Genomic DNA, 60,948 nt, shown 5'->3' with positions numbered 1-60,948 from the left:
AAGTGACTCAATGCTGCCACCTTGTGAATAACAGATGCAAGTAAGGAGCCAGTTTGAAGAAAGTAAGAAGAAAATACAACTAATTGTAATCTCTCTCTCTCTCCCTCCCTCTCTCTCTCCCCCTCTCTCTCTCTCCCTCTCTATCTCAAGGTCATTCACTCAGTCCTGCTGCAGCTGCACCAGCTCCCATGTTTATATCAGCCCCTGCAGCCTCGCCTCCTTATCGGGGCCATCGCTCCTTGAATAGTGCAGAAACGTGGCTTTATTGTTTATTTTATGTCGTTTATTTTTGACACTTGATTGTCTCAGCGGGAGAAACACGTGCAGGGACGAGTCTCTCTGGAGTGTGGCGTCCTCTAGTGGCTGAGAGGCGACGCACATTCCTTTAAAAAAATCCTATTGTCTCCCCAGGCCTGCGTATATTCATATGAGGACCATAAAAAAAATGTATGTGACGCAAAACCGCCTCCGTGGGACGCGCAACACAAAAAAAATAGTAAAAATTAAAAAGGCGCATCAGACAGAGGCTTTTTTTTAGCTGTTAATGACTAATATTGTGTAATCGGTGGTAAACATGACTGAGTGAATGATCCTGAAAGCTTGATATTCATTGCAAAGGGCAGAAGCTGCACAAAGGGGATCATTGTTGCCTGCAGATGCCCGTCAGTGGTGCAGTCGCTCCAATCGCAGCGCATAGCGCGACCGACGGAGGGCGGGGTTTGGTGCCCCACCATCCCAGCTCCGAGCCCCCCTCCCTGGCACCGTGTTCCATTGACGAGACGGTGACAAACGGTGCGGCACATTTCATGGCGTCTCCGAGACGCAGCAGGCTCGGAGCGGACCGGCGATGACAGAGAGCGGGCTCCCGCTGCTGGCCCGGACGCGCACCGCCTGGAGGTCCCGGTTCGGACAGGTATGAGACCTGTGGCGCTGCTGGATGGAGGACCGGCAGATGCTTAGATGATCTGGATCGGCGTGACACTTCCATACCGCCCTGGCACCCTTCAGCCCCTCGTGGATGGAGCTGTGCTCATGGATGCCCGTGCTGGCGAGCCCACTGCGCTCCGGGAGCCCCTCCGCAGCGACCTGACGCAGCCGCCGCTCCGCTCGGACTTCCCCCGGTCGCTTCCAGCACCCTCGTCGCTATGAGGTGCCTCTGCACGCCTGCACGGAGCTGAGACCCCCTTTTTTTCAGGGGCGGGGGGGAGTTTTTGTCGCCCGCTCACGGGATTTATCTGCGCTGTGGGGTTTTTCTTTGTGTCCACGGGGCTTAACGCGCGGAGGGCTTTGCGTGCGCACAGCTGCTGTCTTTGTGGTCGGGGGGCGTGATGGCAGCCGGCCGGCCGGACGCGCAGGACCACCACCCGCCCGAGAACGGCTTCACCCCGCTGGAGCACCCGGCACCCCGGCTGCTGCCGCACATCGACGGCTCCGTGCTGCCGTCTCTGGGGGGCTTCGGGAGGCACCAGAAGCAGCTCGTGGTCCTGACCTGGATACCGGCTTTGTTCATCGGCTTTAGCCAGTTTTCGGATTATTTCCTCTTGGCGCAACCCAATGGCACGTGCGTGCAACCTCAGGGCAACGACAGCGCAAACTGGACCGCGGGAGCCCCGCCGGTTCCGGCGGCCACCAGCGGCGCGCCCGCGCTGCTGTTCCGAGGCAACGGCACCGGCGACGGGGGCGCGCTGCTGTGCGCCTGCAAGGAGCGCACACTGGAGCTGGAGACGGGACTCAGTCAGAATGTAGTTACCAAGGTAACGACAGAGAGGGAAAAAAAAACCCCAAAAACACACCTTACCACTCATCCTCATCCTCCCAGGTCTTCATCATGTGCCCCCTCAAAAGAAAGCCAAACATAGTGTTTGTTCCATCAACATTTAAAAATGCAACTTAATTCTGAGGGGTTGCTGTAGGAGATCCTTTCTGCCTACCGCCCTGAGTACTTCAGTTTGATCGACACCCTTAAAACCCACAATTCTGCCTAATCAGTAAGGTAAAAAAGAAAGAATTTCTCCCTACAAGAAGTGACTGAATAAACTGCACCAGAGCCAAACATGGTAAATATTTTAGAATAAAATTCATAAATTGTGTAGGACTTACACGTTTATATTTTAATGAATCATGTTGAGACATCGTATTTACAATACATGTCATTCTGTGAAATAGTTTGGTGGAAATATTCAGCAAGGATTTTTTTTTTTAGTGCAGTGAAGACAAACACAGCAAGTGACAAGTTACCCACTGACCTCAATCTGTGTGTGTGTGTGTGTGTGTGTGTGTGTGTGTGTGTGTGTGTGTGTGTGTGTGTGTGTGTGTGTGCGCGTGTGTGTGTGTGTATTTAGGGAGAGAAATGATGGTCAAAACAATGCAATGCCACAGTGTGCACTCATAAATCAGACAAAAGCAGGGCTGGATGCATACTTAGGAATTAGAAGGGGGACAAAGGGCGGTTGGGATAATCCCTCCAAAAATTTACCAAATGTGCAAATTTAAACCATTTATTCTTCAACACAACAATAAAACACCAAAACAGAAGGCACCTGGTGTTTTGCTCTGGGTTGAGTGCTCTGTCCAAATCCCAGTTGCTGCAGAAACGACATGTAAACTGTGAAAGTCCACAAGTTACAAAGACAAGCCAAGCACCCCCCCAAACAAAATCTGAAAGCACCTGTGCTCTAAATTTACCAAAAATGCAGTTTGTAAGGTATAAGTCCCTGTGAATTTCATACATGCACAGGTCATCCATCCCTGGTTTCTTTTTTTGCATAGTCTTTAAAATAGCCTACAAAATGCCTCATTGCAGAGCAGCTATCTGGTTCATAACCTGTGACTGAATAGATAAAATAAAATAATAATACTAAAAATGATTTAGATTGCAACTCGTATTGTAGACTTGACTTTCATGTTGGGTGCCGTTGAACCCGGTTCTTCTACACTCAAGGTCATGACAGTCTCATTTAATTACAGTGATATTAAACTATTGACGAATCGCTTTAATGCAGCCTTTACTTGGTACAAATGTCTGCGATCAAGTCATGCCAATTCTGTGTCCTAGGAGGCGGTAGTGAGTTGCTGTTTTGAGAACTTTTCATCATACATCCTGTTGTTTTCAGTTCTTGTGTAACTCAATACACCACCTTGTGGTGCAATATGGCACTGCATGAACGACGAAGGTAGTGAGAGTTCACCTTTTTTATTCTAGTGGAGTTCTCTGCAAAAAAAACAAACAAAAAAACTGAGGTTGTTCTTGAAGTTATTGTATCCAAATATGACATAAAGCACAATTAGCTTCAGTTTATGTTAGAAATCTAAAACTCTGAAGCATTTTTTAACCCTTCAAAAATGAATTTACAAAAAGCTTATAAAGAGAGTTTGATCTTCTAATATTGTTTCAGTCATTTAAATAACATTTAACCAAGACATCCCTAAAGTGTGTTTTGGATTATTGAGATCCCTGAAATTGTTTCTGAATTTGGTCAAATGTAGTTTTCACTGATAACGAAAGGACATGCTATGGAAATACATTGAAAAACACATGCAGCTACAGTATGAAGCCTAATGACAACCTGATAGCCGAAACCAGTCTGACTCAGATGAAAAAACACTAGACGTTTGTGAGTCCGTTAGGGGATTTAAACAGTTCTCTAAATGATTAATCGCGAACGATTCTCCTGTGATTTCAAATAAATGCTTAATTGCTCAGGATGACAGAAAATGCAGCACTTGAGGCTCAAAACGTATTTGCTAAATACCTGGCATGCGCATCAGGGGATGTGCAGGTTGTCCTAGTGCATACGGTATGTTTGGATACAGAAAGACATCGCAGGATTTGACATTCATGGACATTGTGAAGAAGAAATCGTCCTACTTCCTCATGAATGTGCATGTCTCTACAAACAGAAATAGTTTACTGCAGTTCAACTTTCACTGCATGAAAAAGAAACAACTTTTGTCGCATGCTGAATCTCAACAGATCTGCTAGAACAATTAATTCGGCATATGACTATTTAGTGGATCGACACATGAAAGTGCTCGATGCGATTAAAGAAGCGATGTGGACTTCAGCATATGCTCATGAGAAACTGATTTCAAGCATGTGCACATGATTTTCTCTGCAATCTGAAACTGGGAAAAGCTCCTGAGTCACAATGTCGATCCTTATCTTGATGACTGCAGGATTTTATATTGTTATTCGTCCATCAGTCTGAAAGTAATGCTCTCATCATGTCGCCATAGTGTGAGGTGGTTTAAATGAGTAAATACTGCAGAGAGAGGGGGACTCCTGCTGTTCAATACTGTCCTCCATTGCAGAAGTCACTTTTTTGTGGAGTCTATTTGAAAGGATCTATCGGCGGGTTGCGCGTGTTTTAACAATCTGAGATTGCAACAATTTGACTTGTATGGGAGGTGTGAAGAACAAAAGGCGCTTCCTCTTCATCAAGGTGCAAACTTGCCAGACATCTGCTTGTGTTGCAGAGTCTGCTGCAATTTCATCTGCATTAAAAGACCTTTGCTTTCCCCTAAGGTCAAATTCGCCATTTTCCGGTGAGATAAAAAAGTAACTGATTATTGCTTTTGCAAATGACTATGGAGGGGATCAATCAACGCAAGAGCTCCACATGATTACGCTTATACAGTGAAACCAGTCAGTGCTGTTGAGGAATACAGGATTCACAGGATTTGCATTATTCAGAGAAGTCGCTTGGCCACAAGGCTTGATAGCTTCATGTTTGTGGTTATGTATGCATTATTCATCTATTATTAATAATTAAAATGTCTTATTACCATGGTGTGAGCAGGTAATTGAACCAGGTAACAGAGGAAGAAGCTTACATTCATGTAAAAAATGAGCTTATACTGCAACGAGTGGGGAATTAAGGAGATTTCAGCTCATTTTAAAGCATTGGGTGACTCTAATAGTGTCTCATGCAAGATGGTTTGTGTGAAATATAAACTCTAAAGTTCTTTTTTTTTTCTTGAAGTCTAATTAGGTGCCATTGTTATTTTTTAGAGACACGACGATTTAGGCGTCACCCTTCCAGAAGGTATCTGTTTCACTGTGGTAACACTGGTGCTAATTGAGCCGCACGTAAATATCCCATTCTGACAGAGATCTGCACATTAGCCGTGTTCATTTTCGCAGCCGAAGCCATCAGACTCAACCTGTAATCCTCCCCGCCTCCCTCTCTCCTCTGCACAGTTGTCGGCTCAGCGGGGAGCTGGGTAAATTAAACACCAGCACTGTTTGCACACGCAGCCGAATCGGTCCGCTGGGCTCTTGTAGATACTTTTCAGGGTTGTGCACAAATCTAGAGTGCATGTCGTGCATCCACATGTGTCCTTGGCTTAGTTTCACATGCTGAAAGCTGCAGCGGTGTGTTCACTGACCCATGAGCTCAGAGGAGAGTGGAAAGCTATTGATTTCTGTTATATTAGACACGCGCCCACATTCCCACACATGCTGCTTCGCCCTCTCTCTCCCTTTGACACGTACTCATACATGTTTATGCTTTCTAGCCTTTATACCTAAATAGCTCAGGAGCATTTGTAGCATGTTTGCACACCCATCAGACTTCATGAATTATCAACACAATGACTCAGAATGGATATCAACAAAAAAAAAAAAAGAAAAGAAAAGGCAGAGCTGGAAGAACACGTGGTTAAAAAATGGCAGTCATGCTGGTGTGCAGTGGAGTTTGCATGTTCTGTTTCAACAAGGTACTCTGCTTTCTCTGCACAGTACAAAGAATATTGAAGTAAAAATAATGATAATGCTTCTCTGTCTAGCACCTATAAAGAGCAATACCTGAATTAATGTTCATCTTTTCATGGTTTCAGTAATTTGTCTACTGCGCTCACAATTAAAGGAATTGTGGCGAACACCTGGTAAAATACATCTATATTCTATAGTTATATTTCCATCCTAAGTTTTGTACTTTTTGACTATATGAGATATTTTCATATGATTTACTGTAAGTGCCTGGTGGTGCACTTACCACAGTCTGAAAATGATGATATTATGTGGACCATTAAGGACCCTGCTCAAATGTAGCTTCTTGAACTTTGCCCACATTCCAATCCAAAATATATCTGCATTAGTGATGTCTGATGGATTTATTTGGAGATAAAACTGTTCTCTTCATAACATGACACATTCATCCATCCATCTTTTGTGTCCTCTTCGGAGTTGGCAGGCACAAAGTAGCAGTCCATCTCAAGACGAACACAATAACAAGAGCTGAGTCTGAGTTTGTCTGCAGAGAACAGCAGTGGCCCAAGGACAGAGCCTTGAGGAACACCACACTCTGTAGAACACAAGAGATACATGCTGGTCAACGTAAAATGTCCGAACACACATGAACACATGGATGTATGTGACTATCTGGCACTCATATGATAACGAAGGGAACAAATGGAGCAGGTTCAAGGCTACTATGTAAAAGGTGATTGGTGATGTTACTTGTGTTTTCCTGTGTGTTTGCCTCTTGTTTATAGTGAGCTGGAACTGGTCAGATAGATTTGAGAGCATACTTTCAAATTCACACATTAGCTTTTAGGTTAAAGTTGGAGCGGCCTGATTTAATAAGACTTACAATGGTTTATATGTCATACGCCACCCCTCGTCATGTTTGTGAATAAATTACAATAAAAAATATAGAAAGATTTACAGAATAAAAATAAAATGCATTATTATCTACAGCAATAATAAAACTCTATGCTTTCAGAAAGAAAATGTCATGTATGTGATGAAGACAAAAAAATTGAATCTGCTTAATCTGCATTGCAAAACGCAGGTGCAGCAGCTGCAGTGTGTATGAAGACTTTCCCTGCATTTCATCCACGAAATAACACATCAAGAAGTTCAACATTTACAGTTTTACTTGGCATTAAATGAAATATTTGGAAATGGAGAGTTTTAACACTCAGGTTTTAGACAAAATTTCAGCAACTTCTTATTTGTATTTCGTTTTTTTAATTTTTAAATTGATCTCAGAAGACACATCTTCCTTATAACTAAATCTGTTTGGAAGATGCAAAACAGATCAAAGTTTAGATTTTTTTCTTCCAAGTCCCTCAATAGGCAAAACTGCTTAACACAAAGCTGCATTTTTATCTGAAAATGCTTGCGTTCTGTAACTGCTTCTGACTCACAATGGTTTTTCTTGTCTGAAGAAACAAAGAAAAAGCTGGAAGTTGTCATGTAATGTAACTTTTTCTATGAACAGTTAGCCCAGACTCCCCCTTTGGTGTGTGTGTGTTCAGAGGTATTACCTCTGTGTGGTGTTAAAGTTGCGTTGCCCTCTATGGTGTGAGAAAAGTTTGCAGTTCTAGAATTAGGGATGAAAAACAGCACCCACTAGTGGCCGAACATGAAAACTACATCGGTTTGAGCGTTTTTGACAACACGCTGGTTTTGAAAACATGATAATCGAATGTGCAAACAGTGCATCTGTCAATGTCATGCCATAATGTCCAAACACTCCTACTGTAACATCTCTGCTGTCGTGCATTTTAAACGGTTTTGATGTCCGGTGTTTAATCATCCCCCTGCTCTGAAAGCCTGCCTCATGTTCCTCTCTGGCTGTCCTTGTTTCAGTGGAACCTGGTCTGCGAGTCGGCCTGGAAGGTTCACATTGCCAAGTTCTCCCTGCTGGTGGGCTCCATATTTGGCTACCTGGTGATGGGTGTCATGGCTGACTGGTAAGCCGCCGCCTCCACTTCTGCTTTAGCTAGCTGCTACTGAAAGAGGATTCAAGGTTGCCGAAGTTTTCTGGGTTTACGGAACTTCATAGTCGCAAAGTGGTATTTACATTGGACTTCTTTTCAGGTGCATATAGCACGAGATAAAAAGTGAAATAGTAATCAACACAGTCACTGGGGCTCATCCTCCAGTGACAGTTAACGTCTCTGCCCATGATCACGACAATCCGTCTGGGATCTGCTGATTTACTTCAGTCTGCATTGTAGATCTTGCTCCTCATAAATTTGGTTTCACTGTAGACATTTAATCTTTTTTTTTACAAGCAATAGTTTTGAAAAAATATTTGGATTTAAACCAGCGAAATTAAAAATCATTATTATAATAGTTTTTTGCATTTGCAAAAATACATCTATGCTCTTTTCCCCTCTAAAAGAGTTAATGGGACTGGGCTAGTTTGAGCCGAAGCTGTCTGCATATCACAGTGAGAAGATGTTTTGTAATGGAGAAGGCTGAGTCTCCGTGTTACATTCATTGCGATCACGTCTGCAGCCTTTTCAGCCACCTGAGCTGCACCGTGGGAAAAAAGCACAGAAAAAGCCCCTGCATTGTGACTGGGATCAGTAACTGTGGAAACAATGTAAAGAAAAGCTCAGGCCACCGAGGCTCCGGCTCCGGTTTGACCTACTGACCCACTGACCCCGCTTAAACCAGCATGTCCTCGGGGTCCAAAGGAAACAACGAGCGGAAGAAATTCTTTCACACGAGTTTACCCTTTTGACATCTTTGCTACACCTCTCCCTCTGTGCTTCTAAGGTTCGGCCGACACCTGGTGTTGATCCTGTCGGTGCTTTTCATGCTGGTGTTTGGTCTGAGCGTCGCCTTCTCTGTAAATGTCACCATGTTCAGCACCTTGCGCTTCTTTGAGGGTTTCTGCTTGGCGGGCCTCGCTCTCTCCCTCTACGTGCTCAGTAAGTACAAACGCTTTCGGCTGCTTCTCTCCTCCTCACTCTCTCTACTACACCGCCTCAATCCACACTCACTCTTTACTGTATTTATTAAAAAAAAAAAACAGAAAAAGGATCACTAAAACACTCTGTCTGTAATCTGAATATTATAATTCACCTGCTACCTTTTAGAAAGGCTAAGTGTGGAACATATATCACACCTGTGCTTCATCTTCAGTGCTTTCCAGGACGTTTTACTCCAGAGTGTATTCTAGGGATACACAGGTACCACCTTCTAAAGGAGGAGTATGAGTACCAACCTTTAGCTACTCGCTCATATCGATTTGTGTGCTATTAAAAGACATAAACTATAGTTCATACTCCGTACGCAAACCGTATGTGAAAGCTATGTGCAAACCACAGTCTCTCCGTGTCGACGTGATGCGCACCCCATCACCTCCGATTCTCCTCTGTCTCATATTATCCTACATATATTTGCTTACTTTCAAAGCCGAGTTTGTCATGAAGTGGACAAATTTCTGTGAGAGGTTTGTTTCGACTGATACTGTTTCCATTTTTCGATTGAGTGCACTCTCTTTCCTCCTCCTCCTCCTCCTCGATCTCTCTTCCCCTTGGTCATCCCTCTTTCACTCTGCAGTGTGATTCTGGTACTTTCTGCATGATGCCCGGTCAGATCGTGAGCTCGGGTTTGGTTCCTCTCATCCGGGGTCGTCGATAAATCTCCCCCGAACCACTCCTGAAAGTGAACTAACTGTATGGACGCCTCCGAGCCGTCTGCGGCTGGAGGCTCTGGAGAATTGGATTTTAATCTGCAGTGTTTACAAAGTTTCAGGCCAGTTTCCAGCATAAATAATGCCTCCTTTGCCACGTCTGAGTCTCCAAGCAACAGTGGGGCTTATATGAAACTGTGGGACATCGCTTTTTGCATTTTCAGCTCAGAAAGATTTCGCATTTCCACAGCAGCGCATTGAAAACGACATGGAAATGGGTGAAACGCTGAAAAAGATGCGGATAGTATGCCAGGTCAGGAGTTCTTGAAGTTGCTTGTTTTGTTTTGGGTTTTTTTTTAACTCACATTTATGATTTACTCATTCTTTTGAATCTAATATAACATAACTACTTTTATTGATAAATATATACACTCATCACTTTAATCTGCAGCTTTATTAGAGTTTTTTTGTTTGATATTTTTTATTGATGTGCAGAAAAACAACATCTCAATAATGCAATACAAGTGGAGATATACACACCTTTATTTTTGTTATTTTTTTCAACACAGTGTAAAATATGAGTAAAGTAAGTAAGTAAAACAAATAAGTAAAATAAAAAAAAGGAGTAATTAATAAAGAAAAAAATAAAACCACACACTAAAAAAAAGGGGGGGGGGGGTAACCGTTTTTCAAAAAAATTGATAAATGAATGCCACTTTTGAAATAATTTATCAGTCATACCTTTCTTGGAATATCTAATCTTTTAAACTTTTAGAAAAGACATGATCTCATTAATCCATTGCGTGCTGGACGGGGAATTTGTTGACTTCCAATGCATGAGGAGATGCTGTCTAGCAATGAGAGATGTGAAAGCTAAGATCTGCAGGTGAAGAGCTGAATAGTTGGAGTAGTTCTCAGGAATGCCAAAAATAGCCACATGAGAAGAAACATCGATTTCTTTTGAAAACGCTTTGGACATGGTACTAAAATAGATTTGCCAAAACATATTTAGAGATGGACAGGAAAAGAACATATGAGCAAGGTTACAAGGTGATCCACCAATCCTCCAATCTGAGCAAGCCTTGTTTTAGAGTAATGGCACCTGGACAAAGCTTTAGACTGGACCAATGTCAAACGAGCACAAATAGTCGCCTTATGAATAAGTTTCAAAGCAGAATCCCACCAGGATTGGTGGAAGAGTACTCCGAGTTCCGTCTCCCAGGCTTGTTTTACTTTTGTGGTTAAATAACTATCATATGATTGAATAATGCAATTATATTTTAGAAGTAATTGACTTCTGTGAAGGGGTTAATTGTAGAAGTTCAATCAATGCAGCTCAGACTTTATTTGGGCTAAAGTGTCTGACTGGCCGTCGCCAGTTCAGTTTTAAATACTCCTACCGTCTGTTCACGCAGGCTAGCAAGCAGGTCCGCAGCCTAAATGTGGATCGTATTGAATAATCAATGAAGAATAATAAACAGAAACTTTTTTAAAATTCAGTGTGATGGCAGTTAAAGAATAATTCATAACACTGCGGTGTTATGGATCATACTGGTAAGAAAATTTGTTGACGGTGTAGCTGAGTTGATGTCCAGTTGGTGAATATCGCTCGTGCTCTCTTGCCTACCTGCGGGTGGCGTTGTGTCAGGGAGCTTTTTCTGAGTATGAATTTAAATATTCAGTGCAGTGTTGAATGCAATAAACAATACTGGTGTCTATGCATCCCTACTGAATACGCAGGAGACTCTGAGTTTGCATGTTCTCCTTAAGGTTTTTTTTGCGACCCATCACACCATCTAAAGACATGCAAGTAGTGGTTATTTTAGGTTTTTTGTTGTTGTTTTTTTTAAAGACTCAAAAGAGCCACCTGTCTGTTTTGAGCAATGTCATTCCCCATTTAAGATGAGGTCCAACCTCTGGCTGACGCCCACTCTCAACAACAAATCAAGCCAACTAAGAATTTACCATATGTGTCTGGATTCCTGAAAATGTTTAATAACGTTTTCTTTGTAAAATCTAACCAGACAACCTCAGGCAGGAGAGTCTCAGGCCTTCCCCGTGACATCCCAGGTTGGGAACCACTCCATGAGCTTAAAAATAGGAGTTTTTTGTTTTTTTTTTTAATTATGGTGACGATTTCCCCTCATCAGTTTAGATCTCGTGCACAGACACCTTCAGGCATTCGCCGCTGGTTCTTGTTGTTTCTCACTTCATTTCTTGCTTGAGTCAGGTGTTATTTTGTGCGCTCAGTGAAGACGTTCGCCGATGAAACGCTGAATAAGTTCGACTGATATATTGTGAATGAACTCACCAGCGCACGCTCCTCGGAGGTCCTGTTCGATTCCCTCCTCTGCGTGTTTGGGATCCTCGCCCGGCTCTGCCGTGCCAGAAAAGTGGGAACCGTGCATTGGAAAAGGGCCAGATGTTTTACACCCATTAAAAATGTAAACACCCTGAAATTAAAGCAGGAAGCCAGTGTTTTAATCTCACTGTCATGTTTCATTTCAGACCCAATGAGCTGCAGTGCGACAATTGGAAACGTCTCGCTACGTTAAAACTGCACAGACAGTAACGCACATAATTGCAGCATCTGCTCCGCTGCTGCGAGGGTGGGGGGGTGGGGGTGGGGGGCTGGAGAGGGGGGCTCGAGCTGCAGCAGGAAGGAGATCGCAAAGGAAAAAAAAAAGCAAAAATAAGCATGCATGTGCTGTATTATAGATGATCGTACAGTAGCTATGTGTTCGCGCCGTGGCTGCGCTCGTGTCTGATTCCCCGCCCGCCTTTTTTTCCTTGCTTGCCTTTCTCGCTCTGCCACTGCAAAAACACAGCTCTAAATTTATAAATCCGTCGGCTCTCCGGCCCTCCTGCATGTCTCCATCTTTGCTTCCTCCGTATCTCGTCTGTCCCATTCATCCCACCCTCCTCCTCCTCCTCCTCCTCCTCCTCCTCCCTTCCTCACACTACCGTTTTTTTCTAACCAGCTCTCACTCTCTCATTTTCTTCAGGCTCATTTGAAATCTCTCATCGCTCAGTTATCTCTCTGCAGCATGCGGCGCATAATAAACTCCACCGGAGCTGGTGCAAGAGGCACGAGCTGGTCCTCCGCATGTAAATGCGTTCATGTGTGTCTGCTGTTGTGTGCATGTTTAGTTATTGCACCATTTCTGCACCGGCTTATTAGTTTGTGACGTAGCGCCCAGCTCCAGGGTCATCCTGTGGGAGCAGTTGAGACGGAGCTTCCTCCTCCTCCTCCTCCTCCTCTTCGCGCTTTCTCTCTGTTTTCCTTCCCGTTTGAGATGCACTGAGACTGAGAGTAATCCCATCTCGCAGACCCGACTGCCCGTTCCGCACACCTCTGAAATCAACATAACACACATTAAGGTCTGAAAGGTGCACCGCTTTTCTTTCCAGTTATGCCGCGGCTAGTTGGATTTACATCAGTCTGTTCCACTGCCACTAAAGAGACTTCAAACCACTCTCACAGCTAAATATACCTCTCTGGACCTGATTTATGAGGCCATCATGCTCCCAGTGCTCATCGCTTCTGCCAAAACGGAATTATTGAACAGAGAAAATTTGTGATGAAGTGATAAACAGTTGGAGGACAGTAATTAGATGTACTACCTAGAGATGTAGAGGAATGGAGAGATGCACCACCACCAGCACCGCTGCCCCGCTCTGGGCTACGAATCGTCTCTCTCCTGGGGGGGGAAATGAAATTGATCATCAAGAGTGGAACTCACTCCATTATCTCCAATTAGACATTCACACCGCTTGCCTTAAACCAAGTAGCAGATTTTGGTTTGAATTCTGGACTTCATACTTTTTTTGGAATTAAATATTTCATGTCAATGACAGATCCATTCACCCATCCATCCACCCATCCATCCATATGTCCATCCATCCATCTATTCATCCTCCATACTGCTTAATCCTGTGTAAGGTCATGGCCCGCTGAATCCAGTCCCAACTTGCTGGGTCCAGATCCCTGGACCACGAAGCTGGATTTCCTCCGATTGAGCTAACTTCATGGATGGACCCTGGGTTTTCTATGACACGGGTTCACTTCTTACTGGGTAAATCATCTCGCCGTTAGGTTGAACAGTTGACCTGCTCTGTGGAGGCTCCGCCTCTTGACCAATCAGATCTCTTGGAAAATGACCTTTTCATTCTTTGAAGATCCTGGTTGGTGCACTGAGCGTGAGGGGAGACGAGAAGAGAAAGAGTCTGTTGGGAGAGATGCGGTCCTTTCACATCGAATCGTCTGTGATGGTCGTGCCTGTTAGCACATCAGAACACAGGGAAATTCCAGAAAACTGACAGTCAGTCACAATAAAAACCAAATAGCAGATTCAAATGAATGGCTTGGAGGCATGAAACTTTGAAGGATGTATAGATAGAGCGACCGAGTTATAGATCAGAGGGCTGACACAAAAATCCAGGATAAGATCTAGAATAATCGACTTCAAGATACGTTTTTAAATAAATACAATTGTTGCATTGTTCGTCATCTTCTAAGTTAAAAAAAGAGTTCATATTGATCTGACTGCTTGTACTGGAGAAGTCACGGTGTGCGGTAATTAAGAAAAATGGGGACGTAACGCATAGCTTTGCATTCCGATTGAATCGCTGACCAGACAGTCACTACTGAATCGAATCGTGAGACCAGGTCTAGTGTCGATTAGAGATTATGTGTGCAATATCGTATCTCTCTGTTTTCAAGTGCATGCCCTTAATTGATTAGTGCTCTGCGTTTGAAAATCGCTCAACTAGACAGTTCCACTGCCGAAAGTGGCCATAATCCCTCACCGAAGGTGAGCGAGCTGATGCTCGTCTGACTGTGCAATTTAGACACATTTCAGTATGAGCTTCGCTGCACCCGGAGCTTAATTTCCAGCCACAGCTGGCAGTGGTTTTTTTTTTTTTTTTTTTTTTTTCTGTGAAAACTCCGCTCACTCTGTGTGTGTGAACAAACTGGGACATTTAGCAACTAAAGAGCCAGAGATTTCCCCGGAGGTGTTTGTGGACACAGAGCGCTGTAACAAACTGTATCTGCTGGATGTCAATATGTCCACGCTTGGAGCTCGTTTTGCTGCTGAAATGTTGCCAGAAATCTAACTTCAGCATGTATACATGGCAGAAAAGACGATTTCCGGAAACTGTCAAACTTTAAGCTTGAATATATGCAAAATCACAACGCTGGGGGATTCGGGGCTGCAGCCGTGAAATTGGGCCAAATTAGGTTTCATTTGAAATTCTACATTTGTTCAAATCGGCATCAAACTTCACTTCAGCGTGGCCCAAATACTTCAGAACAGGTTTGATTTGCAACACAGCAGAAAAAAAAGTTTATGAAGACATTTTGGGCTGTCACTTTTTTTTTTTTTTTTTCCATTCTGCTCAATAAAATAGGTCAACATTTGAACGCGTGGTGAATGGCGCGAATCCCAGCAGATCTGCTAAAGCAGCTCAAGTGAGCTGCAGAGCTGTTTGGAGCCACTTTCAAGGCCTGCAGGGGACGAGTGTTTGGTATTGGAGAGGAAGGGGGGAAAAAAAAAAATAACGGTTGAAGTTTGCAGCACTGTAACAATGTTAGCACGGTTGCGTCTCTCTCGTCGTCTCTGCTCCTCTGAGACTCGGAGGTAATGACAAAGACGAGCAGCAGAGGCTGCTTTCATGAGCCGAGGCAGGTAACTTCTGCTGACTCAGTTTTCTTTGACCAAACCTCCCCTTTTCCTACAGTGTCACCCCTGAGACGCAACAGAAGATTTATTTTCTTGCTTATTAAGTTTGTTCGGTCTATGAAATCCCCCTTGCAGAAGGTTATAGTGATGCCTTGCTGTAGCATCCCGGAGGTCCGTGATGTGTAGCTATGTTAAAGTACAATATTCTTTCCCGGCAGCTACTTCGCCTCAGAGATGGTAAAACTGTAAAACTGAATCAGAATGGTGTATTAGATTAACTTATCCTAGATGCATCACAGTCTTTTGAGACAGAGAAAGAAATGTTAATGGTGAGCTTTTTTCTTCTCTGTCGCAGCCTAAATTCGATCAGCACATGTTAAAGGAAACTTTAATAACGGTCTGTTTACACGGCAATGATTTCAAGTGAAAACGTAAAACTACAGTGCATTTTGACCGTCTGTTTACATAAAAACACAACTTTTTTCGTTGCGTCGACACGATTCTGGAAACGTTGGGGCTCCGTCTCCGAGCAGTTGGTGAAGTGCTGCCACTGTACATGCGCGATGTGGCCATTGTAATTTACTCTTCTGCTCATGCTCAGTAGATGGACAGTGAAAACAATGTTTTTCTCTGGAGTGTCATGACTCCCTGTCCAGATTCTCCTGGACTTGTCAATCTTAGAATTGACAGTCACTGTAACATCAATCCAACTTCGCCTGTCGTCCATACCATAGATAGTAAAAATAATGGATGGACCTTTCCTGACGTCAACCACAGCTTTCCGAAATCCCGTTCTGAAGATTTCAGCGAGTTCAGCAGGACGTCTCCACACTGAATATTTGTAACCAGATGTAAATGTGATTGGCCCAGCCTGACATGTGACTGCATCTCGTGGCCAGAGGAGGCGCTGTGATAGGGCGATTTTTATAAAACTTTAACTGGTAGTATAAAATCAACAGATAATTTATGTGAAAATCAGAGTCTGGTGAAGCCAGTATGGTTGTAGAAACTAGTGACAGAGACCAGAACACGTTCTGAAACCGGACGCTTCATAGGTTTATCTGCACTCTGCAGTTTTGAGTGGATTCCAATGAGACTCTGTTTGAAACGAACATCATCACCCTCTGCTGGAATTTCCATGGAATTACAGCTTTTCTGCACTTCCGCATTTTCTTCATATATTACCAGTGAAGGTTGGCGCTTGGTCCATACATATGTTTATAGTGTATTGTTCTCTCGACGCATATCAGTGTGTGGTTTCATTACAAGAACAACCAACGGCGCCAACTTGTGACCTGGCATGCTAACTACAGCATTGTCCAAAATTACCTCTGTAAGGTGAAACTTTTCTGAAGCCAGAATGAAAGAAAATGACTCTTTTTCACTTGAAATGTCATGTAAACAGGGTCTATGACAATATCTAGACAATCTACAACATTTTTTGTGTTCTTTACTACAAGTGTGTGTGTGTGTGTGTGTGTGTGTGCGTGCGTGCGTGCGTGCGTGCGTGCGTGCGTGTGTGTGTCCGTCCACCGTTTCGGAGAATTTGTAGATGATTCCTCTTTGCGAGAAGAGTGTGTGTGCAGACACAGACGCAGCCTGTTCTCAGCAGAGCTCACTCGACCTCTTCACATTAGTGTTTTGGCAAACTCAGAACCCGGAGAGGTCGTTCACAGCCTCCCTTCCATCTAATCTTCAGGGTTTTCTGAGGAAGAGATAAGCGGAAGCCGCAGCTGGCCTTCGGTTGTTGCTGGCGGGTGTAAAGCGGGAGGTGGTGGTGTGCTGACGGTGCGTTGTGCTGCTGAAGGTCCTTCCTGAGCCGGACAATGCGGCTGTATCTCCCGGGGCTCAGGGAAGCTTGTGCCAGTCAGCTGACGTCACCTGAGATGAATTTTAAGCTTTGCAGATATCACTAACCTTCCAGTATGTAGACAGAGGGCAGAGCATGAGAAATACTGAGACATTCTCAACAAAGAATCGCAAAAAGCTTTATTCCCACAATTAATAATAAGACAGACGATCAGGCATCAGTTTAGCACGATTTGAAAGCAGATGGGCAGAGCGATATAAGTATATTGAGACTAATTGATACATGGAGAGCCTGAGGAAGACAAGGTATCAGGAAAAATCTGGATTTCTGGGTGGACGATGACTTTTTAGATAAGAGTGAGAATAAATTAAGATAAGACGTGTCTTTATTTATCTCACAGTGGAGAAATTTAGTGTTTCAGCAGGAGTACACACAGAAATACTAAAACAGAAAAAAAAACATAAAAACCATACAAATGCGTAATATATAATAAGTGCATAAAACCTGTGTGATGTGTGAATCATTATTTCTGAGTGAGTGTTGTTGTTGATGTATGAGAAAAGGGACAGCGCACGTTCTGCTCTGGTACGAACGCCGCTGTAAATGGTGACAAAAAGAAGAAAGTCTGTGATGATTGAAACGGTTATGACAGCTGCAGACTGCTTCTGAAGACTTGTGTCTCGGTGTCGTCCCGGGCGTGCGTCTCGTCCTTTCACCAGCGTCCACGCCGCAGACAGCCGGGCCGCTCCTCTGAATCCACGCTGCTGCAGAGCCACTTGTGTCTGCGCTCTGTTCTCATGCCCCAGGCAAGGTTAGCAAGAGAGCAGCACTGAGTATGTGTGCGGTGGCGCTGTCAGCCATTTGTCATCAAAGATTAGTCGATCAGCTGCTTTCTGCCGCTCTCGGCTCTCGCTTTGTTTTTAGCCTCCTTTTGGTCCGTTGTGCGCTCGCTTTGTTTTTGGTGTTGTTGAGCGATTTCTGGGAAGCAGAAGTCAGAGGAGGAGCTGCCCAGTGAAAGGAGGCAGAGGAGGGAGCGGGGCACAGAGGGTGGGTAGAGGTGACGGGGGATTAGTTTTACAGAGGGTGGAAGAGACACTTCGACCCTGGTGAGGGAAGAAGAGAGGAGGAGGAGGAGGAGGAGGAGGGGGACGTGGGGGGGGGTGAGGGAAGATCAGCCCACAGGGGGGCAGTGAGATAATCAGCACAAGGAGAACCATTCTCCCACTCAGCTGGAACAAAAGGTCTTTACCAGTGTGTGTGTGTGTGTGTGTGTGTGTGTGTGTGTGTGTGTGTGTGTGTGTGTGTTACTACAAATCAGTAAATAACAACAGTTGTACGTGGTAAAATATTCAAAGTGTGTAAGTTTGTTTTTTTAATTGCTTGGCTTGTCATGTGACCTACACACACACACACACACACACACACACACACACACACACACACACACACACACACACACCATCTGGGAGGGCCAGTAGATGTGTCCATGTGGCTTTTACTCCAGTGGCCTTTGTAGTCTGGAAAATATGGAACTGTTTCATAATACCATATTATTCAAGTAAAGCTCTCTTGTCATAGTATAGTACATGTTAAAGTCTACTCAAAGCAGTGAGTGATTAAAACACCGTTTTTCTTTTATTGAAATTGGGACTAAATACATCTTAAATATGCATGAAAAAGTTAGTAAACTGTCAATTAGAACTAAAATAGTGACAATAATGAAGGTATTGAGTGGAATTAAGTCCAAAATGATGGAGTAAAAGTTGCATTTTCCCTTTGCAGTTCAATAAACATAAGAGCCAGTGTCCTGTCACTGCACACCTCTGATCACAGAAGCCATCTGTTACTGTAACGCCACTAATCCTGACTGTAACGAGTGAGTTAGCTCCAAATTAATTAGTACTGATGGCAACTGATTCCCCTTTAAGTTATACATGGAGACCAAGTTAATGTTTTAAAAGAAGAATTATACTTTAATGAATCCACTTGGGGGAATTTCTGTGGGAGGAAAAACACACACACATACACACTCAGGGGAGAACATGCAAACTCCACACAGAGAGTTGGTATTTGAATCAAGACATTCTTGTTTTGAAGTGAGAGCGCTACTGCACCACCATGTGGCCCAAATTCTACTGTTTTTTTTTCAGTTATGCACTTTATATGTAAGCAATGCTCAGATAATGACATATATTCATATTTAAAGCCTGGAGCTCTCGTATGGAGCCCGGCGGGTGAAGAAATGTCTTCCTCCAAGCTGCTTAAACTCAAGTGAGCATAAAATCTGTTCATCTGACATGCAGATTTTTGACCCCTGAGTGGAAGACCATGAAAACTCATACAGGCACATGGAGAACATGCAGACGTCACACTGACACGCTCCGGTCTACATCAGTTCAACAGTTAAAATATCGGCGAAAAGAAGATTAAAAGCTTCATATGGGGTCAGCCAGTAGAGTTTTTTTTTTAAATATAGAACGGTTGCTTTCAGGTTAAAAACTTCAGATCAGTGGAATTTTCCTCCTCCGTCTCAGTTCCTGCAGGAGGGATTTTCAGTGACTAAAACTCTGACGGGAAAATCCGATCTCCTGTAATATCTCATCCTTTTTTTCCTCATGTGAGCATCAAACTCGTCACTGCGTCTGTTCTCTGTCCTCCCTCCTCTTTTCTCATTGTGCTTTCCCTCCTCTCACCTCCCGGCGTTTATTATCATTCCCCCCAGTGGTTCCTCTGATGAATGGAGGAACTTTCTCATGTCCAATGAGGGAAAAGTAATTTGTATTCTACCCCGACTCTCCCCACTGCGCCCCCCCCCCCCCCCCCCCCCCTTTCCCCTTCCACTGCCTCTTTCTCCTCTTCCTCACAATAAGAAGTGTCAGCACAGGTTAGTGAGTGTCCCCCTCCCTCCTCTGCCTCCCTCAATGGTCACCTTCAAAAAGACCTTGCCATATGGGCCAGGCCATCTGGACTGTACCATGTTACAGGGAGGGGACGGGGAGCCCAGTTGGGGGGAAATTAGGAGACGATTTACAGCGAAACGCCGAGCAGCTGAAGCCTCTCTGGGAGAACTGACGTGTAGTGCAGATCGAGTTTATTGAAAGAAAAAAAAAAGAATAATAATAAGGAAGAGAAGAAGAAACAGCCCAGCGTTAAACTAGCGCCCTCTCAGGGGACGGATCAGTAATAGGAGTGCTCAATAATTTAGAGGAAACTCAATACTGGCATCACCATTAAACACACACTCACTAACACACACACACACACACACACACACACACACACACACACACACACACACACACACACACACACACACTCTCTCTCTCTCTTCAGAGCTGCTGTTTAGTCTCACACGTCCACATACATACAGCTGATGTATAATTCACCGGCCTTTCTATTTTTCTCTCCTCTCTCTCCATCTCTCTCTCAGGGATCGAGCTTTGTTTGCCGGGCTGGCGCTTCTCCATGACCATGGTGGCCAGTTTTCTGATGGTGGGCGGGCAGCTGCTCATGCCAGGGGTGGCCGCTCTGTGCCGCAATTGGCCGGACCGGGACGACTGGCAGGTCCTGCAGATCGTCATAATCAGCCCCTTCGTTCTGATGCTGCCCTACGTCTGGTGAGGAAACTCACAGGAGGAGGAGGAGGGGGTGGGGGTGGGGGTGGATTCTTCACAGAGCTGAGCCAGGCGACGGCTTGCACTGTACACACTGCACCACACAGAACTCGGCCACCAACAATACTCTCTTTCTCCTCCTGTTTTTCTTCTTCCCTCTCTGCTTCTTTGTCAGCATATTCCGCTCTCATCCTTTTTGACATTTTTGTGTGGGACATCGTCCATGGGGAACATGCCCAGCCCCCTCCTCCATAACCTCTCTTCACCTTTTGACAGTTCACCCATTCACGATGCAGACGCACAGTTAAATTGACATTACTGTAAGCAGCAAACGACAAAGACAACGACCTAAAGGGGTGAAATTCAACATTTGACTTTATGGTGTTCAGATAATAAGAGACCAGAGGAAATATCTGACACTTCAGAGCTAAACCCATCCAGACCACGAAGATCTCCCATCGGCTGAAGAAACACCAAGCGAGGGATTTCCTCCTGATTCATGGCTGTTTGACCTGCAGTGGGTGGTGAGGCTAGCACAGACCACCACCGCCACCCCACAGTGTTAATTAATTCTTTAGTACCCCGTTTATTTTTTATTTCTTATTTTTTTCCTTTGGAGTCTCTCTAAAGATGCCTCCAAGAAAGATGAACAACACATTAAAACCAAACTTTGATGGATACAGCCATGCTCAAAATCACACGGACTGGAAACATGTCTCAGAAAGACTAGGAAGGCCCAGCAGAGGGAGGACCCCCGAGACCCCCGAGACCCCCAAGTCCCCGAGACCCCCACACGGCCTCTAAAGGAGACATTACTGCCTGCTCACGTGGAATTATTGGGTTTTTCTCCATGAAAGTGCCTTGAAATAAGATTCAGATTCTCAGAATAAGAAATAGAATCAGATTCTGTCTCTGTGGTTGGCAGAAACTACCCATGAGCACCATGAACACAGTAAATATTTCCTCTGCACATGTACAAGTAGATTGACAGTAACAACAATATTTTCCTCCAGAGTGTGTTGACTCCCGGTACAGATCCTCCTGGACTTGGTAGTTTTAGAGTTGACAGTCACTATAATAACAATCCGACTTTGTCTGTCGTCTGTCCATACGAATGACCATCTTCTCCCGTTTTCGGAGTGTTGTTCTCTGCCTGGATGTGTGTGTGGTTTCACTACAAAAACAACCAGCAGCTCCAACTCGTGTTTTCAGTGTTTCCAACATTTCCGTGTAAACAGACATCGTTTTCAAAATGTTGTCATGGAAATGTGAAGCCTTTCTGAAAAAAAGAAATGAACAAAAAGATGCGTTTTCACTGTAAACGTCATCTGGTAAACCTTAACCTGACAGGGGGGAGAGGTATATACTGATGATTATTAATGATTGCTTTAAAAAAGCATAAAAAGGCCTGAAAGGTCGTTATTCTTCTTAACAATGTGGTTGAAATTTCTCATTGATTGACCTTCAAAGTGGTTGAAGGACCTCAAGACCTCCAGAATGATATACAATGTTTAACAACACAAAAGAATAAACAAACTACTTTTAAAAAGGGGTAGGTGTGTAATAGAAAAAGAAAACACAAACAAAAAGAAAACAACCTTCACATGCCCTGAGATGCAATAAGCTAGATTAAGACTTTTACTGTACTTTTATTCTTTGCATTTGCACTTCCAGCAGTAAGTTTCCAAACAATACTTCAATGAACAAACACTGATCATAAATAAATAAATGATACTCCTTCTATTGATTTCAGCGTTTGTGTGCAGTGTGCCTGCTATGCATGGCAGCTGTAGGGAAGCGGGTTCATTTATGCATGAACTGTGTGTGTAATGTAAGTAATGTACATAAACAGTTTATGCTCACCATCATTTCCTGGCTCCCTCTGCAGGATTTTTCCTGAATCGCTGCGCTGGTTGCTGGCCACCCAGCACTACAAGCGGTCCAAAGCCATGATGCTGCGCATCGCCAGGAAGAACCAGGTGGAAATGACCACCGAGCCCAGCGGCGTCCTCACGGGTGAGGAAAGAAAAGATACGTGGAAGCTCGGCTAAAGCCCCATTATTCCACCAGAAACCTTTGACACTTTCAGTTGCTTTACCCGCCTCGTTATGCTGATTATATTGACCCATCACATACAGACCGTTTGCTATGTCACAGCTGCTCTTTGCCGTGTGATGAAATGAACACGCAACACATTCAAAGACCCCCGCGAAGGCTCAGAGTTCGGGCGACACCTTCTTCTGCACAGATGATGAAATGCAACCGCAATCAAAGACGTTTTGATTTTACAGCGGGGAAGGTCAAACCGTCAAAGATCATCAGTAGGAAATATTTTCACCATTAATCAAAACATTATGCATGGGAAAAAAAGACTTCCTGCAGGTGCAGAAAAGGTCAATCTGGTGTCTTAATTGGCTTATTTGTGGAATTTTCAGCTCAAAATAGCAGGCGCAAAGAGTGAAGGTCATCTCAGATGTCTTCTCACAGCATGTCATCCTCTTTGTAATTTTAGTACTGAAATTATAAACCAAAAAAAATGTGTTACTGAAGGATGAAGCTAATTTATTTTTATGAAAACACATTTTCAGAATTGGATGTTTTAGTGGAAATAAAATCATAATGAAAAAAAAAAAGAAAAATTTAAATAAATCTTCTGTTCATGAAAATACATTTCACTGTTCAGATAATGAATAAATGCATAAATACAGTAAAAACTGTATTTCATCCTACTTAAAACCATTATTGTAACGGATACAGTGGTTATGAAGTCCATATTAGAATTTAAGGAGCTACGATGTCGCTAAACTCCTGTATAGTCAGTGGATTCTGTGGACCACCACTCAGGCTTCCTGAACAGGACCGAAGGACAAACGCCCCATAAAAACTGGAGATTGCATTACAGTGCTGCTGCTCCGGCCTGCTCCTCTGCGCCGCTGCTCTGGACTCACCGTCCCTGCCGCTCTCGGTGCGGACAGATAGATGACGAGCGTGGACGTCCGCCATCTATCTAAAGCTCCCTTCGGCGAGACCCGTCCCTTAGCGGCCGGCCTCTTGTTAGCCTCTGAAAGGAGAGGGTCTCAAGGTGTGCGTTTCATGTTTCCTACCAGAGTTGGAGCAGGAGCTGCACAGGAAACCCCAGAGGACCTGCATTGTCAAGATGATGAGCACCAGGAACCTGTGGAAAAACATTGTGGTGCTGTGTGTCAACTCGTAAGTGTGTCGTGCTTGTGGCTTGGCTTTGCTAATCCGTCCGTCGCGCATGTATGACACGTGAGCCCGTCCCCAGACGCAGAGAGGTGAGGACGGGCGTGACGCTGGCCCGCTCGCCGCCTCGCGGGCCCACCGGGTCCTTATCGTCTGTCTGCGTGTCGTTTGTCCAGTCTGACAGGTTACGGGATCCACCACTGCTTCTCCCGCAGCATGATGGACCCCGAGGCCCAGCCCACCGCCCTGTGCCACGCCGACTACTACACCATGGCCGGCATCGCCGTGGCGACCTGTCTGGCCCTCTGCCCCGCGGTGGGGCTGATGGGCCGGCGCGGAGGGCTGCTCACCTTCATGATCATCACGGCTCTGGCCTCTCTCCTGCAGCTGGGCTTACTTAACCGTGAGTGGAATATGGCGATACCGACACAGTGAACTTTTGACCCCAGGACAGAAATTGACAAATAATTTTCATTTTTCTGAGTTTTTCCCCGAACGTCTCACAGTGCTGCTGTAGTCTCCAGAGATCGGTGTTTACTTCTGTGAAAGTGTCGGGCAGCTTCAGGAGGTCAGAAGGTCAAGGCTGACCTGCAGAGACTGGCGTTAAGATGTCTGCTGATGTGCAGTAGGCGGCTTGGTAGTTTATCTCAGCTGATGTCCAGGTTATAGAGCATCTTCCTCCATTAGTTGATGTAGTTTTTGGTTAAGTAATACTGTTTAATAACACTTCTATAGCCAATTACCGCCACCAATAAAAAAAACAATTTAACATCCCCCAGTATACATGCAAACCATCATTGATGAGCGGCCGTGGCTCGTTCGGTACAGTGGTCATGTCTCAGTCTGTTGAGGTTGCAGGTTGGATTCCCCCCATCTCCCCTTGTCCACATGTTGAATGTTTATTGATGTTGAATATATATTTAGACTTTTTAGCAAGTTGGATGATGTGAAGGGTGCTCAGTTGTTACTGGAAAACCACACCAATGTCTCTCAAATCAGCAAACTTCCAAATGACCGAAACCTTATTTTACTGTACGACGCTGATCAACTGACATTATGTAACAGGGATAACAGGGATTTAAAGAATAATTGCAACTGATATTGGGTTTAAATGTGTTTTTTTATAAGTAATGCAAAGGGGGTCCAGCAGTTGCCCCTGTCTGCTCCATAATGTGATGCAGTTTGCTGCAGTACATTATCTGTGGAAAAGAAAGTGTACCTAACATGAGCACAGTCCTGGAGGAGCGACGTTCTGCAGGCTTTAGACGTCGAGCTGCTCCCGGATGAGAGAAAACCAGCTTCATAGGCCTACTTCTGCAGTATTTTTTGTAATTGTTCAGCACCGTGCTGCTTTTTGTGCTGACCTGTTTGTCTCTTTTCTTCTCTCCGCCGCTCTCTGCTGGAATACAGTGATTGGAAAGTACAGCCTTCGCCACGACATAGGTACGGCCTGAGCAGTGATTATAAAACCAGGTTGCATAGCTGGAAAATTAAGCGTTGGACATGTTTAAACATATTTCTGAGGGGACAGTTGACATGAGACTGACATTATGTAGCATCATCCTCTAAAAGGAAGAAGGTGCAGCTCAAATCTTTCAGTATTCAGAGAGAAATGCTGCCCTCTATGGGTTCAAATTGTCAATTTTTTTAGACTATATCCGGTCATTTTAATCTTCTGAGGTTGAAACACTGATTGCTTGTCATATATCATCATTATTACATGGATTACAACAGTTTTAGGTAGCAGACGCCTGATCTAGCTCTTTAAGAGCCACTTTAACATATCTCTCTGTTTTTGTTTTTTATGAACCCTATTGTCTGACCAGTTCTGAGAGACACGCTGAACAGGAAGTTCTCGGTGGCGTTCTCCATCATCGGCATGTTCTCCTCTCACGCCGTCAGCACCCTCAGCATCTTCTTCTGCGCCGAAATCACTCCAACTGTCATCAGGTGAGCCCGAACGCCATCTGGGAAAATACCTGAGCTCACACACACATTCATAATAGTATTAATGTTCTTTGTTGGCTGATGAGATACACGACTCAGTCAAAATGAGTAATTTGGATTTTGTTGATTGAAGCATAAGAAAAGGTGAGCTGTGACTATATTCCACGTGTGTGTGTGTGTGTGTGTGTGTGTGTGTGTGTGTGTGTGTGTGTATGTGTGTGTGTGTGTGTACATGCATATGGAATACGGACAGAACATGGAAGATAAAGGAGATCCATCTTTTCACCAATATTTTAATTGGTGTGTGAATGTGTGTCAAGAGTTAATCACATGAGTTTCCCCCTCATGGGATTCAGCAACTCTGCTCCATTTTAATGTGCTTTGACGTAGCTTTAACCACTGTGCAGAGGAGACAAATAAATCGGAATAAACCTAGTCCAGAATGGGAGGAAACATGAGGTTCAGTCTGTTTTTCAAGTCAGACGCATCTGTCTGAATTCATAATGTTTCTGGTAACTATTCTCCCAAAATGAAAATTTTAACTAAGAATTTAAAACACACAAAGAAAATAGTAAAAGAAAAGTCAGATGAGTTACATGCTTTAAACATTGTTCCTGATATATAATGTATTAATCACTGTAGAAGCTCGGCTTCATGCTGAAGACATGAAATCCGGTCGAGGTTTCTTTAAAGAGAAGGGGAACTAGTTGCACACATCTCACACTTCTGTGTTTATTGAGGGTTCTCTTTCTGGTAAAATTTCACCTGTGGGTTCTGTGTGTCTGTCCAGAGGCGGGGGGTTGGGCCTGGTGCTGGCCAGCGCCGGCTTCGGCATGCTTACCGCCCCCATCATGGAGCTCCACAACCAGAAGGGCTATTTCCTGCACCACGTGATCTTCGCCTGCTGCACGCTGCTGTGCATCATCTGCCTGCTGCTGCTGCCCGAGCCGCGGGGGCAGCCGCTGCCCGAGAGCATCGCCGACGGGGAGACCTTCACCCGCCGGACCCTCCTCCACCCGGGCGAGCAGCACCTCCTGCTGGCCAAGACTGACAGGGACTACTCCCGCGTCCACGACACGCCGCTGCACCTCACGGCCACCGGGGGCGCCACAGTGGCCGCGGCCACCGCTCTGGCAGCGGTGCCCGCCTCCTACGCGCTCGCCACCGGAGGGGAGGTGATCGGAAACTGCGCCATAGCCAACGGGGTGTGAAGGCCGTGGCGTCGGTGCGAGTCCTGACTGAACTGACCGGTCATTAAACATGTGAGGAAAATCCTTCAAAGGGAAAAACAATGAACTCTTGTAACGGTCCGAGGTGGTGATAGTGAGTCTGTGTAATTTGTAGTGACGATGATTCATTCAGGAGTTGCCAAAAAATTACCGTACTAGACAACAATTATCTGAGGTCGGTGTGTGTTTCATAATCTCTTCAGTGGTGTTGGTGATTTTCTCGTTGCCGTCTGAGACGGACGTGGCCGAGAGAAGAGGCAAAACGTGGACTAACTTTGAATAACGTGTGCGACGTGGGGTTTCTCTTTGTAGTTTGGACTTTTTGAAACTGGATTTCACCGGATTCTTTATGAGTTGTTTTGCACTAAATGTCAGAGACACAATCAAAGTGTTCAGTGATTTTTTTCAGCCAACACATCGGAAATCCAGGGACCGGCTAAACCACTACCACTCTTTTTATTGCATGAAAGGGCACAAACGGTTTGTTTCTTCTTCGTCTGTGGTCTCTCTATTCGAAGTCCAATGTGGCACTTTACCCTCAGAGGGGAGGACAGTGTAGACCTTGATTTTTTTTCCATTTAACCCTTAGATGCATAAGTGATGGCACCCGACACTCGTCCAATGGCGAGCCAGACATTTCCCTCTTATTTCCCTGGATGGTCGGTTCGCTCCTTTCCTGTGGCTGAGTGTAGTGTTAGCTAATTTTGAAGTAGGCTAATTTTGTTAGCAAACAATAATTGCCATACTGTTCTTAAATTACACACACACACTACATGCACTATTATTGTGTATAGATTGCTAGCTATATATAATAATCATTCACAATAGTTAAGAATGGTAGAGTACATACATGAATATTAGCAAGTTAAGTCAGCTGCCTGGTCATAGCCAAGACCCTGTTTGCACGATAATGTCTGTGTTTTTGTTTGGAAAACCTTTGCGTTAACACAGCAACTTTTTGAAAATGGTGTCCGTTCACACGGAAATGGCACAAAATGCTGAAAACAGTGTAATTGTCTTGTCAGGCCACTAGTGGGTGCTACTGTTAGTTTTTGTAATGAAACCAGACATGGATTGTTGTTACGGTGACGGTCACCTCTAAAACTACCAGGTCCAGGAGAATCTGGATTGGGAGTCATGACACTCTGGAGGAAAACATTGTGATTATTGTCCATCTACTGCACATGTGCAGAAGAGTAATTTGGTGTGCATGCTCAGCAGCAGGCGTTTTTAAAGTCTACATGGAGACGGAGCCCCAGTGTTCTTAGAAATGTTGTTTTCCCATTTTTCCAAGGCAACAGAGTCGGAGCATTTTCAAAAAAAGTTCTACCTTTGGAGCCGCTTTCAAAAAGTTGTGTTTTTAGTAGCTCTGCTGTTGTACACACCCTAAACCCAACTAAAGTTTTGCGTTTTCACCTGAAAACATTGTCATGTAAACGGGGTTTAACTTCAGTGCAGGGTAATCAGCTGATAAATGAAAACGTGCTTTCATACATAGATGCATGCTTATCTTAGCTGCTCAGTTGGCTAATTTTATGCACAATGCTAAGTTTAAAGTCCGAGTAAAGCAAAATCAGCCATTTTCTTCTAAACACCTTAAATAGGTCATAAATGTGTTTCTTTACAACATATAAAAGGCATTCCTACATTTATGTTTAATTTTGGAGGTAGACTTCACAGACTTTTTTCAGCGCTTCTGTGTTCACGATTTATTGGGCGTGTCAGAAATCAGGGCCGCGTTACGTAACGGGGCCCTCATTGGCATAAACCCGCCCCTTAGCTGAAGCGATATAAATACATCTAGCGTATTAGCATCGGTGGTTTTCCTGCTAGCTTTCAAGTCTCGGATAGCATCTCGTACGACAGTTTGCAGCGAGCTAACCAGTCAGCCAGTCAGCTAACCAGGCATGTCACCTCCACATCGCTCGTGCATCTTCCCTGGTCTGCCACAGTGTGCAGGGCAACGATGCCGTTAGCTAAATAAACCCGAGCGGCCCGCCTCGCGGGTTGCCCTCGTCCCCAGGGGCGGGGGGGGGGGGGGGGGGTATGGTTAATGACACATGTTTATGCAGTATGACAAACTCAAAACACAAATTTATTTCTGCTTTACTCGGACTTTAAAGATAAAGATTATACTCATTTATCAGATTTTAGGTGTGAAGTAAGTCACGCAGACACAAGAATTTATAAATTCCTTACAGAGTTGATAAGAATAAAAGAGTCCCATGAAATTCCACAGGAAATAAATGATGCTCTTTTTTGGCCCCTTAGGGGTTGTTATTATAAAAAAAAAAAAAAAAAAAAAAAAAAAAAGCTGGAGTTTTGTACAATGTATATGAAGTCAGTAAAAATTTAAAATGGCATGAGAACATATTTTTTGAAAAAAAAAGCTGGGATATGAAATATACATTTTTCATTGGAAAAACATTAGACTGTCAGCTGGCCTTTTTTTTTTTTTTTTTCGGACAAACTTACGCATCTAAGGGTTAAAGAAAGGAGCCTGGCTGCTGTTGCGAGCGTATGATGGTTGTCAGAAGTGGCGAGCAGCCGGAGACCTCGGCAGACTGCACGTGTAGCCCACAGAGACTGATGCTCAATGAAACGCCGAGAGCTGAACGGACGGGAGCGCGGCGCTCCGTCTCATGACGCCACTCTGCATTTTGAAGGCTTTATGGCGACGGTTCTGTTGCTTGAGCAAAAAAAACTGAGAATACACAATTGTAATTAAAGAAAAGCAGTATTTATTTTTTGTCATAATGCCAAGGGCAATTTTTTTTCTTCTGTTGCTTGAAATACCTCCTTGATTAGCAAAAGACTCTCACTCCTTGTCCTCTGTACTGTGGTAGTGTTGTAATCCTGCTCCTAGGATGTGTAACTCTAGCCAGAAAGCACAATATTTGACAGTTTTTTGACATAAACTTTGTGACGATTAGCGTAGAGCAGCGTAGCCTGCCCGGTAGACCCGGCCTAGTTGTGTTTAGTGTACCTTTATACACTTTACTATCTAAGTATCCCTTAGGACTGCATACAGCTGTGAGGTATGTACACATGTGCCATCCATTCATAATGTACGGACCTTCCTTTTATAGACAAACCACCAAACATCCTCCATTTTTTAAACCCATATATTAGCACACAGTATTTTGAACACACTGTATGGTTATAGTTTGTATGTTTTCAACACACTGAGATATAAAAAAAAAAAGAAAGAAACAAAAAAACTCAACCACTAATGCTGTTTTCTAAGTGTTATTTTTTTAATATGATGCATTTGTACAAAAAAAAAAGCCATAGGCCGACATGTTTTGATAATAAACCACTTAATTTATTACGTCAATAAAAGAACACTGGGTGTACAATGTGTCTGTCCTGGTTTTTATTTGGGAAGGACAGGGGTTGGTCAGATGAGCTCAGAAGTGTTGTGGATGAAGCTCCAGCTCCTTCTTGATCCGGTTCTCCACCAGCAGACTGAGGTTGGAGTCCGTCACCGGCAGACTGTAGCTCACAAACACTTGTTTCTTCGTCTTCTTTGCTGCAAAACAGGACACAACACGTCACATTGTGCTCACGCAACACACACTGCGGTCAATGCACATTAAACCAAGTCATCTGGGTCTGGGAATATGTCTTGGGAACACTTTGCCCCTTTTTTTTGGACAGACAATGAAGCTGGAGTGCTATTACAGGTGATTCTCAACTATAAAACTAGTAAGTCCCATGGACTGGAAGTCTTCTTGTTATTGTCCGCCCACTGACACATGTGCAGGAGAACTATTTACTATGGCTAAGGTGCGCATGTGCAGTCGCAGCTTCACAGAAAAGTTGGATTTTCCTTCGTTTGTACAGAAATGGGAGCCAGAGCATTTAAAAAAAAACACACACACTGTCACATAAAGGGACTCCCAGAATACAAGGAAGTTTTGCTTTTGCTCTTTGAAACATTATTATGGGAACGGACCTATAGGTGTTACAATATAGCTGTATTTTTTGACAGGTGGAGATAAGTAGCAGATTACTATCATGAAATTAATGAGTTAGTTAATGAAGTTTCACCGAAAATATTTGAAAAGCTGCAGAGCTGCTGCCTCTCTCTGTCCAGTTCACAGAGCTAACAGTTAGCATTAACCAAAGCCATATATCACAAAGGTTCTTACCTTTTTAAAGCCTTATTTCAAAGCAACATTAAATCCATCCTACTGTCAGTGACATTAGCAATAGAAACTTCAAATGAAGGCTAGTTTGCCATTCTAAGGCTTTTCGGCATGTTGGTAGACTATTGTAGCTATGTTCTTCCTACTTCTTCTCGTTATAATTACGGTAATTGAGAAATTCTTTCTGGTTTCTTTAATGAACAGCAAACAACCAGATTATAGAGCATCTTTCTCCTCCTGACTGATGTAACACCAGCTAACATCCAAAGACACAGGTAAGAGAGACCTACCTTCAAAAGTAACTTTATTTTTCAGTGACTAACATAGCTGGTGTAACTTGTGCAGTTTTTTACCTAATCTCTGGGCCAGAGAATTTGCAGTGGTATCAGATGGGTCCCCCAACACCAAAGTTGACAAAGGCATCGAATCCTGGAGACAGAATAGAAACCAGAGTTTTTATTCAAAGTACATTCAGTATTTCTGATAAAATCACTGCTTAATAGTAATTTTACAACCTAGCATGAGCAGAGGTGCTACTTTCCAAAGTGTGGGCAACTCATTCCTGACATGTTATCACACCTCCCAGCAGCGCCTAATTGAAGATGCTGTTTCTGGTTTGCGGTTACCGCCAGATGATGTCAAGCCTTTTAGGGGCCCATTAACTGCTGTGTGCGGGAATACCGTGAATCACGGCATGCTTGATTTAATTATGACATACAGCGAGGCCAGCCCACACTGCACAGCACCTTCCTGCCAGAGGATCGGAGCATTAACTACAAAAAGGACTTTGTTTGTAAGGAGTGACGCAAAGGATATAAAAGTGTCATGTAGTCGTCCCTTCAGAGTGACTAAAGACACTTCACAGGAAGACCAGACAAAAACAAAAGGCTGAATGTTGGTTGAATATCAAACAGCTGTGCCATTGACACTTCTGTCAATTCTCTAAGCAATTAGAAAGCCCAACTAGTCTTATTTTAGACTGAATTTTTCCATTTGAAATATCTGGTGAGTCTTTACATCATATACCCTACAATTTGCAAAATATAATACCATATAATACCCCTGCTGCTCTAATGCTGTCAACAATGGGGTTGATGTTTAAAAATAATGTTAAAAACAATGGCTATGTTTACAATGCAGATTATTAATGCTAAGTTTTGCCATTACAGTGTTAATAATAAAATCCTCAAGTCAAAAACCACTGCCTTTATTTTATATTTCATTTCTAAAAAGTATTTGTGAAGTCAAGACTTTTCTCTTCAAATAGAACTTCTTTTTAAATCAGGTAACAATTTTTAAAGTCAGGAAACACATTGTTGATGTTACTGTTGCAAACAGTGAACTTCCAGTACAGTGAGTATTGGCAAAACAGCTGCCACTTTTATGTGGATGCTGTGGGGTGAAGCTGTGGGGTTGTCGGCAGTTGCTGAATGTAACTTGTAGTCTAACTTAGTTACATCGAAAGTCAAGTAATCAGTAAAGTAACTAAGTCACTTCACTGCCCTTGAGTCAGTGAAGTGAAGGGACCTGCCAGCCTGACTGCAGCCACACATCTAACGCTGCACTGCCTCCCTGAGGAACAAGGCTGTAACTGCACCGTGAACATGAACGTTGAACCCCGAACTCTCTGGTCACAACACAGCCCCGAAATGCCCGAAGCATATATACATATACATATACATATAAATATAAATATAAATATAAATATAAATATAAATATATATGTGCAACAAATTGGAAAAATATATCCCTGAATGTGCAAAATAGAATACAATGTCACTGAATGTGCAATAGATAATACAGTACACCACTGAAATATGGAAATGCAAACAATATTCCCCCGAAGAGCAATATTCCTTACAATATACGCTTGAAATATGCAAGATATAACACGACATACCTTGGAAATGAGCGAAATAACAACAGAAATGAACCCTGAATGAAATATGACACAATATAGCCTGAAAATGTGCAGAACAATAACACAATATACCCCTGAAACGAGCAGCACATAATTCAGGGTAGCCACAGGAAAGCTGTGATGAGCATCTTCATCGTTTTTAAATAGTTAGAGAATTTCCCACTTCCAAGAAGAAAATCTCACAGCATAGCACCAGGAGAGGTAGCTTTGGGTAACTTTGGGTGGTGTAAACAGACTTCAGAGTCAGCATTTTCTGTACTCACATATCTGCTGCTCATCGACACCGCCAGGTTGGACAGAACCGGAGCGGAACCGACCCACAAGAAGAAGCCCCCGCTCAGCTTCATGACGTGGAAATGCACCACCTGCTCCAAGATCTTCTCAGAGAAGTCGTGCAGTGAAATGCCCTCCGAGCCGTTCAAAGTCTCAGTCATTTTGTTAGATTTGGTTCGGCTGAGTTTTTCCCCGCTCACTGATCAGCACATCTGAAACTCGTGTCAGCTACTTCCTGGTTACAGCACGGCAACAGCCCAGAGCAGTCGAGCGACGATGACAGAGAGCGCGGCATCGGCGCAATCGATTTCAAACAATACTCATTAAAGCAGCAGGCACGTGAATAAGAATACATTTATTCATGAGACTGAATACATTTTAAACTTGTGAACCACTTTCAAAATGTAATAATAATAATAATAAAAAAAACAGTAAAAATTCTGCTCCAAGAAATTGTCTCTGTAGAAATTCAGAAGCAGGATCAAGCTGGAGTCCTGAAGATGAAAGTCTCTTCCAGCATATGCTGGATCCGAAACGTGTCTGCTTTAGGGCCAACAGTTCTGCCAGCTCTTCAGAATAAGGATCTGCTGCTGGAATAGATTTGACACCTGTAGGAGACAGAATGAGGTGTAGGTGCACTGTTTGTTTAAGTGTGTGTGTGTGTGTGTGTGTGTGTGTGTGTGTGTGTGTGTGTGTGTGTGTGTGTGTGTGTGTGTGTGTGTCGCAGAGGCGGGGTTTTACATGGAGTGGGTGTGTATTATTTATACTTTTTAACTTATTACATTTACACTGAAGGAGAAGCTCTCCAAATTTCGTTGTGCTTTTGTATAATGATAAATAAATGCTATTCTGTTCTGCTGAAAATGGCTGTGCATAAAGGTGCGCGCTCACCTATGGCACAGAGGGAGAGTCAAGGTGGGGCATAGCCGTATTTTTTGTTGACCGCATCTTATTCTTGCACATCCAATTTTTACAGTTCAATTATCTGGTTTTCATGTCACTCTGATCATTCTGCTGCGCTCTAATAGTTCTGTCTTTTTGCTCTGCAATAAATGCACCAAAACATATCTCTGGATCAGAGCGTGTTTGTACCTGTTAAACCCTTTGCACGTCTCAGGGGGCGGCTGTGGTTCAGTGGGGAGAGCAGTCGTCTTGCAATCGGGATGTTGCTAGTTTGATTCCTGTCTCCCCCTATCTGCATGTCGAAGTGTCCTTGGGTGAGACACTGAACCCCAAATTACCCCCAGTGGATGGACTGAGCGCCTTGCATGGCAGTCACCTCCACTGGTGTGTGAATGTGAATGTGTGTGTGAATGGGTGAATGTGATAATGCAGTGTAAAGCACTTTGGGCTCTGTCAATGCAGTGTAAAAGCGCTATATAAGTGTAGTACATTTACCATTTACCATATGTGGACCCAGGACCTGATCTCACACTCTGAGCGGCTACAAGGCTTCATAAGGGGAAGAAGCAGTACAAGAGTCATTAACAGCATCTCAACTTTCAGCAAACATGCTGAGCTTGGACTGTATGAGACCTCCTGCAACTTTATCTGCAAATGAAAAGAAAAATCTACAGTTCAAACACTCCATGTTCCTTTTAGTTAAAGGGGCTGTATCATGCTTTTATAGCTAGTCCAAACCCTAGAAATGGCATTAACATGGTAATAGTTTATTTTTGGCACAAAGGAAAAGTCATTTTGTGTGAAATAAAAGATTTTCTGGGGCTAATTCTGAAACCCGGAAGAGAAAACGCTCTGTTTCACTGAAAATCCCGCCTCTCCCCCTGTGGACTTTGACTGACAGCGTATTTCAACCAATCAGCGCTTCGTTAGCATCTCTAAGGGTTAGCTTGAACTCTTTTAGCTCTAGCTTCTCTACACGGAAATACACGCGAAAACATCTTTTCCTTTTAGAAACTCACCAAGCACAGACCCTTCAGACCCTTCAGACTCTTGCTCTTGCTTGACTGTTGCTTTCAGACGATGGTTAAAGTTTATCTCCGTAATCAGAGTTAGAAAAAAGCGGCAACACTGATTGCCGAGGGCCTGCGAGAGGGGGTCTCAGGGGACCCATCTTCTCTGTGTGACGTGAACGTGGGAAAACAGAGCATTTTCATGGGTGCGGGAGGGGCTGCCTCTCTGAGCAGCACAACAAGGAGGAAAGCTCAAACATGCAGGCACGAAGGAAAAAAACACTTTGGGGGTGTTTTTGGTGAGTACATAGCCATATAACAAGGTTAAAACATACAAAAAGTCAATTTTTCATGATACAGCCCCTTTAAGGAACTGCTTTCCAAACTCTATCCAAAAACAAAGTCCAAGTATGATCCATATAAGATCTACAGTTTCCATTCACTCAATCTGTGCCTCTGATAAACTCTTCGATTGGAGGATGCAGACATCCGGGAAAAAGGGTTTTGAAAGACTTCACCAGAATCACATGCGGATTGTTTGTCAGGTTTTGACTTTCTCCAGAGAATGTACATTCCTACTTGCTCTCTGGGAACCCTGAGTATTAAATGGCTTTGTTTGGCTTTACTCATCAACACGTGGTGAGGCCGCTGAAGAAATCTGGCTTTGCTAGTTTTTTTCTACGTTGGATGTCAACTGAGGAAATGCAGGTGTGGTAGTCCTGATGATTTTCCACCATAAATATGTTACACATTTTTAATGATGTGTACAATGTGCCCTGACATATTCATTACAAGTACCTCTAACAGCGCTAAGTCGTCACTTGAAAGTTGCAGTGCATCTGGCAGTGGTCAGGCATCAGAATTTTTTTTGGGAGAATTTGAAAGGAATGACGTAATGCGCGCTCCGGCTGGTTAAGTTTCGTTTTGTCCACCATTACTCCGCCAGATGCTTAGTGAGCAACAACTGAGCAGGATCTTCCAGAAAGTAAGAAAAGACTGACTTCTAGCACTGCCACAGCTCCAGCACAGACTCCACCAGGTAAAAGAAACTTAAACTTTACTTGAGCGCTACTAAAAGAGCGAGGAAGGAGTTCCCCTCTTTCATGCACGCAAGCCACAGGGACGAGTTTTTCACTAAGCTGCATAATGCCCAAGGCCTGCAGGGGGCGCTGTTTTGCATAAAATGTGCAAACTCCTTAATGCACCTTTAATTCCAAAGAAAGACAAGGACATCACGGATCCATCAAATTATAGACCTGTTAGCCTACTAAACGTGGATTGTAAAATACTAACTAAAATACTTGCCTTATGTTTACAAAGAGTTTTGAATAGTATTATACATCCCAATCAGACAGGTTTTATGAAAACACGGTCCTCCTCTGATAATATTCGAAAATTACTACACCTAATGTGGTTGGGTCAGCCCAATGCAGTGCCAGTTGCAGCCTTCTCCTTAGACGCGGAGAAGGAGTTTGATAAAGCTGAATGGCAATTTCTTTTTTGGCTTTGGTCCACATTTTACTAAACGTGTGAGAATATTGTATAAGGAGCCAAAGGCTGCTGTGATTTCCAATGGCGCAATTTCATCCTTTTTTGGTCTGTCACGTGGCGCCCGACAAGGATGTTCATTGAGCCCCCTTTTGTTCCTTATATTCATCGAAACTTTAGCTGTGAGTATTCGATCGAATAAGGAAATAAAAGGAGTATTAAGTGGTCAACAACAAAACAAGCTACTGCTTTATGCAGATGATATTTTAGCCATTATTGTTGATCCACAAGCTTCTCTTCCACATTTGATGGACACAATACAATCATTTTCAAAGTTGTCAGGTTATACTGTTAACTGGGGAAAATCTGAAGTAATCTGAAAATCTGAGGCCTTATCTTCTCAATGTTACTCCTATATGAGAGAAAAATTTGAATTTAAATGGGTTCCAAAAGGCATGAAGTATTTGGGGATCAAACTTAGTCTGGATCAGGATGAGCTCATTAATTTGAATTTTAATCCAGTTTTATCAAAAATAAAGCCAAACTTAGAAAATGGGCAAAGTTTAATATGACACTGTGGGGTAAAATTAACATTATCAAAATGATTGTAGCTCTAGTTTCATTATGTACTTATGATGTTGCAAATTACAATACCGCCTACTATTTTTAAACAGTATGAGAATCTGATAAAGCAATTTTTATGGGAAGGTAAGAGAGCAAGAATTAAATTGAGTAAATTGTATGCACCTAAAGAGAAGGGTGGCTTAGGCTTACCAGATGCAACCTTATACTCTTTGCCCTTTGAAATGGCCAAATTGAGTAAATACTGGGAAAAAACCAAGCATGGACCAGAATGCTTGAATATTGAATAAGAAATCTGCTTACCATTTGATCCCAAATATAAATTGTCTCAGAAAATTGATACAACAAGCCCAGTGTTGGCTCACTCTGGCAAGGTGTGGTTAAGTATACATAAAATGCTTAAACTCCATCATCAAGTGCAAAAGTATGCATCCCTTTGGAATAACCCCGCTCTCTGTATTGGTAAAGCACCTTTTTTCTGGAGGAAGTGGCACTCCCGTGGGATAAATAGTATTGGAAATTTGATACACAGCGTAGTGAATGTGCGGATTATAACGTGTCCACCAAAGTGCTTTGGGGTTGTTGGATTGTGTATTTGATGAGTTTGACGAGGGGAACCAAAAATACCATCCACTTCCATTGTGTCCATCTCGAAAACCTTCCCCGACTCACCTCTGAATAAACAACAGCTCGCCCTCACAAAAAAAGGAAGTATGCTGTTCGAAATGACTAAGGAATTGCGCTAAATGGGCCAATTTGCCAAAATGTTGAAGTATCCCTTTAAGTGATAAAAAGCAAATATTGTACGAGCACTTTTATTTTTCAGAGCTTTAAACACCATTATATTTTGTGAAAGTTACAAGGTTTCAGACATTCTGTTGCACTGCTTCTCTTCATTTTCAGTTGAAATTAAAGCAGACTATGTAACATTGTCCGCGCATCACTCTATTTTGTTCTTCCTGTAGGTAGGCGTGGGAAAAAAAAATAAAAAATTTAAAAATGTGAGGACCAAGCAACAACCCAAGGTTCTCCTCTGAGAACCAGACAAAAAATATTATGTGCACCCCTGTATATAGTCCAACATTAACATAGAAAGTTGCAATTCCTGTGGAATATGGGTGTGAATGCTGTGACTGCAATTTCAAAAGAATCATGAAAGAATTTATGATTTTTTTAATTAAACAAATTATCCAGCATTCAGACAGACAGACAGAGAATATTGACATGGGTGAGCTCAGGTAGATAAGGCATGGCAGATTATGTTGAAGGCTGTTGGTAAGGAGGTGGAAAGAGTGAAAAGAGAGCAAATCTGGAAAAACAGACAACCCCCGCCCCGCAACCCTCCACCAAGATAAATTGATTTTTTTTTTTTTTTTTTTTTTTGGGGGGGGTTGAATACAGATACACATTCTGGCAAAAAATGTTTAGCAAAGCTAATGTTTGCTTTTTCCTTTCTCTTACAGATCAAAATAGAAAACAAACTTCACTTCAAGAGAAAGCAAAAAAAAGGTAACGAAAAGCAAAATGGAATCACGGTGGACAAAGAAATGTAGGGTTTTGTCTATGGTAAAGGCTTGTGAGTCAAAGATACTCAATGACTTTGAAAAAGCCAACATTGAGGTGAAAATTTCACCAGTAGCAAAGGGCCAGGCAGCTATAGGAGCTGTGAGATCAACAGTGGGTGAGAGCCATGCATCATTGGATGGTGCACCTGAGTGCACATCAAATTCCAAGCATCATCTTGATCAAGATGATCATCACTATCAAGAAGATGATTATCTTGATCATGAGGATGATCGTCTGGATTGTGATGATGATCATCTTGACCGTGATGATGATCATGACACTGATCATTTTACTCATCACCATGATCATCATCAACATGATGTAGATGTGGATCATGTGGATGATGATCCCCCAACAATGCAAGTCTAAATCACAAGCCTGAGATTCTGGGCCTCAACATTTTCCGTATCATTAGTGGCACTGACTGTTCTCTTGAGCATTTTGCGTGCATTTCATCCCGAGTTGCCAAAAGATGCACAATTTAAAGGACACAAGGTGAAATACAAACAATAAAAATAGAGGGGGGAGAATATTATCATGTTGGCCTAGCCACAGGATTGATGTCAAGACTAAAGTCTCTGAAGCTGCCTGACAATTTGTCTAAAATTAAGCTCCAGTTTAACATTGATGGTCTGCCACTATTCAAAAGCAGCAAAGTTCAGTTCTGGCCTATCCTAGCAACAGCTAACCTACATTTGAGTAGATCACCATTCCTTGTCGGCCTCTTCTGTGGCTTTAGTAAGCCAAAAAGTGTCTTTGAATTCCTGGACCCATTTGTTAAGGATCTTGCTGACATTCTAAAAAATGGAATTGTTCACAATGGGAAGCAGATACTGGTTGAAGTGTGCTCATTTGTGTGCGACGCCCCAGCTCGGGCTTTCATAAAAAATACTAAAAGCCACAATGGTTACTCTGGATGTGACAAGTGTTTTCAAGTTGGTGAATGGCACAACAAAATGACTTATCCAGACACAAATGTCAAATTGAGAACGGACACAGACTTTAATTCTATGATTGATAAAGACCACCACTTGTGTCAAACACTGGCCCCACTTGCTGGTCTGGTGAAGATGGTGACAATGTTCCCATTAGACTACATGCATCTATGCTGTCTGGGGGTAACTAGGAAGTTGCTGTACATTTGGATTAAAGGCAGGTCACTTGCAACTAGGCTGCCCAGTAAAACAATTGAAGATATTTCCCTAAAGTTGATGAGACTGAAACCTTATACACCTGCTGAATTTTCTCGCAAACCCAGGCAATTGTCGGAAATAGATCGGTGGAAGGCAACAGAGCTGCAGTACTTCATGCTTTATGCTGGTCCAGTAGTACTGCGAGACATAATTCCCCTTGCAATGTACAACAATTTTACGTTGTTTTCAGTGGCCATGCATCTACTGTTGTCTCCACAGTCATCTAAACAGATAATTGATTTTGCTCAAGAACTGTTAATTTCATTTGTGAGGCACTTTGGGCAGTTGTATGGCAGAAATGAAATAACATATAATGTACATCAGCTGACACACTTGGCAGCAGAATACCATCTCTTTGGTCCATTAGACAACATATCAGCCTTTCCATATGAGAATTACTTGGGTCAGCTGAAGCGCCTGTTGCGCAAGCCTCACTTGCCTCTACAACAAGTGATTAAAAGGCTTTCAGAAAAACCTGTGCAGACCACAATCTCTGTCAAGACAGGACACAAATTCATGCATCCTCACCATGACGGCCCACTGACATCTTGCACTAGACATGGAGAGCAATACCGCAAGCTCCAAACAGAGAAGTTCACTTTGTCATCCAAATCTCGAGATAACTGTTTTCTGATTCTTGACGACATTGTACTTATTGAAAACATTGTCAGGATCCCAGAGGCTCAAGAGACCTTTGTCACTTTTCGAAAATTCACCAAGAAAGAGTCCTTCACCCAGTATCCGTTTCCCTCTGAGAGGATTCGGGTGTTTACAGTTTGGGGGCTGAACATGGCAGTCAGTGTGGCAATGCTTCAGCATATTGTCAAAAAGTACACACTTTACCCTGACAAAACAAAATTTATTGTTGTCCCAATTATCCATACCAATTAATAAAGACACGAATTTTCCAAAAAGTTCATTTGATCTGTCTGATAATTCATGAAATCGGTTCCCTTTTTTTGGCTTGTGTGTCCAATAATCTGCCTCAAGATGAGTGAGAAGACAAACAAACAATGGTACATAGTTAAATTTAGTAGTGGTGCTGTAGAAATTATTCCAAGCACTTGGATTGATGGGGATAAAGTGTTCTGGCCCCCACTCAACCCCAAGGACACCAATAAGCTCCATTCAGCCATCCGAAACAGGGAGCAGCCAAGGCCTGGATGGCAGATTCATAAGCCTGTGAAGGTCCTCAGCAACCATGGTGGGTTTGACTCAGACGTCTGCACACAGGTCCATGTATGAATGATATGAAAATATTGATTACATTATATTACATTATAAACATTGTCATCTATAATATTAAAATACTACAGGGCCTACACAGTATATGAATGTAATTTTTTGTTCTTGACATTAACTGTACCTGGATGTTGTACTGTAATGTAGGTGACCATGCTGAGGCAAACAAATGGCTGTCCAGGTATCTCAGCGGAGACTGTGACACAACAGACATTCAGTCCGAAGAGGAGTGTACTCCTCAGCTGAAAAGAGCAAGAAGGTGATACTATCTGTTAAAGTTGATACTGTTTATTGATGTACTAGCAGACACTTTAGTCCACAGAAAGGTGTTAATTGAATCATTTTTGTTGATGTTTGGGCCAAAGCCTTCGGTTCCCATGCCTAACAATTAAATGTATAATTTCCTCACTTTTGTCGAGGGGTTTGCAAATGCTCAACCTTTCACATATTTCATGTTACCTCTGTGGCATAAATGTAAATGTGCAGTTCAGGTTAAGCTTGATTACCCCTTCTGTAAACAAACAGCCTCTTGATTTTCTAAACTGAATGACTCCACAAAACATGCTAAATGTGGAACATGCAGATTCATTTTAACTAAAAACACAAAGAAAATGCCAAACAAACAGTTGTGGGTGTAGCCAGATTAGAAGTGTGTTTGAGGCAAAATATAGCCCATTTGGAAAACAATTGGTTTACTAACAACCACTTACCTGCATGCCTGATGGTTGCCCAAACCCTGGTAGAAGTGGTTGGGGGGGCAGCTTGACTTGTACTTGTAGTCCTAAAAAAATTCTGGGTCAGGGTTTTTGTTTGTTCGGGAATTTCCTCTCTTTATATAAACTGTGTTCTCGCCACCCCGGCGGTATTGTGTCTGTCTCGTTCAAGCTCGGGTCCTCTACCAGAGGCCTGGGAGCTTGAGGGTTCTGCAAAGGATCTTAGCTGTTCCAAGGATTGCACTCTTTTGAACAGAGCTCTCAGATGTTGTTCCTGGTATCTGCTGGAGCCATCCTCCCAGCTTGGGGGTTCCTGCTCCCAGTGTCCCAATCACTACAGGTATCACTGTTGCCTTTACAGCCCACACTCTCTCTATCTCTTCCCTCAACCCTTGGTATTTCTCCAGCTTCTTGTGCTCCTTTTTCCTGATGTTGCTATCACCACAGCTGTCTTCTGCTGTTTATCCACCACCACTATGTCAGGTTGATTGGCCATCACCCTGCCTTGTCAGTCTGGATCTGGAAGTCCCACAGGATCTTGGCTCGATTGTTCTTGACCACCTTTGGAGGTGTCTCCCATCTTGACCCTTGGACCTCCAGTCCATACTCGGTACATATGTTTCTGTACACTATGCCCGCTACCTGGTTTGTGCCGTTCCATGTACGCCTTGCCTGCCAGCATCTTACCCCCTGCTGTGATGGTCTGTACTGTCTCTGGGGCTTCTTTGCACAGTCTGCACCTGGGTTCTTGTTTGGTGTGGTAGATCCCGGCCTCTATTGACCTTGTGTTAAGGGCCTGTTCTTGTGCAGCCATAATTAGGGCCTCTGTGCTGTCCTTCAGTCCAGCCTTTTCCAGCCACTGGTATGTTTTTCCAATGTCAGCCACTTCTTCAATGTGTCAGTGGTACATGCCATGCAGGGCTTTGTCTGTCCATGATAGCTCCTCTGGCTCCTCCTTACTGGGCTTTTGATGTCTGAGGCATTCACTTAGCAGATCATCACTGGGGGCCATCTTCTTGGTGTACTCGTGGAGGCTCTTGGTTTCCTCCTGGATAGTGGCTCTGACACTCACTCGTCCTCGGCCTCCCTCCTTTCTCTTGGTGTATAGCCTCAGTATGCTACACTTAGGGTGGAACCCTCCATGCATTGTAAGAAGCTTTCTTGTCTTGATATCAGTGGCTTGCATTTCTTCCAGTGGCCAGGATATTATGCCAGCAGGGTATCTGATTACTGGTAGGGCGTAGGTGTTTATGACCTGGATCTAATTTTTGCCATTCAGCTGGCTCTTCACGACCTGTCTTACTCTCTGTAGGTATTTGGCTGTGGCTGACTTTCGAGCTGCCTCCTCATAGTTACCATTTACCTGTGGGATCCCCAGGTACTTGTAGCTGTCCTGCACATCTGTTATGTTCCCTTCAGGTAATTCAGTTCCTTCAGTTGTGCTCACCTTCCCTCTTCTAGATGCCATTTGTCCACACTTATCTAGTCCGAATGACATCCTGATGTCATTGCTGTATATCCTGGTGAGGTGAATCAGGGAGTCGATGTCACGCTCATTCTTGGCATATAGTTTGATGTCATCCATGTAGAGGAGGTGGCTGACAGTTGTTCCGCTCTTGAACCAGTATCCAAAGCTAGGCCCAATCCCAATTCTCTGCTTAATCCTCACTCCTCAACCTCGATCCTCAATCTCAAATTGAGTGCCTCCTTAAAACAAGTGTTAAGGAATGTAATGTCACTTGGAAATGGGACAACCCTTAAACACAGTTACGTCCTTGGACGACAGGGGGCAGCACTGCGCAAGAGGGTAGAAGAAAGCCGGAAGTGGAACATCGGGAAATAAACAGTAGAAGCAACAATGCCGGTGGAAGCTGCAGTAATCTCCATAGCGTGGGCTTTGGGAATCTTTTTAAGATTGTCCATAGCGAGAAGAAAAGCCGTAAGACGGAGAAGACATTTTCGAAGAATGGCGACGCTGATGGCTCAGATACAGGTGTGTTGGATAAAAAAATCCCCTGCAGTTTGTGTAGACGAACGCAACGTTTACTGGAATGTACTCGTGCATTGTCCCTAATCCTTGATCACAGAATGACCAGTGATGTTGTAGAGGAAATTGTCAAATAATGACAAACTTAATATGAAAGAAATATCCACCTCTATTCTTTTTGGTGTGTGAGTAACGTGTTGGTGGTGGCCTGGAAGGTTAAATCGAATTGTTCTAAATGCTAATCTGTTTGTGCAGGGAAAGACACAGATACAAGTGGAAAATGTGTAATTAAATTGAAACTACTCTGTCAAATTACTCACTCCCACAGGCTTTTTTCAACGTTACAATTTCAAATTGAAGCAGACTAAAAAAATGAATCATCAGTAAATGATAATGTAGCCAGTGAATATGTTGTACAACTAAATAAAAACATTACATTACAAAAAAAAGAAAAAAACATTTTAACAGATCCACAAATTTCTACAGCAGAGGAGTTGCATATATTTTTACTATTTTCAAAGTATAATTACTGCATATGTATAACGTCTTTCGTCTCATCCTTAGAGTGGCCGTGCTGTGTCTTACTGCCAGCTGAACCAGGATGTGCCTGTACTCCGGCTGTGGTTCAATGTGGAGGCAGAACTACAGCAGGACTTTCGCCTGACCAGAAGAGCCATGCAGGGGGCTCAGAGACTTCTGCAGAGGGAACAGGACCATGGCTGGGGCTCTCAACTTGAGGTCCTGATATATGTGTACTGGCTGGCCCACGGACTCTCTTACCGAGTTGTGTCAAGTGTTTTTTGTGTTCCAAGGTCCACTGTCCACCGCGTAATCCACAGAGTTGCACATCTGATCTGGCGTAACCTGAAGCTGGCTATCAGTTTCCACGCCTCGAGGATCTCAACACAATTGGAGAAGCATTTGGACAACTTGCAGGAACCCCCGTCCTCAATTGTGTTGTTGGAGCAATTGATGGTTGCCATTTCCGAATCAAACCTCCTGCCCATCACAGAATCGACTACCTTAACTACAAAGGTTTCTTTTCAATCAACATGCAGGCCATTTGTGATGCAAATGGCAGGTTTTTGGACATCTTCGTGGGCTATCCTGGTGCTGTGCATGACACTCGCATATTAAAAAACAGTCCTTTTTACAAAGCACAACTATACCCTCCAGCAGAATACATCCTTCTGGGTGATGGCGGCTATCCATGTTTAGCGACGCCCATCAGCCTCTTAACACCATACAGAGAACCTGTGCGGGACCGGTCAGAGTCCAGATTCAATTATCACCACTCCCGGGCTCGCAGCATCATTGAAAGGGCTTTTGGTGTCCTGAAGACACGATGGAGGTCTACCCTTTTTCGAGCCCTAGAGGTTAGACCAACATTCTCCCCAGTGGTCATTGCTACCTGTGCCTTTTTGCATAATGTGTGTTTGGACAACGGTGACGTGTTGGAGCCAGACACTGACATTGCACAAGACATGTACGACCCTCGACCACCACCTGCCCCACTGGCGAATGAGCAGTCAGGAAGTGCCAAAAGGGACCAGCTGGCTGCATTACTCTCTGGCCTGGAGCAGCAGTGCTAAACTTTGGTCAATGATCAATAACAACAGCCTGTATACTAGTAATGTGCCCTGCAATAGAAATGTTTAACATGTTGCATGTGTGACCTTGTAAATAAATGCTTTCAAATGAATTTTCTTGATTTCTTTCTAATAGCCGTTGTAAATATTATCTGTGAAAGAAACGTAACACAATTACTCCCAAAGTAAAAATTCTTTATTAAAAAATCACAGCAAAACAAACTAACAGGTAAACACATACAATAATAAATAAACAGTGCAAATTTTTAACCTGAGAACCTTAAGAGGGGGAAAGAAAGTTACATTTTGTCCACCATTCGTTCAAACAAATCGAGGAAGCGGTCGGTTTTTGCCTCACTCTCCTCATGGCGCCTTTGCTCCCGTTCACTCTCTGCCTTCAAAAAATCCAAGGTTGGGTTAGATTTTCTCTTCTTCTTTCTGGGAGAAGGTGTTGGGGGGCTCTCCTCAGATCTGGTGGCAGAGGTGGACTGAACACTTGCAGATGAGGAGGCTGCTGAAGCGGAGGCAGCAGATGTGGAGGCTGCTGATGCAGAGGCAGCAGATGCAGAGGCAGCAGATGTGGATGCTGAGGCTGAAGAGGATGGGCCTTCAACCATGTCCTGGTTAAACAACAGCAATGTATTACTAATTGATAATGTCCAGGTTTTGCTGAAGTTTTTGTTAACAATAAATACTTCTAATATGTTTTTCTTTGACACTTACTAAGAGCAGTGTTGTGGGGTCCTCTTCTGAGGAAGCAGAGGCCACCAGCAGGGGAGGATCAATGGAGGGACGACCACCAAGCACTGCATGCATGTCCTCGAAATACACCCAAGACGCTGCAGTTTCTTCTCCTCCGTCTGTCCCCGACCCCGTCTTGGGTGTTTTTAGCTCCTATAACACAAGAGTGGAAAAGCATTGGATGGTCACACATTAGTAGGGGAGAAAGCACAGAAAGACACTGCAATCATTCGTCATACACATAAATATAAATGAAAGAAAATAACTACTTTCAAATTACCTTGTAGCGTTGTTTTAAGTTGTCCCATTTTTTGGCTGCCTGCAGAGGGGTGACCATCCCCTCCAAATTGTGTTCTTTGATGAACTGCCTGTATAATAAAAAGGAATAGTAAGGATGGAAACATGAATATAACGGTTTAGAAACCAGGAATTACGGATACTCACTCCCAGAGTTTTTTTGGAGCCTGTTTGTTCTTCAGGAAGCCCTTGTCATTGCTGTCTCTGAAGCGTATTAAGGCACGGGTGGCATCCGTAGTCCCTGAAGTAAGTGCATTTGCAAAATTACAGGCTGCATATATATTAATAATGACAAGCCAGTTCGCTCGTTTTCTGCAACGCTTAAGCTAACCAGGAAAATTCCAACCGTAAAGTTAGCTCGCTACGATATAAACACGACTCGTCTTCGCTACCACCGTCAATTAACATGTCCGTAAATATCCCTATGTACAAATCCTGTATCACACAAAATAACTGTTTTAAAAACTACTTACATTTATATTTGCTTTGCTTCGCTGTTTTGTCCGCCATGATTTTCTAAAGAGTTTGCCGATAAAACGAATGCATTCTGGGTTATCCTTACCTCCAAGGTAGGTCTCGTAGAATCTCAAAATTAAGGGAGATAACGCCCCTTAATCTCGCTCCTTTCCTCAACTTGTTTAGGAATGGGACAGCACTTAACTTCACGGGAGCGCGCATTTTGAGGAATGAGGAGTAAGATTGAGGATTAAGCAGAGAATTGGGATTCGCCCCTACTCTTGGTAATGATCTGGCTGAGGGGGTTCAGACCTATGCAGAACAGGCAGCGGGGACAGGGCATATATATATATATATATATATATATATATATATATATATATATATATATATATATATATATATATTATATATACATATATACATATATACATATATGTGTGTGTGTGTGTGTGTGTGTGTGTGTGTTTAGCAGATCATCACTATATATATTAGGGCTGTCAAATGATTACAAATTTTTAATCAGATTAATCACAGCTTACAAATTAATTAATCATGATTAATCACAAATAATCGCAATTTCCAACTATGTCTGAAATATACCCTTTTTTTCCTGTATTGCATTAAAAAGCTGGCTTTTGGCAGGAGTTACATTTTAGGTCTGTAACAAATGTAGTACCACAAGAAAAGTAAAACTAAGAGATACCAGACTTTTTTCTTGCACAATTAAACAGGGCATTCTTAGCCAGTGTTATTTTTTGTGTGGAAAACAGAAAACTGCTTCAGCATTTTTTTAATCAAACAAGTAGAATCCATGGTGCCAGCCGGCTTATCTCCCTCCATATTGCTTTCTTCTTCTGTTTTGATACATGAGTTGACGCCAGGCCTCCTTTGCCTCCTGTCTGCTGATCGTCCATGCTTCACATGTCCGCTGTGGGTGCGCGTTGTGCATGGATCCGCGTGACGTAAAAATCGTCATGAATTCCTGTCAGCGAGGCTCTGCACGGACCGATCCATTGACGTCTGCGCTGCAGCCAGATTGTAGTGTGGGAGAAAGCGCGTGTGCATCGGTGGTGCGCGGACCACTCCAAAGCGGGACGCAGAAACGCGTACATGTGAAGCATGGACGAGCCGAGGCTGAGGTGAGGCTTCTTCTTCTACGGTTGCTGGCAACTTGCACGCAGCTTGCATTCCATGCGGGTGCACTACCGCTACCCGCTGGTAGAGGTGAGGCTTGTCATGATGCACATGCGTTAAACTGTGTTAAAAATTGGTAACGCTTCCTTTTACAGTACGGTAATTACCATGTATTAACATGGTAATTGCAAGGTAAGTACCATGTAATAAGGAGAAGTTACTGTAAAATTACCATGTAAAAACAGGGTAACTTGTTGCTAATTACCTAGTACTTTTAGAGTAATTACCAAGCCAATTCCAGGAAAATACCAAGTAACTACCTGGTATTAAGTATTAATTACTGGGTAATTATAAAGTATATAGCAACTATGTCGTTAATTGCCTAGTACTTACTAAGTAATTGCTAAGTAATTACCATGTAATCATTGGGAAATGTAGACTTTTTAATAGGTATTGCTAGGTACTGCTAGGTGTGTACGCTATGTATTTCCCTAGTAGTCAAGTGTTTTTTACTACTTACCTGGTAACTTCTTAGTATTTCCCAGTAACTACAACATTTACCTGGTAATTACGGTTGAACTGTAGACTACTGCAAAAGGAAGTGAGGCCTGTTCCACACTATTACCTGGTAACTACTTATTCATTACCCAGGAACTGCAAAATACCTACCTCGAAATTACATAGTTATTAAAGTGGATTTGTACTGTAAAAGGAAGTGAGGTCTGTTTCCATGTTATTACCTGGTAATTACTCAGTATTTAGCCCGTTACTAGGAAACTTTCACATTACCCCACACACTTGCACCAAAAATGCAGCAAACCCCATCAGTGTCTGGATACAGTCTCTGAACAGCACACGGCATCTGTCAGGAGATCAGAGTTTCCATCAAAAACCACAATCACCAGCCATCACATTACATTAAGATGAATGCATTATTATTACACTTCCTCACTCCAAACACCTCACTGTGACAGACATGCAAAAAACAAGAGAGCTGCCAAAGATAAACATTTTAATCAAATGGAGTTCAAGTTCTTATAAAACAATTTACAAAACAGTGCACATTTGTAGCAGTCAGGCATCTTTTTTTTTAAGAAACAGAACAGATTTCTTTTGCAAAAATAAATACAAATAACAGTGATAAACAATCACTATAAGTCAACATTAATAAGCACACTGCTCCAGTCTTGTGAATTCACATCATGTGTTTTCTGCAGACCCGTCTGGTCTAACTTTGCATTTGCAGAATGCACAGAAATGCACTGAAATCAAAATTAAACTGATTATTTTCATTTTATGTAACCTATCTACCTTTTCAAAAGGCTGCTGTTCTTTTTGTATAGTTGCAGACTGTTTTAACTGCAGGTGTTTTATTGCACTGTTACCCAGATAATGGAAAAAGAGAAGAGGATTGTATTACTGAAGTTTGAAGAGGATTGCACTTTATTTACATGGGAAGGTCTGACAGGAGGCCCATTAATAATAGGTACATTCCATTTTGTTTTGTTTTTTAAATCCTCAAAATAAAAATGACGCCAACATTTTGATTTCTTTACTGTATTTCTATAATTTCATCAATGTGACAAAACATAATATATTAATATTGTAAAGGAAGTTAAACTTAAAGCACCAAGTATCGTACAGCAGGGTAGTCATGTGGTGTTTCTCCAGGATGTGCTGCAGGGAAAACAACATTCAATCATGATGCTCATGTATTTGTAGCTTACTTTACTCATTTTGATAGTAGGCTAATATAGCTAATATGCACTTACAGCTGTGTTGCCTTCATATAAGGCTTATATAAGACTTATAATTTTTTTGCGGCTCCAGACAGATTTGTTTTTTGTTTTTTTGGTCCAATATGGCTCTTTGAACACTTTGAGTTGTTGACCCCTGGCCTAGTGTGTTCGTGTGTGTCTGTGTGTGTGTTTGTGTTCAAGCTTTAAATACAATTTAATTTCATATTTTGATGTTTTGAATTTGTTTGAATGTGTTTTGATGGAATTGTTCATTGCATTCCCTGATTCATTTAAATTCATATTTATTCAATTAATGATAAAATATTATTCTTTATACATATCATTGCATAGATATTGAAATTGTCTTGTAGTGTGTTTAAAATTGAGTTCTATGATGTTTGTCTGTGATCTTTATTTAATTCAATAATTTATTGAATAAACATTTTGTAAATTTAATTTCACCTCCTGTTATGTTCATCTTCTGTTGAAAAGTGTTTCAAATATTTGTTGCATAAAAACTCCTGAAAAATCATCTGAAGCAATGTTTTACAATTTTAACTTAAGTTATTTGTTTTTACCTTATTGATCTCATTACGCAGAGCTCTCTGGGAAATTAAAAATAATTCAAAATATATATTGAAAAAAAGTAATTATCATTTAACACTCCAACAATGTTATATAAGATTTTACAGTAAAATAAAAATAGACCATTATCATAGTATTATCATCATAATACTCCAGTTGAAACGAGACAGCTTGACCATGTCTTTGAGACACACATACCATGTCTGAAGCCATCTTAAAATGTGAATGTCTTAAGACACAGGAAATATGTCTTAAGATGTCTGAAGACACTCAGTGTCTTCAACACGCAAAAATCTGTCTGGGTGCATCTCATATTCTGCTTTGGCAAGTCTTAAGACATCTTCAAAGACGTCTTGATATACAAAAATGTCTTGAGACGTCTTGATTTCGGTTATTAAGACATCTTAAGATGTCTTGAACATTTTGATGGCTGAGTTTGAAACTGTATCATAAATCAAAACACTAGAAACCTGGCTTCATTACTTGACCATGTTGATAAATGAGATAAATATAACGTGGCATGACTTTCTCTTCCTGTGGACCGGTGTAGTGATGGAGGGCAGGTATCTGCTCTGTTTGAGCCTCTGAAGCTGGAGGAGTCTGCACAGGCTTCCTGGATCACATCTGCTGCTTCTCTCAGCAGCTCCAGGCAGCACTTGTTTTTTTTTACAGGCAGCGCACGTCGTGTTTATCGTCTTACTTTGTGTTTGTAGACCCTCCAGAAAAACGCGAGAAAAAATTCTTGATTATGCGTACTTAAAGCTAAGGTTGGCGATTTGAATGAGATACATTTTTTTAAATACTGGTTGAAATGATCTTTATGTCCTGATAGGAGCAATTCATAGCATGTTTTTAAAGTAGAGCGGAAAATATCCACAGCAACCAATAGTTTTGCCGGGACACTTTTTTTCAAACCAATCAAATCCCTTCGCCGTTCGACCTGCCCCCGTGCGCATACATGTACGCGTGCACTGACCCTGGTTCAGTGCGCGCGTAGAAGGACGGAGCGTCGTTGCAGAATGGCGGAGACGAATGTTTGGGGGTTTACTTACCGTTGAGTGCGCCATAACTTGGCGTAGTGCAAATAAAGAAATACGAAGAAACGAAGCGCTGAGGACAGGTTACGCCAGGAACGCACTGGATGCGGAAGCGCCCGCGCGCTGTGAACGTCTCCGCGTCTCCTCCCAACAGGATCTCCTCCAATGGGGTGGGAGCTGGGCGGAGCTAGCTAGGCGGAGCCTTGGGGAGATGCTACATGCTAACGCTAGTTTCCCAAGATCACCACCCTAGCTTTAAAGCTCGTGTCCGGAGTTTTGAAAGAGAGAGGTTTTTTTAATCCAACGTCTCGAGGTTCCGCCCTCCCTCTGCTTTCATGAGCAATCAAGCCACGCCCCTTTAATTGTGCACGTGCATTATCTGTCGGGCAAAAATTGAGAGCCTCCGAGTCCTACAGCATCCTCCATGTTTAGCTGTTTACGGTGGATGTTCAGCAGACAGTGGATATATCCGAGGTAAGCGGGGCGGCTGCTGCGGAGATAACTCACCTCTGCCTGGGCGAGTGTGCGCTGCGTGCACAAGTTGAGTGACAGCATGACAAAGCAGAAGCTCGAAATCTATTGGCTGAAGCTGACCCGCACTTTTTCGGATAACATGGGGGTCTATGAGACGAAGGCGGGGCTCATAAATACATTTTTATATTGCTTTATGCTAATGTTATATTGTAGTATCGAACCAGACGGACACATTTAAGCTCTGTTGAAAATGATACATACATTGGAAACAAACAGAAACTTCGGACACGAGCTTTAAATCCCAGATTATGCGAGCTAAAATGCTTGATTATGCAAATGATTATGCGGGGTTTTTTTGCCATTTTATGCGGTAAAATTGCGGACAGTTGTGAAGTATGCTGTGAAATATGCGAAAAGATGCCAGATATGTAGGTTACCCACACACTCTCGTGCGTGCGTGCACGCACGCACGCACACCCACACACACACACACCACACACACACTCACACACACACCACTCACACACCCACACACACACACACACACACACACACACACACACACACACCACTCCATCACATTCATTTTATATTAGTTTATTTATCTTAAATTGTTACTGTGTTTGTGCAATTGCTAAAACCTGAGATAAAGTGTGTGTGTTTGTGTGTGTGTGTGTGTGTGTGTGTGTGTGTGTGTGTCTGTGTGTGCGCGCGCGCGCGCGCAATTGCTAAAACCTATGATAAAGCCATCAACACAGTGTTTCAAATGAACTGGTGTCCTTGTTACCTGGCGACTGACTTCTTTTAGCACTTCCTGCTGCTGCTGCTAGCAGTGGATGTTGAAATCAGACTCATTAAAAGTCGGACACTGCTTTTTGTCTGGTTTTTTAATATCTATCAACAACAAGGGACGTGAAAGAAACCCAGTTGCCAGTTAATAGGGAATCAGTTCTTCCAAAACACCGGCTCCACTCTCGAGACACTTCCCTCCGCTAGTTAGCTGCTGCGTTCAGGTGACTGAAGCTGCTGCGGAAAACTGAAACTCGGTGGTTCACATGAAGGCAGCGGTGACAGCTGGACTCAGGAGACACTCAGGAGACATGTGAAGGAAACGTGGACAATTTGCACAAAGGAACAGCTCTCAGACAGCTGTGAACTGGCTCTCATCGTTCACTTAAAGGTGCTGTAGGCAGGATTTTGCTAGTCAATGCTAATTTTTCTGTTTTCTTTGGATTAAATGTTAGAGTATCCATTGATAATCCTTTACGAGTGTAGCATAATGCACTACCGCGAGGGCGCAGTGTTTCCATCTGTCTCTGTTCTGAGCTGAAAAGGAATCTTGACAGCTCCAGGTATCTTTGACCAATCAGAAGAGCCCCTGAGGCTCTAACCGTGATTGGTCGAGGGCGTTCGTCGCACGTTCTTGGGGAGGGCTTAACTTGCGTAAGGGCGTGATGTCAGAGAAAACAGGACAGGATTGGCTGTGCTGGGTTTCAAATTGCCATCTTAGTTGGGTCAAATCGCCATCTTGCTTAGGTAACCCTAAGCAAGATGGCGGAGATGCGGAATCCTGCCTACAGCACCTTTAAAGGAGCTATCCCTGATTCTGAGCCCTGACTTCAGTTTGAAATGTTGGCACCGCCCCGAGTTCTCTGACTGGTCCCTCACAATGAGAAAACACTCCCACTCCCCCCTCCGCTCTGCTCCCATCTGGGAAATTCTCATGTTTCTTTTAAGAAAAAAAAATTTCTTGAGAAGGAAAAATAACTTCACAATAGAAACTCATATATGAATCAAGTCATTTCTATACTTATATAACTGGTGTCAAATACAGTGCTGATACAAGTCTAGGGGACAGAGACAGAAAATGCAGAGGTGCCAGAGCTGTCATTTCTTTATTGTTCATGTCACCCATCGACAAATCATATTAATAACAGAGTGGTTTGCAAGTGCAGACAAGGAACACGGGCAACTGAAATACATTAAACACAGTAAACGATATTGACATGTATCTGACATGTAGAAATATCCATAAGCTGCAAATCCTTCCTTGTCAAAATTGTTATTTTTGCAAGGATGGTGAGAATTTCCCACAGATGCACATTTTCTGTTACTGTGTACGTCCAGTTTTGTGTGTTTGTACATTATAGCTCTAAATCCTGATTAAATCTGCTTTAACAGGACACACTTGTCCAGCGACAACCACCTCACACAGCTTTAAGAAGCCTTGTACGCTCCACAGATGGCAAATCAGTTTTTGGCACAACACCGGATCTTGGCAGAAGCCAGACCAGTACCTTGAATGCTCTAATCATTCAAAGTCCAGCATTTATGATCCCTTAGATTAGTTGTGGGGTATTTCTTAACTCCTGCTGCAACAGTGTCATCTGATATACCACTAAATTCATTATTGACCAACGCTACAATCATGAAAAATGGTTTGTTTTGATATCCAGCTGCTTTGATTCACTTTAATGAAGCTGAAACACCTGATTTCTCTCTATTTCTGTTTGACTGCATTCCTTTTTTTTTCCTGTGTACATTGACTCTGCATTCTCTATTTGTGTTCTTCTGCTGTCTTCACAGCCAATAAAACCTCAACCAAAGATGGTCATCCGCTTCAACAACGGCGAGCTGACCAAGTGCCAGAACGCGTGGAAGCCCACTATGAAAAGGAGCATGCCGGAGACAGACCCGGAAAAGCTGAAAACGGAGGCACGGGCAAAAGTTCACACTCAAAACACATTACCGACACTACACTTGGGATTTCAGTGTGCCTGTAAACGGGCTAAATGATTGATGGTCTCACTGATTAACCATACTTTCTAACTGATTTCCTTCCAGGACCTCCTGAGGAAAGTCCGGGCCATTCTAAATAAGCTGACTCTGGAGAGGTTCAGTCAGCTGGTGGAGCAGCTGCTGGGTTTGAGCATCGACTCCACGGAGCGGCTCACTGGCATCATGGACCTGGTCTTTGAGAAGGCCATCGATGAGCCCAGCTTCTCCGTGATGTACGGCCAGCTGTGCCACCGCCTCGCCCCTGTAAGAATGCTTTATTATTTATCCTCATTAGTTAAGGATCAAAGTGTACATTTTAAAAGAGAGGACAGTGGCTAATTGTTGTCGCAGGCGGCGCTGGACTCTTCTGCATCCGTCAGTATTGATTGAACTTGAGATTCTTCCAAAGATCTGTCCAAATACCTGACTGAATCTAATGTGAATGTTTGCTCATTTTTGCTTGTCTTGCTTTCTTCAGACCGCAGAGCGGGAGCGGCGTGAGGAGCTGGAGCTTGAGAAGAACAAGGCTCGGAGGCGCTCAGTTGGGCTGGTGAAACTTATCGGTGAGCTCTTCAAGCTGAAGATGACCACCGCAGCCTTTTTTTCGACTGTGTCCACAAGCTGCTGAAGACACAAGAGAATTCTCTGCAGTGTGTGTTTGTGTGTGTGTGTGTGTGTGTGGTGTGTGTGTGTGTGTGTGTGTGTGTGTGTGTGTGTGTGTGCTGCTAACAACTGTCGGCAAACAGCTGGATGTGGAGGAAGCCAAGGTGAGATTGAGAATTCCGGTTTATCCATTCTGGATTCATGTTGGATTTTTTCTGAAATATCAAGCTGATAATTTGAGGGAAGAAAGTGAGAATTAAAGTGAAAAGAAATGTACTTTGTTGTCATGAAACAGTGAAACCAAAATCAGACTGTCTCTCATCTTCTCCTTGTCTTTCTTTTGATCAGCCACAAATGGATCACATATTCAGCTCCATAATGAAACTGGTCAACGAGCGCCGCACAACGAGTCGGATTCGATTCCTGCTGCAGGACGTCATCGAGCTAAAACGTGAGTGTTTGGTTTAGAGATTTGTTCCAGTCTGAAGTCCCACCAAGCTAATGCTTTGACCCCACATTGAATCATTTTCTGGATTTTTTGAATCTCTTGAATCAGAAGATTTGTGTACCGGTCACATTTTGTTTGTCATCTATGTGAAGAAATAGTTTTTTCTACATGTTTTTTTTAAAGCAGTCTGTGAATCCCTCGAGGCACGACAAAACACAAGTGGTCTTCGAACTGATTTAATGAAGTCTGGCGAACTCCATTAGAACCATGAAAACTGTAAGCAAACAATACAATTAGCATTTCAACCACAGAGAAACAGCAGTCCAAACCGGAAGTGAACGGCACTTATGTCACCCTTATAACCCGAGACCGAGACATGCAGCACACAATAATCACTTTACAATTAAAACATATTTCTAATAACCCTCCCATAAATATGAAATTGCAAATATAAACAACAATAATAAACAACTAAGGGCACTAAGAATGATGCATTTACACAGTCAATGCAATGTTAAACTAACAGAAACGTGTATTGAGCATTGTGAGCTGAAACTAGAGAAGGATTGTCACATGAATTGAAAGAGATCGTCACAGATTCACTCTTGAGATCGTAAACCAGGCTGAGATGTTGTTTTAGTCTATGAGCTGTTTTTGAGTTGGGTCCAGTGAAGATATTTCAGAATATTGTTTTATAATTTAAATTGAAAGTGCAGAATCTGACACAAGTCTCACTCCTGGATTGACAATAACAAAATCCACTTATTCTTCTCAGAACAACTGGGTTCCTGGGAGGGCCGACCAGGGCCCGAAGACCATCCTCCAGGTCCACGAGGAGGCAGAAATGGAGGAGCAGGAGGAGCATCGAAAAGTGAACCAGCAGCTGCTCTCCGAGGACGGCAGGAGGCGAGCAGGTCAGTGGAAATCCTCCACAGGGCTGAGAATGACGCTGGCACAACCACGAGGACTCCAGAAGCCTGCATGCAGGCAGTCTTTCTGTCCCTGTGGCCTGTAGCCTCCACCTGATGGCCGCTGAAATGTTTCAAACATGAATATGTCCTTGTCTGATCAGTCAGTGTTTTTAAACTGTGTGTTTCTGTGTTCTCAGGACCCTTCGACACTCCTCGATTTCTTCGGGAAGAATCAAGGATCAGTGCTACCGGAAAGAATCCGACCAGGTCCTTCCTACCTCGAGACACCGCCAGGGTTTCAAAGGTGAGACATACTGCAGGGAGGGTGAGCTCCAGCTCCACCAGCTGGATGGAAACGACTGATTTTGCCCCTGTGAGCCTGACTTCCTCCAGAAATGGATTTTCTGAATGCATTTCTCCAACTGGAGCAGCATGAGCATGTTTACATTGTTTTAGGAAAAGACTGATATGCTACTCTTCTTTTTGTGAGTATGACGTTTCTTCAAGTTTTCAGAATGCATAAATATGTGTTAATATGTTTCCGCAGCCACAGCTTGATCAGAAAATCCAGCTGCGCCCACAGGGTCAAGGTTCGTGGGCACAGGGATGTGCTGGGCGGAGTCGAGCCGGTAACTCAGGTAAGGTTTGCTCCTGAGCTCAGGAAACTCGTATCATGCAAGAAAACAGATTTTTCCCTTCAAATTTTACATAAAATGTATTTTTTCTTAAAAAACCCACGCACACAAACACAAATATGACTCCGTATTATTTGTTAACAGCAGTGGAGCCCGTGGCCTCAACGCCAACCAGACCGGCTCTGTCTGCAGACCAGGCTGAGAGGAAGTCCAGGTCCATCGTCGAGGAGTTCCTGCACCTCAAGGACTTCAAGGTAAGACGTTTCAGCAGAAGATCGCGTTCATTCATAACAGCTGGTCTCTTCAGCGTCCAGCTCAGCCACTTCATCATCTCACCCTTCATTTCTCGTCCTCCGCTGCAGGAAGCCGTGGAGTGTGTGGAGGAGCTCCACCTGGACCAGCAGCTCCACATCTTCGTGGTGTGGAGTTGACCCTGGAGTGGAGTCAAAGCTCCAGGGAGAGATGGGCCAGCTCCTCTCCCAGCTGCTTCAGCGAGGAACCCTTCCCAAGATGCAGTTCTGCAAGGGGTCAGTCCAACTGCTCTGTCTTAAAATGACTCTGATGATCATGTGATCTAAGAAGAAAGAGGATTTTGCTGTGTTGTTTTTATTGTGTTTGTCGAGGCCCAGTTTGTGAAGATCTGTCTTCTTCTGTCCTCTCAGGTTGTCGGACACACTGGAGCTGGCAGAAGACATGGCCATCGATATCCCTCACATCTGGCTGTACTTGGCCCAGCTGCTCCGCCCAGCGCCGAGCAAGGGAGGCTTCTCCATGGCCCAGCTCTTCAGGTACTGTTTTGTCCACATGCTGGAGATCAAAGGACAACTGTTTCGTTTCCTTGGGAGAAATCACACCTGCAACCTGGGTGTCTGAATCTTCCTCCACTCAGCTCATGAGAAGTCGTCCTGCATGGTTCTGTATGAATGTTGATGAAGCTGCTTACTTGATTTTCTCTTGTCTCTGTTGGTTCACAGCGAACTGAACAAAGCCCTGCATCCTGCTGGAGGAGCCGGGCTCCTGATTTCACAGATACTGCATGTGCTGTGCAAGGAGAAGGCAAGCTGGGCGGTGACGCACCGCTGTCCACGTCTTCCTCCCCACCTGCAACACTGCAGGAACGTGTGTGAAAACAAGTGTGTGATGTTCTCTCATGTTGTTTCCTGTGGCCTCTGTTTGGAGGGAGTCTGGCCTCAGCTGGCCTGATTTCATAGCCGAGGGAGAGGACGTCCAGGTCTTCATCAGTCAGCAGGTTGGTCATTAACACCTCAGTTCATAGCAGCATGTTCAGTGTGTGTGTTGCTGTCCTGAAGCTGTCAGGATTAATCCAACACAGTATCACAAGCAGATCTGTCCTCTGGCTGATTTCATCTCTTCTGTGTTCCTCACATCGATCATTCGTCTGAGCTCCCACAGGAGCTCCAGTTCACGGTGAAACCAGACTGTGTGGCGCCTTTGCCGTGGCCCCCGCTAAATCGGTTGGATCTAAATAACTTCTGAAGGACTCCGAGCTGCACGATGTTTGTCTGAGTGAGTATATGAGCATGCACACACCTTTAAATAAGGTCCAGGTGTCAAAAAACTGGAGTTGCCCTTTAAGTTAGTTTTAGTATTCATTTTGAATTTAGTTTGCTTAAGTGGCTATTTGAGACTGAGCCTTATTTTATTTCGGATTTTTTTTTTTTTTACAATATTTGTACTGTATTTTTGAATAGTGCACCAGACTGAATTGGTTTGCTGGGATGTACTTAAACTTTTTCTTCTTTTGAATTTCTTTAAAGGTGCATTAAGGAGTTTTACAACCTTAAAAATACTTATTTTCCACCATAAATATGTTACATATTTTTAATGATGTGTACAATGTGCCCTGACATATTCATTACAAGTACCTCTAACAACGCTAAATTGTCACTTGAAAGTTGCAGTGCCGGTCCGGCACCAGAGTTTTTTTGGGGAGAATTTGAAAGGAATGACGTAATGCTCGCTCCGGCTGGTTAGGTTTTGTTTTGTCCGCCATTACTCCGCCGCGACGCTTAGTGGGCAACAACTGAGCAGGATCTTCCAGAAAATAAGAAAAGACTGGCTTCTAGCACTGCCACAGCTCCAGCACAGACTCCACCAGGTAAAAGAAACTTAAATCTTACTTGAGCGCTACTAAACGAGCGAGGAAGGACTTCCCCTCTTCCGTGCACGCGAGCCACAGGCACGAGTTTTTCACTAAGCTGCATTATGCCCAAGACCTGCAGGGGGCGCTGTTTCGCATAAAATGTGCAAACTCCTTAATGCACCTTTAATGAAACACACTGAAAGTGTTATTTAAGTTGCCTGATTGGGCTTAGAATTTATTTTGGACAAGACGTCCTGACTTAGCTTTCATTCATCATTAACAAAAATGTGGATTTCAAATCTTCTCTTCTCAGTGTGTTTATTTGATGAGTCATGCACAACAATTCTGTAACGTCCCTGAATTTGAATTCTTCACTTGGGGACCTAAAGCAGAAATGAGATTAAAATGTGATTAATTAGATTAATTAATTACGAATCATGTAATTAATTAGATTATTTTTTTGGATGTCATGACAGCACTAGTAATAACAAGTCATTGATAATAGGAAACAGCAGAGGATGGCACATAATCATTTGAATATATGTACCAAAGCATTTGCAACATCGACATGCTGTTGTCATTTTATTAGTCCTGACTGGACCCGGATCAGAACCCAAACCTGGGATGTGAGGGTCTAAACACAGGTGATCAACCAGGAGGGCTTCTAATTAAAGAAAGGACATATCTACGCCTGAAGTGGAGCTTTTCAAAGTTGCAGCAGCTTGGTGTCACCACCAGAGGGCAGAAGAGGACAACGCAATCGAAATTGATTTCCTCGTGCTCATGGAAAGTGGGAGCAACAACCCAAGTGTCACTTTTATATTTTTGTTCAGAGCAGCCTCCTTCTAAATCTAAAATGCCATGAAAAGTCCCGTATTATCCAGCAGAACCTTGGTTCTCAGAGTGCTACTTCCTGGAGGTTTCTTAGTTTTCTGAAAGTAGAATGTGAGGCAGAGCTTTGAGCTATCCTGTCAAGTGGAACCAGCTCCCACTTTCAGTTCGGGAGGAAGACACAGCCTACTACTCTCTGCCTCTGAACCAAAGCCAAGTGGTCCACTTCGTTTTTATTTTCATGTGCCAATAATAATAATAATAATAATAATAATAATAATAATAATAATAATAATAATAATAATAATAATAAAAATAAAAAAACATAAAAGCTGCATTTTTTTTTACGATTTTAACCCAAAAAAAAAACAACAGAGAAGATAAAATATCCTAAAGCTCAAAGTGTATCAGAATGAATAATGTGATGATTTCATGTCAGCTTATAGATCAGTAATTTTCATGGTTTGTTACAAAACATGATCAGCAGGACTGAGCAATTCGTGTATTTAATGCACCTTTAAATATCATCAATAATCTGCCAGTTTCCCCTCACTGTATAGCGTCAGCCAGAGAGCCCCTCAGTGAATCCATTCCACTTGTTCATATGGAGAACAAGTGGAACAAGACAGAAAGACTGAAAGTAGCCGTCTGTGGGGGCCGGTTCTCCTGGGTATGGCCATGGCCCTCTG

The 60,948-nt window shown here is 43.1% G+C and overlaps 2 protein-coding genes, 1 long non-coding RNA gene and 1 pseudogene across 3 annotated transcripts; 2 read left to right on the top strand and 2 right to left on the bottom strand.

The window, feature by feature from the left end:
* Positions 1–1,090: 1,090 nt before the first annotated feature.
* slc22a23 (solute carrier family 22 member 23) lies at positions 1,091–27,509 on the top strand. The gene is made up of 10 exons (XM_030082465.1): positions 1,091–1,754; positions 7,598–7,701; positions 8,516–8,670; positions 20,302–20,488; positions 22,374–22,501; positions 23,593–23,695; positions 23,866–24,092; positions 25,100–25,132; positions 25,516–25,639; positions 26,427–27,509. Exons 1-10 carry the CDS (start codon positions 1,329–1,331, stop codon positions 26,845–26,847), a joined length of 1,908 nt encoding a protein of 635 aa, XP_029938325.1. The 5' UTR covers positions 1,091–1,328; the 3' UTR covers positions 26,848–27,509.
* Positions 27,510–30,101: 2,592 nt separating this feature from the next.
* psmg4 (proteasome (prosome, macropain) assembly chaperone 4) lies at positions 30,102–33,465 on the bottom strand. The gene is made up of 3 exons (XM_030082487.1): positions 33,201–33,465; positions 31,370–31,445; positions 30,102–30,397 (listed from the first exon to the last, which is right to left on the bottom strand). The coding sequence occupies exons 1-3, from the start codon at positions 33,369–33,371 to the stop codon at positions 30,276–30,278; spliced, it is 369 nt and encodes a 122-aa protein (XP_029938347.1). The 5' UTR covers positions 33,372–33,465; the 3' UTR covers positions 30,102–30,275.
* Positions 33,466–46,079: 12,614 nt separating this feature from the next.
* LOC115381218 (uncharacterized) lies at positions 46,080–46,590 on the bottom strand. Its single transcript, XR_003930407.1, has 3 exons — positions 46,505–46,590; positions 46,207–46,377; positions 46,080–46,103 (listed from the first exon to the last, which is right to left on the bottom strand). It is a non-coding gene; the product is annotated as an uncharacterized LOC115381218 (long non-coding RNA).
* A 7,966-nt stretch (positions 46,591–54,556) lies between these two features.
* Positions 54,557–60,948, top strand: part of LOC115381292 (eukaryotic translation initiation factor 4 gamma 3-like) — a 6,581-nt pseudogene continuing 189 nt past the window's right edge.

This window comes from Salarias fasciatus, chromosome 23 (assembly GCF_902148845.1).
Source record: "Salarias fasciatus chromosome 23, fSalaFa1.1, whole genome shotgun sequence".
Taxonomy (NCBI): domain Eukaryota; kingdom Metazoa; phylum Chordata; class Actinopteri; order Blenniiformes; family Blenniidae; genus Salarias; species Salarias fasciatus.
Note: the sequence above shows the minus strand (reverse complement) of the source record. Positions and strands in the feature narration are given on the sequence as shown.

What these genes read in the sequence shown, in the direction of transcription:
- psmg4 (XM_030082487.1), bottom strand. Translation starts at nt 33,371, where the DNA reads ATGACTGAGACTTTGAACGGCTCGGAGGGCATTTCACTGCACGACTTC. An exon ending in TGTCGATGAGCAGCAGATAT is followed by an intron (nt 31,446 to 33,200) that starts GTGAGTACAGAA and finishes TTCTGTCTCCAG; the next exon opens with GATTCGATGCCTTTGTCAAC. An exon ending in TTCTCTGGCCCAGAGATTAG is followed by an intron (nt 30,398 to 31,369) that starts GTAAAAAACTGC and finishes CCTGTTTTGCAG; the next exon opens with CAAAGAAGACGAAGAAACAA.
- slc22a23 (XM_030082465.1), top strand. Translation starts at nt 1,329, where the DNA reads ATGGCAGCCGGCCGGCCGGACGCGCAGGACCACCACCCGCCCGAGAAC. An exon ending in CTGATGCTGCCCTACGTCTG is followed by an intron (nt 20,489 to 22,373) that starts GTGAGGAAACTC and finishes CTCCCTCTGCAG; the next exon opens with GATTTTTCCTGAATCGCTGC. An exon ending in CAGCCTTCGCCACGACATAG is followed by an intron (nt 25,133 to 25,515) that starts GTACGGCCTGAG and finishes TTGTCTGACCAG; the next exon opens with TTCTGAGAGACACGCTGAAC.